Source organism: Nicotiana tomentosiformis, chromosome 1, assembly GCF_000390325.3.
Source record: "Nicotiana tomentosiformis chromosome 1, ASM39032v3, whole genome shotgun sequence".
Taxonomy (NCBI): domain Eukaryota; kingdom Viridiplantae; phylum Streptophyta; class Magnoliopsida; order Solanales; family Solanaceae; genus Nicotiana; species Nicotiana tomentosiformis.
In genome coordinates, this window is record NC_090812.1 from 106,631,529 (window position 1) to 106,703,617 (window position 72,089).

At 37.0% G+C, this 72,089-nt stretch overlaps 4 protein-coding genes and 1 long non-coding RNA gene across 22 annotated transcripts; 3 read left to right on the forward strand and 2 right to left on the reverse strand.

The window, feature by feature from the left end:
* Positions 1-1,642: 1,642 nt before the first annotated feature.
* On the reverse strand, positions 1,643-2,008 carry LOC138908321 (uncharacterized mitochondrial protein AtMg00860-like). Its single transcript, XM_070198982.1, has one exon. It carries the CDS (start codon positions 2,006-2,008, stop codon positions 1,643-1,645), a length of 366 nt encoding a protein of 121 aa, XP_070055083.1.
* A 3,402-nt stretch (positions 2,009-5,410) lies between these two features.
* On the reverse strand, positions 5,411-12,961 carry LOC104110579 (uncharacterized). Of its 15 annotated transcripts, none has more exons than XR_011412449.1 (5): positions 12,753-12,961; positions 12,247-12,307; positions 11,694-12,091; positions 7,367-7,779; positions 5,411-7,272 (listed from the first exon to the last, which is right to left on the reverse strand). It is a non-coding gene; the product is annotated as an uncharacterized lncRNA (long non-coding RNA). The 15 variants fall into 15 exon arrangements; XR_011412445.1 differs by adding an exon at positions 12,484-12,539 and having other exon boundaries at positions 11,694-12,368; XR_011412451.1 differs by lacking the exon at positions 12,753-12,961 and having other exon boundaries at positions 11,694-11,830; positions 11,980-12,091; positions 12,247-12,745.
* Positions 12,962-13,214: 253 nt separating this feature from the next.
* LOC104110578 (uncharacterized) lies at positions 13,215-16,189 on the forward strand. Of its 4 annotated transcripts, XM_070189047.1 has the most exons (7): positions 13,216-13,486; positions 14,145-14,415; positions 14,492-14,588; positions 14,673-14,797; positions 14,874-14,958; positions 15,063-15,198; positions 16,046-16,185. In XM_070189047.1, exons 1-4 carry the CDS (start codon positions 13,328-13,330, stop codon positions 14,794-14,796), a joined length of 651 nt encoding a protein of 216 aa, XP_070045148.1. In that variant the 5' UTR covers positions 13,216-13,327; the 3' UTR covers position 14,797; positions 14,874-14,958; positions 15,063-15,198; positions 16,046-16,185. The 4 variants fall into 4 exon arrangements, with proteins under 4 accessions (XP_070045159.1, XP_070045148.1, XP_070045153.1 ...); XM_070189058.1 differs by having other exon boundaries at positions 13,215-13,486; positions 14,154-14,415; positions 14,874-15,198; XM_070189052.1 differs by having other exon boundaries at positions 14,874-15,198; positions 16,050-16,189.
* Positions 16,190-16,311: 122 nt separating this feature from the next.
* LOC138901305 (uncharacterized) lies at positions 16,312-17,431 on the forward strand. The gene is made up of 4 exons (XM_070189063.1): positions 16,312-16,402; positions 16,467-16,661; positions 16,771-16,821; positions 17,107-17,431. The coding sequence occupies exons 1-4, from the start codon at positions 16,352-16,354 to the stop codon at positions 17,257-17,259; spliced, it is 450 nt and encodes a 149-aa protein (XP_070045164.1). The 5' UTR covers positions 16,312-16,351; the 3' UTR covers positions 17,260-17,431.
* Positions 17,432-65,773: 48,342 nt separating this feature from the next.
* On the forward strand, positions 65,774-66,703 carry LOC138908331 (protein CROWDED NUCLEI 3-like). The gene is made up of 3 exons (XM_070198991.1): positions 65,774-65,907; positions 66,022-66,400; positions 66,449-66,703. Exons 1-3 carry the CDS (start codon positions 65,774-65,776, stop codon positions 66,701-66,703), a joined length of 768 nt encoding a protein of 255 aa, XP_070055092.1.
* Positions 66,704-72,089: the final 5,386 nt, after the last annotated feature.

Below are 72,089 nucleotides of genomic sequence, written 5' to 3' on the forward strand. Positions count from 1 at the left end.
ATATCTCCAACCTTGCCCAAGTAGTGCTTCACCCGGTGACCATTAACTCAGAATACATCATCGTTCTTGTTCTTCAAGTCTAATGCACCAAAAGTTGGCACACCAACAATTTTAAATAGACCACTCCACTTGGATTTTAGCTTCTCGGGAAACATTCTCAACCTTGAGTTAAACAACAATACAAGATCGCCCACCTTGAACTCTTTGTTCCCAATGTATTTATCATGAAGATATTTCATCTTTTTTGTACAAGGATGAACTCACATATTCATGGTACTGGAACTCATCCAATTCATTCAAATGTGCAACCCTCAAGTTAGCGGCTACATCCCAATCAAGATTTAACTTCTTTAGAGCCCACATTGCCTTGTGCTCTAGTTCCACCGGAAGATGACAAGCTTTCCCGAACACCAACCGGTATGGAGACATTCCGATAGGGGTTTTGTAAGCCGTCCGATAAGCCCATAACGCATCATCAACCTTCTTGGACCAATCCGTCCGATTAGCATTCACCGTTTTAGACAAGATACTCTTTATCTCCCGGTTGGAGACTTCCAATTGCTCACTAGCTTGTGGGTGATAGGGAGTCGTGACCTTGTGAGTAACACCATACTTGCTAAGTAAAATGTCACACACTTTGTTGCAAAAGTGTGACCCCCCATCGCTTATGATTGCACGTGGAATACCAAATCTTGTGAAAATATTCTTCTTCAAGAAAGCCACCACACTTCTCGCCTCATTGTTGGGTAAAGAGACGACCTCAACCCATTTGGACATATAATCCACCGCGACCAAGATGCAGGTATTTTCACAAGAGCTCACAAAAGGACCCATGAAGTCAATGCCCCAAACATCAAAAATATCAATCTCTAAAATGGTTGTGAGAAGCATTTCATTTTTCTTTGAGATTCCACTGGCCCGTTGACATTCATCACATCTTTTCACCAACTCACTAGCATCCTTGTAAAGAGTAGGCCAATAAAAACCACAACTAAACGCTTTGGCCGTCGTTCTTTCTCCACCATGATGACCACCATATGGAGAAGAATGACAAGCCCTAAAAATAACACCTTGCTCTTCTTCCGTTACACACCTCCTAATCACCCCATCCATACAAATCCGGAAAAGGAATGGTTCATCCTACTAAAAATCTTGACCATCTCTTTTTGAGCTTCTTTCTTTGGTTTGAAGAGAACTCATCCAGAATGATTCCACACACAAGAAAATTTGCCAAGTCCGCGAACCATGGCACCTATTTCATTGAAATTGCCAGAAGTTGCTCATCGGGGAAGGAGTCATTGATTTCAAGGCCATCATGCGGCCTCCCCTCCTTCTCTAAACGAGACAAGTGGTCCGCCACTTGGTTTTCACTATCGTTTCTATCTTGGATGTCAATATAAAATTCTTGCAACAAGAGTACCCATCTCATCAACCGAGCTTTGGAGTCCTTTTTGCTCATAAGATAACGAAGCGTTGTATGGTCCGTGTGGACAATAACTTTGGCACCCATCAACTATGGGCGGAACTTCCGAATTGCAAACAGAATAGCAATGAGCTTTTTCTCCATAATGGAATTGTTGACTTGGGCACTATTCATAGTCTTACTAGAATAGTAGACCGTATGAAAAATTGTTTTGATACGTTACCCCAAAACATCCCCAACCACTATGTCACTTGCATCACACATGAGTTCAAAAGGCACACTCCAATTTGGAGCGGTAATGATGGGAATAGTTGTCAACTTGAGCTTCAACAATTCAAAATCTCTCATGCAATTATCATTGAAATTGAATTTTGCATCCTTCTCAAGGAGTTTGCACAACGGGTTCACCACTTTAGAGAAATCTTTGATAAAGCGCCGGTAAAAACCCGCATGGCCTAGGAAACTCCGTACACCCTTCACCGAAGTTGGGGGTGGAAGCTTAGAAATCACCTCAATCTTTGCCTTGTCAACCTCAATTCCATTCCTTGAGATTTTATGGCCAAGGACAATACCTTCCTCTACCATGAAATGGCATTTCTCCTATTTGAGTACCAAGTTGGTTTCTTCACATCTAGCCAACACTTTGTCAATATTTACAGGACAATAATCAAAAGAATCCCCAACCACCGATAAGTCATCCATGAAAACTCAAAGGTAGTCCTCCACCATGTCCGTAAAAATAACCATCATACACCGTTGAAAAGTCGTCGGTGCATTGCACAAACCAAATAACATCCGCTTGAAAGCAAAAGTTCCATAGGGACATGTAAAGGTTGTTTTCTATTGATCTTCCAAGGCAATGAGAATTTTGTTGTAGCCCGAACACCCATCAAGAAAGTAATAGAAAGCACGACCGACTAATCTATACACACCCTCTAACCGGTCACCGTTCTTGTAGGAATTAATTCATTCTTACAATTGGTGACCACCGTCACGCTCCCTTATTTGGGACACATTCAACCGGATAGGTCCATGAACTATCGGAGATGGGGTATACAACCACGACATCCAACCACTTGATAATCTCCTTCTTGAAAACTTTTTGCATAGCCTCATTGAGTCTTCTTTGATGTTCAATGGACGGTTTAGCACCATCTTCCAACTTGATCTTATGCATGCAAAAGGCGAGGCTTATACCCCAAATTCTGCCAAGGTCCACCCAATAGCCTTCTTCCTCTTTTGTAACACCGCTAATGTGGAATCTACCTGCACGTTAGTCAAACAAGAGGAAAGAATAACCGGTAAAGTAGAACAAGGGCCAAGAAATTCATACCGAAGGTGTGGAGGCAATGGCTTCAAGTCCAAGGTAGTCGTCTCTTCAATAGAAGGCTTTGTAGGAGGAGTCTTCCTATTTTCAAGATCCAAAGATAATTTCCGGGGTGTATAGTTGTACGATCCCATTCCTTACAAAGAGTTCACTTATTCCATGAAATCATCCATCTCGTCATCATAAAGGTTTAGCAAGACGGCCTCCAACATATCACCAACATTGATAGTAGCACTTGTGTCATCAACAATAATATCGGTTACCAAATCCACAAAAGAACACACCTCATTGCTATTTGATTGTCGCGTGGACTTACTCACATGGAATACCATTTTTTTATCATCAACCCGGAAAGTGAGTTCTACGGCTTCAACATCACAAAGAGCCTTACCCGTAGCAAGGAAAGGCCTTCCAAGAATAATTGGCACTTCATAATCGATTTCACAATCTAGAATGACAAACTTCGTCGGAAGAATGAATTTATCAACTCGAACCAAAACATCTTCAATCACACCCAACGATCTTTTCATGGTACGGTCAGCCATTTGCAATCTCATAGAAGTGGGTCTTGGTTTTTCAATCCCCAAAGTCTTGAAAATCGATTAGGGCATCAAATTTATACTTGCCCCAAGATCACAAAGAGCTTTAGCAAACTCGACACTTCCAATTGTACAAGGAATCGTGAAAGCACCGGGATCCTCCAACCTAGGAGCCATTGAATGAATAAATGCACTCACTTGATGAGTGACTTTGATAGTCTCAAAATTCATCGACCTCTTCTTTGTCATAAGATCTTTCATAAACTTTGCATAACCGGGGCATTTGTTCCAAAACTTCTACCAAAGACACATTGATTGAGAGACTCTTCATCATTTGAATGAACTTCTTGAATTGATTCTTGCCATTTTGCTTGGCAAGTCTTTGAGGGTATGAAGGTGGAGGCTTAGGCAATGGTGCCTTTGCCTTTTGCACTACCGGTTCCGATATGTCAATGATATGTTTCCTAGACGGGTTCACCTCCTCTTGAGTTTCTTCCACACTATCATCAATATCAATCCGATCTTCCTTATTTGGTTGAACATTGTTTGGGATCTCTTCTTCTTGCATTACTTGATCATCATCAACAAGTCGCCTTCCACTTGAGATGGGTGCATTCCCGCCTCTTCCACTTCTTGTGATAACCGCCATAGCATGCCCCATATTGTTACCACCCTTTGGGTTTACTACCGTGTCACTTGGTAGTGCACCCTTAGAATGAGAATTTAGCGCTTGAAAGATTTTTCCCATTTGAACTTCAAGATTGCAGATTGATGTGTTGTGAGAGGTAAGTCGGGCATACGAATCGGCACTCTTTTCCATCATTTGCTGAAACATATTCTCAATATGTCCCATCTCATTGTTTGAAGAACTTGAACCATGGGAAGGATAAGGAGGTGGGTTGCTCGGTTGTTGATACAATGGAGGCCTTTGAAAACCCGACCCCTGGTTGTCTTTATTGTTACCCCAACCACCTTGGTTGTTGCCTCCCCAATTTTCTTGGTTGTTTCCACTCAAATTTCCTTGATTGTTAGAGCTCCAATTGTCATGATTGTTTTGTGGTCGCCATTGTTGTTGGCTTGGGCCTTGGAAGTTGTTTCTTTGCCCTTTAAAATTGTTCACATATTGTACTTCCTCCTCTTACTCATTATAAGAATCATCTTGATCAAAACCGACATCATCTTGCACATAGTTCTCCACTCGAGTTTGCACTTGTGGACCCTTAGTCCTCTTCTTGTTCACCAAAACATTCACTCCCTCCATAGCATGAACTTGCTTAGGGGCTTGCACTTGATTTAGTTGAGCATTTGCTAGTTGAATCATGGTAGTGGTCAATTCAGCAATGGCTTTCCCATGGTCTTGCAATTCTTTGTGGAGGTGGATCATATTCAGATCACCTTGTGGGATATTGGCCCGGGATTGCCAAGCCGATGACGTCTTCGCCATCTCATCTAGAATGCCACACGCCTCCGCATAAGGCGTAGTCATAAAGTTTCCACCGGCTAATTGATTCACTACACATTGGTTGGTTGTGTTAATCCCACGATAAAATATTTATTGTAACATGTTTTTCGCCATATCGTTGTTGGGACATTCCTTAACCACTATTCTATAACGCTCCCAAATTTCGTGTAGTGGTTTATTCGGCTCTTGTTTGCATGCCAAGATCTCGTATCAAAGTGTAACCATGTGCCCGGGAGAGAAACTTAGCAATGAACTTGGCCGCCAACTCATTCCAAGTGTGAATTGAATGGTTTACCAATCGTTCCAACCAATCTAAAGCTTTCCCCTATAGAGATAAGGAAAAAGCCTTGGCCTCAATGCATCCTTAGAAACATTATTTTGCTTGCTCCCCCAACATGTATCCTCAAAGCTCTTCAAATATTTGTAAGCATTTTGAGTTGGAACACTGATAAATAGTTGATACGAGCTCAAGTCGGATTTTTCCTATCTCTAGTCCAAACCCTTTAATTAGGCTAGTCAAATCCTTAACTAGGCCAATTTCTTGTTAACCAAGCTTTCCTGGACTAGGTCCCTCTTTCTCAAGTTAAGACCAAGTCAAAAAGACATGAATCAATGTTTGCAACCATTAATTCTAAAATTAAAGCATGAACAAGGCTAAATAATAAACACTCAATCATAAACAAACATTAAATTAAATACCCATAAAGTCTATACACTAGGGTTGGGTCAGAACCCTAGTAAAAATCTAGCTACTTATAGTAGAAAACGAAGAAAAAGAAGAAAAAAACACTAATTAAAACCATAATATAAAATTAAAATGATAAACTATGATGTTTTTATCCCAAAATGATCATAAATTTCCTAAAATGGTAAATTACAACGGCTAGCTGAGAAAACTTCAAAAATTGACCTAAAAAGTGATTCCCGTCTATTTATAGTGGCCCAAAATTCACTAACAAAAATGCCCTTCGGGAGATTCTGCGGCCGCATATTGCTTGAGTCTGCAGGTTGATAGATTCTGCAGCCGCATAATTTGATCTGCGGCTGCACTTCAGCTTTTGCGACCGCACAATTCATGTGCGGTCCGCTCTTCTAGCAAGGCTTCAGTCTTGGTCAATTTGCACTCTCTGAACTTTTTGAATTTTTATCAGTCCGACCATGTTCTGCGGCCACACAAATTGTGTACGGTCCGCACTTCTTCTTCAATCACCTCTGGGCTTCTTCATCAAGTCGCGGCCGCAAAAATACTTCTGCGGACCGCATTTTTTGTTTGTTGCGCCCCTTCTTGCCTTGTGAGTCGGAACACTATTTTATGAGTTGGATTTCTTCATTAGAGTCCAAATCTCCAACATTCCCGCAATTTGCACACTTTCATTAGTTTTGAGAACATAAATCAACATTTTCGGACTAAAACTAAAGCAAGAAGGTATTAATAAGTGGTCAAAATTCACACTTATCATCCGCCTAAAACGAAAACTTAATTACCAGGTTAAAATGAACATAAGCACCATGGGCATAATATATTTCAATATTCAAACTGGTAGCTACTACAAAGAAGTAGTTGTTATCTTGTAGATTCTTTAAATTGTTTTTAGTTATCCGAGCAAGGCCCTTTCTTTAAACCAAAAAAGAAAGAAAAGAAAAGTTTCCTTCCAACAACTTTGGGGACCTCTTGCTAGAATAAGCAATTTTAAATATTTATGTTGGCTTCCTTATAAAAGTAAGCTCTAAACATGCCCATATCAGAATTTTATTAGTCCTCTAATATTTTAATGTATTACTGAGTTCAAATGAGAGCAATCTAAAAATAGTTAAAGATAAATCAAGTGTACCACAAACATATTCACTAAAAACAGAAATAGAAATGACACACCAAGAACCATAATAAGGCCTTTGATGTTTGCGATTTTAAAATTTTGTGACTCCACAGTTTCAAATCTTAACCAGTTTTTATCCTGTTACAACTTCCACAAACAGGTGGACAAACAAATCTCGACTTCCAGCACCCTTTCTAATTGAGTAATTGTTAATTAGTCTCATATTTTCAATACAAAAGCCACCATTAGGACTTGGGATACATAGATCCTTCCCGAGTGTAATAGATACATGTTGGACGACAGACATGTATCTATTACAGCTAGGTCCAAAGTTGTTTGATCCTACGTTATTCATAATTAACACAACATTGAACTTCCTCCAAATGGTGAAATTTCCCCTTAAATGAACTAAGCTATTCGAAAAGTTGAGCCAAGGTAATTCTTTACTTCAAATTATTGAATATTATCGTGTGTAAAACTCGTGTCTCATCTAGTTGAGTACAAAAGAAATAAAAGCCACCTTCAAGAAAGACAACAGAAATGATACAGTAGATATTAATGACAACATTATCAATACCTTGATTGTCCAAGAAGAATAGGAGCTACAGTGGATTCCTTTTATCTGTTCCTCTCCACCGTAGAGGTAAGAATGCAATATGTTGCCATATGAGTGAATCACTTTGCCTTTGAGCACGAGGACTTAACTAAAAATTTGAGACGAAAACTCAACTTCTTCTAGCAAAAATATTTTACAGTATTTGTCAAGGATGCAAAGGACTCACTATTATACTATGTTACCTGGATTCTTCTGTTTGCCTCGATGTACCATCAAACAGTGTGATAAGGGCGCCGGTACTCAAGAAAACATATTGCTTATATCACAATGCATGTACTGCAGAACCCCAAGACATGCTCCAGGCGCAACCATAAGGTTCCCCGCAAACAATAACGTTTCTTCGCCATATGGGCTTCAGAATCAAAGGCAAGGAAAAACCAAAGGGTTCCCCATCCTAAAAGCTCAGCCTTCAATAGACAAAAAGACCAACACATGTATATAATAATTTTCTTTCACTCCAACCAAGTTTAATCGCTAAAAGTATAATCATAAATTTATATGTTTAGATATACCTTTTCATGTCATAGAAAATAGGACAATGCTGATCAGAAGAGTCTTTAAATCTTTTCTTTGAAATTTTAGAACTATTTATAACCTAGTTGTTAAGAAAATATGATTAGTAAATAAGAGACTATTCTATAACAAGGATATTAATCATCCAAAGCAAAAAGAAATATAAAAAATAATTCTCTAGTAACTTAATAACATTGGAGAAATAAAATAAAACAAAATACGCTCTGGTTATTCTGAGAAACGCATGAAGAACACCCTGAAAGGTTGAGACTAAATATGAACAATAGAGTAAAAATACATCATTTGGTACTATAAGTACGGTAGTTACTGAGGCTCATATGTACCTTACTGTGATAACCCAAAATGTCATCTTTAAATTTAATAAATTAATTCTGTGTTCTAAGACCTCGAAAAGCACTATTTATCATTCCTCGATTTGCGTGTGCAGTACGTAAAATTTTCTGAAAATTTTTATGTGAAAAATGGATTAAAATATGAATTAGAGCTTTAAAACTCAACAGAGTTGACTTTGGTCAACATTTTAAGCAAACGGACTCGGATCAGTGTTTTGACAGTTCCGGTAGATCCGTATCGTGAATTGGGGCTTGGGCGTATGCCCGGAATCAAATTCCGAGGTCTCTAACCCGAGATATGGAATTTTGATGAAAAATTAAAAGTTTAAGTTCAAATAGTGACCGGATGTCGAATTATGTGCAAACGACCCCAGAATAGAATTTTGATGATTCCAACAGCTCTGTATGGTGATTTTGGACTTAGGAGCGTGATCAGAATTTTATTTGAAAGTCCGTAGTGGAATTAGGCTTGAAATGCCGAAAGTTGAATTTTTGGGAAGTTTGACCGAGGGGTTGACTTTTTGATATCGGGGTCGAAATCCGATTCTGAAAATTTGAGTACCTCCGTTATGTCATTTATGATTTGTGCGCAAAATTCGAGGTAAATCGGACGTGATTTGGTAGGTTCCAGAGTCATTTGTAGAAATTAGAAATTTCAAAATTCGTTAAGCTTGAATCTATGTGTGATTCGTGTTTTAGTGTTGTTGGATGTGATTTGAAGGCTCGACTAAGTTCGTATGATGTTTTAGGACTTGTTGGTACATTTGGTTGAGATCCCTGGGGCCTCGGGTGAGTTTCGGATGGTTAACGGATCAAATTCGGACTTAGAATAAATAGCTGAAGTTTCTGCCCTCTGTTGCATTCGCACCTGCGGAAATTCTATCGCAGGTGCGAGCTCGCAGAAGCGAGCCTGGCAAGCGCAGATGCGCAACTGAACTATGGGGCAATGGTAGCAGGTGCGAGGGAAATTCCACACCTGCGTGAGCGCAGATGCGGAGGGACGCGCGCAGAAGCGGCCTGCGCAGGAGCGCAAACAGGCGCGCAAATGCGGGCAAAGGCGCAGATGCGGGACTTTTTTCCGCACATGCGGTTGGCGCAGAAGCGGCCAAGTTGCCGCAGATGGGAAAATCCCTGGACAGTACAAAAACAGAGGGGTTCCGAGCTTTTGCCATTTTTTGGGCATTTCAAGCTCGAGTTGGGCGATTTTGAGCAAGGTTTTTACGGAAAAACTTGAGGTAAGTCCCTTGTGATCATTTCTACTCCATAATATTGAATTATCATCAAATATTTCGAATAGATTACATGTTTTCGAGGTGAAATTAGAGGATTTGGGCCCAGGGATTTTAAAATAAGAATTTGAGATTTGGAGGTCAAGTTGATGTCGGATTTTTGTAAAAATGGTATGGTTGGACTCGTAGTTGAATGGGCGTTCATATTTCGTAACTTTCGCCGGATTCCGAGACGTGGGCCCCACGGGCCATTTTTGAGTTAATTTCGGATATTATTGAAAAATATAGTAATTTCTTATAGAATTGATTCTATAATTTTTGTTGACTGTATCGAATTAATTATGACTAGATACGAGTCGATCGGAATCGGAAAATCGAGGAAAAAGCATACTACTTGATTAAATTGGAGCAAGTCGAGGTGTGTGGAAAAAATTTTCCCTAGAATTGATATTAATGTGATTATTGAAATGTGTTGAAAGTCGTGTACACAAGGTGACGAGTGTGTACACGGGCTAAATGTGAAAGATTATATTTTTAAATTACGTAGGTCATTGTTATGCATTTATTAAATTATTTTATCTTGTTATATTCTTCATCATTGATCTGAGATATATACATTAAATTTGTTTGACCTTTTCCTGCTAATTGTTTTACCTGTTTAGTTGAAACTTGGTTTCTTTTATTCTATGCATTATTTGAAATTGATTTTCTTTAAATTAAATATTATTAATATGAAGTATTTGACATTTTTAAATTTGGTATTGAAGCAACGTATTAAACTTTTTGAAATATTATTTTGCTAAATTATTTATTTTCTAATATTTTTGTAAGATTTTTGTACTCATGGTGATGGAGCCGTGAGCTCTTTATTGTGGAAAAATATTATTGATGATTTATGTTGGCATGAGCCGTGAGCTCTTTATTGTGGAAAAATATTGTTGTTGATTTACTTTCGCAAATTGAAATATTTGGGCACTTGAGGTGCAAATTGTGATATGTTGTGATATTGATACGCATGCGGTGGTATAAGGTCTGGGTATTGAAACGCATGCGGTGAGATAAGGGTGGCTTGATACGCGTGGCTAGTAGGGGAACTACTAGAAGTCATGCGGTGTGATAAGGATGGCTAAAACGCGGGATGCTATTTCGGGAAAAATGTTTTCTTTATAATGAATTGTGAACGCTCCCGCGGTGAGATAAGTAAATGAGATATTGTGAATTTATTTATGATTTGGGACTACGAGGCGGTACCTCGGTAGTGCCCTTGTTGATATTGATTTATGGCCATAGTTGCCTTCGATTAATTGTTGTGATTTCCATAAAGTTGAAAGGAATTCTGTTTTGATCCACGAGATATTATTTGCAATTATTTGGTGTCATTAAATGTGACATACTATTTGATTCATTTGCATAGTCATTTTATCTTATTAAATTGTTTAAACATTTTTCCATGTCAATATTTATTCTCCAGTAGGGCCTAACCTGACCTCGTCACTACTCTACTGAGGTTAGGTTTGGCACTTACTGGGTACCGCTGTGGTGTACTCATACTACGCTTCTGCACATCTTTTTGTGCAGATCCAGGTACATCTTACAAGTCTAGACGTCAGTGAGTTACCTGCGCACGGAGACTTTGAGGTATATCTGTCAACGTCCGCAGACTCCGTAGTCCTCTTCTATTATTTTATGTTGCTTCCTTATTTTTCTTTAGACCTTGATACATAGAAACATTGAGAATAAATTTTTTAGAAGCTTGTGACTTATTTCTACCGGGTTTTGGGAGTGGTAATTATTTGAATTGTAGTTTATTTATTTCAGATATTTATGATTATTCCGCATTGTTAGGCTTACCTAGTCTCTAAGACTAGGTATCATCACGACCTCCTACGGAGGAAATTTGGGGTCGTGACACTTACACAATGATCATTTTATGATTATAGTATCAAGTGATTGAGAGGTAAATTCTTTACCTATGCCACATAAAAGTAACAGCACAAACACCTCAGCAACCAGTAGGATTATATAACAAATAAATGACAGGCACAAAAACCTCAATAAACAATTAAGGAACCAGAAGGAACGCAAAATAGGTTGCTAACAAAAATATTGACAGTTCCTGGTCAAGGTGAATGCAACTCTCGTCAACTCTTATACCCTTACAGTGACATAATGCCAACCAAGCAATAAATGAATGTTAAAATATAAGACACGAGCATAACCTAAAATCATATTTGTATTTTTTATTTTTTCCATCATTAATAGGTCCATCTGGTGTTGTCGCAGCAAGATCATAAAATTTCATATTACCTTCTGGACGATTAACGTTCTCTTTTCACAAGTATTTGTAAATGTTCAAAAATCGAATCAGAGCAGTGTGACATGGACATGGACAATTTGTCAGTGTCAGTTCAAACCTTTGTTGAAGGTGTGCTTTCAACGCGAATTTGAGATTTCCATGAACATATGGCTTTCGTCAGTTTCAGACAATCACAGTTGTCTCAAATGATGCAAAAGATTTTCTTTACAAGAGGCTCATCAGTTCCAAACACTCCTAGCCGTCTCAAATGATGCCAAAAAAAAAAATTCAACATATTGATGGCAACAATTTCAAGTTTAATTGCTCTCTTAGATATATTAGGAAGTAAAGGACATCGAAAAAATAGGAAGGAAAAGATATGTTTAAGTACAACTCAAGCGTACCTTCGGTTATTTTGCCTCCAACAAGATGAATAATGCTAATAACCAGAAAAGTAAGATCAATAGCATCTGATTTGTTTTCTTTCGAAAGTAGAAACATTCTCCTTTAATATATCTACAGGTAGAAGAGATGTGAGATTATATGCATTTTCATCAGCTGCCACTATTTATCCATCATGAAAAAGTCAATATTGGTAATACACAATCAGATAAAACAATATTCAACCTATGGTTACAAAAAGATTAATATAATAACACTAAATGAACTACCTGATATGTATAATAGCATTTCCTATCGTCAATTTGAACACTACTAATACATTCCTTGCAACTGTAGTGTATTATTGCAGATAATCAGTTGATATAAGAAGCAAATATCCAAATGCACCCAACTACAATAAAATGATTCAGGCATATCATCAAACACATATGATAAATTATTAATAATTACACTTAAAAGAACATCAAAGAAAAGAGGCATATGATCAATCGGAGATCGAGACAAACCTTGTGTGGGTTGAGTTTGGCCAAAAAAATCAGAAATTTGATACTTCAGTATTTCTCTAAGCCGGATTAATTTCACAATAATTAGTTTGTACAAAGGAGAAAATTAAAAAAATAAAATAAAGATATAGTAACCAAAATCATACACTGCAGAATCTATTTCTAGACATGCATGTGCATATCAGATAAAATTAGTGAAATGCATATAAACATAGCCAAAAAATATCAACAAACAAGTACAATAAGCAAAAATTAATTGGACAAAACCTTACCAGAACTGCGAGGCGAGACAATAGCAAATTAGAACCAAAAAAGAGAATCTTTGAAAAGAAATCCACAAAATGGATTAACTTTGAAGGAAATCCAGTGAAGACTACAAAGTTGTAGAAATTTAAAATGGCAGAGAAAGTACAGGGGAGTGAGAAAACGACAGCAAAATTGTGTGACTGAGATAGACTTCTGAAAATGAAAAACAGACTTCTGGGGTACCACTTTGTATTGATCCATATAAGTAGAATACACGTGTTTATATATATATATATATATATATAAAAAAAAATTAAAAAGAGAGGAAGAAAATAAAACTGCCGTACAATATTTTGGAGAAATTTCAGAATTTTTAATTTTTTTAAAATTAAACCTTTTAATCCACAATATTATTTAAAAATCTTTTACCTTCCATTTGTCTTAAATTATCTCTGCAAACCACGATTGACACTCACGATTGAAATCCACTATACTCGGTAACAACCGCTCAAAACTACATGTTTATATTTCTTTCACTGATACACGTATTTCAATTCTAATTTTTCTACTGCTATCAAGATTTAAAGAAAACATACGGCTTATGCAAAAAATGGCTACTCACATTGATTTCATCAAGGATGTAACAATTTCGAAGATGCAATGCAAGTTGAAAGTTCGGGTTGTCCGTCTGCGGGAAGTACCAAATCGTTTTAATTCAGACACTACATTCTCGATTGAATTGGTTCTACAAGATGAAAAGGTATTAAAAATAAGTTATTTTCTTACTCATTCGTTTTGCTCTGTTTCTTAAGTTGCAAATTTAAATTTGATGCTTTATGTGTTTGAGTTAGTAATTAGTGATATGACATAATTACTGGTCATCCTATATGTGGTCATTACAGAGACCAACTCTACTCTCTGTAATTCAATCGAGAACTACAGAGAGTTTTAAGGTTATACAATAACTGGAAGGCATTTAATAATCCAATTTCTCCAGATATGTTTTGAAAAGATATTCAATGTAAATTGAAAGTATATCACATGGTAATAATATGTTTTACCTTTTCTGTTTTTTAATGTTATGAAGTTGGAAATCGAGTTTCTCCATATTGTGCATTACATGTTCTACTTTTTTTGTTTTTAATGTGATGAAGTTGAAAATCTGGAGTTTTTGCTCTGTTTTTTTGACTATTTAATTCTCTACTGTTGAAAAGTAATTTTACTACAATTTAGTATTAGTATAATTTCAAGTATTCAAGTATAGTAATATAAATTTGAAAAGTTAAATCTGGAATTATTGTATTACTAAGTCCTTCAAAAACCTTCTGTTATTTAATAAATTTGAAAAGTTAATCTGGAATTATTGTATTACTAAGTCCTTCAAACACTTTATGTTATTTAATGTAATTTCTTTGTAGGGCGATCAGATACATGCTTCTATTGGCAAGTCAGTTTTGCATCTTTTCAAAACCCAAATTAATGAGCTAGGATTATATCATATGGCGAACTTTATCGTTTATCATAATAAGGAGAAGTTCAACACCACAAAACATAGGTTGAGGCTGACGTTTACTCAACGGACAACCGTGGCTGAAATAACTGATCCACTTTTTCCAATGAATATCTTTGATTTGCGACCATATGATCAATTGATAAATAAGATTGATGTGAACAAGACTGAATTATTCGGTAAAAATAACTTTTACCTTAAATTTCTAATTATGAACTTTTCTATTATTTATTTTAACGAATACTTTTTCTTTAGATGTGATCGGAGAAATCGTCGGTTTTAGTGAAGTACACATGCACAAACAAGGTAAAATTTCTAGGAAGTTTATGGATATTGAACTACAAGATAATGAGTAAGAATAAACATTCATCTACTAATTAATGATGGGTTTGATAATTACATATGCTAAAATTATATTTTTATTTCTATGTGGCAGGAGGAAGAAGTTGTCTGCTACATTCTGGGGCAAGTTTATTGATGAAATTATACCTCACATGCTAAGTTCTAACAACCAGCCTATTATTGTTGTGATGCAGCTCATAAAAGCCTATAAATTTTAAGGTAGAATACAATTATTCAATTTGACATTACTGTGTGAAAGTTATTCATTATGTCTTACACGTACGTTGTTTTGTAGATTCAAATTCTGTGCGCAATACTTGGAATGCATCAAAGCTGTGGATTAATCCAAATTTTCCTCAATCTGATGAGTTTAAAACACGGTTCAATATATACATTTATATATAAAAAAAAAATTCACTGCATCTAGACTCAAATAAATTTTTCCAACTATACATCTAACTGTTTTAGTCATTCATAAATACAGATTACTTTCTGTTCGGGATAATTACTCTGAGAGGCTGACTCAAACCATTTCTCAACAAAGTTACTCTGTCGCGGATGAATTAGAGAAAGGCATTGTTCAAGTTAAAACAATTGGCCAATTAGTGGAGTCCATGCAAGTGAGTGAACTATCTTGTGTAGTATTAATTTAACCGGTTTTTCATGTTAATAGTTGGAAAAATACACATCTTTGTTTCTCTTATTTTATGGTTTGAAAAAGTGGTTGAGCATTTAGATAGCTACGCTGAAAATTGAAGTTTCAAGTTTATTTTTTGCCTTTGGTTCTCTTATTGTATAGTTTGAAAAAGTGGTTGAGCATTTAAAATATGAAAAGTTCTTACATTACATTTATCTTCTTTCTTTGATATTCTGAAAAAACATCTTTTCTAGGTCTTTACATTACATTTCAAGTTTATTTTTGGCCTTTGCTTCTCTTATATTGTGGTTTGAAAAAGTGATTGACCATTTAGAATATGAAAAGTTCTTACATTGCATTTATCTTTTTTCTTTGATAAACAAAAAAACAAAAAACAACAAACAGCAAACAAACAAACAAACAAACAATGCACCTACACTGTAAGCTTAAACTAAGGAAAGACAGAATATACCTTTCTGCTATGTAACAAAGCAACTTATCAGTGCAACAAATTGATATCAACTAATTCGCCTTACCTGCGAACAACGGCATGTCGGTTCAGTTCCTCAAAATCACAATCCATATCAGAGAGGTCCCCATCATTCCTCATGTCAATGACTCGCCACATGGACCATATTTTCTATGTCTTTACATTACATTTCAAGTTTATTTTTGGCCTTTTGTTCTCTTATTTTATGATTTGAATAACTGGTTGATCAATTAGAATATGAAAAGTTCTTGCAATACATTTATATTATTTCTTTGATATTCTGATAGACAATCTTTTCTTTATCTTTTCATTACATTTGTCTTATCAATTTATTCAACAGGAAGGTCCCTGTTGGATTATTGCAAGTATTGAAAATTTAGATCTTGAAAAAGGGTGATCGTATGTCGGCTGTAAGAAGTGTCAAAAGAAGGTGGATAAAGTGGGAAACATTTATCTTTGCCCAAACCAAAAATGTAAAAATGAAGATTACTCGGCGGTGAATAGGTAATAACAAAAGCTCTATTTCATTAATACATCAAAATGTACATTTATATCTCAAATCCCATGTGTATTTAGGTACAGGCTTCAGGTTAGAGTACTGGATACAACTGGATCTGTTTCGTTGTTGCTCTGGGACCGCGAAGCCATGTTTCTCATAGGCAAGTCCGCAAATGAATTGAAGGAAGTATTACGTGAGGTATATCAACTAATTATATTCATATTTGTTATTTGGAATATTCTAACGCGGAATTTCATTCTAGAATACTGGCGCTGTTGATAAGTGTTCTTATCCAGTGGACTTGAACAATATTCTTGAGAGGAAATTCATGTTTAAGGTTATTATCAAAAGGTCGAATATTCAATTGCAAGGTGAAGTTTACAGTGTTGTTAAGCTTACAAATGATGAGCAACTGATAAACAAATATAGCCCTGCTCCACATTCAGATGCCTTCAATGTATGTGATTTTCGCTTACAAACTTCAAAACATTTTAAAATTGCGAGTTTCTGTTAAATTGCATATTTTGTAGTATAATTTCAAACTCATTTTTTTAATTTTTTGATAGGACCCTGACTTCAATACTAACCAAAGCTTAGATGGAGAGAAGGAATGCGAGGTAAATACATAACTTTTAATTTGTCCGTTAACATTAAAGCTACTTACATATCTCGAAGGATTTCTTTCTGAATAAATTTTCAGATCTGGAGTAGTTTTTTTATAACTTTAAAAGTTCTTAACGATCATTTTGTTTATTCTATAGGAAGCTACGAACACACTATTAATATTTTTTCAGATTATTCATTCTTTTGATTAAATTATTTGTAGGGCATAAATTAATAAAGTTATAGTAACTATAAGTTCATTGCTGATTTGCACTATTTTTTGTATTTTATATATACAGGATTCCACTGAAGATAACGACTTAATCGATATTGCAAATACACCTGCCAAGATAGGTGTAACTAATGCCGCAACAATGGTTGAAGAAGATCCGAATGCACAGTTGTCGGGAAATAAAATCAAGAGAGTATTTAAGAAGAAGAAAACATCATAAGGTGTTAATGTAACAGTTGGAGAATCCAAGAACTGTTTGATTAGTTACTTTAGTATATTATTAGTAGTCTTATTAGTTATGAACAGTATATTTGAATCATTTCACCTTTCTTCTCCTGTTTAACTTTTCAGTTTTACTTAATGTGGAGATTTCAATGGACAAGATATTTGAAACTTTTCATGGTTCTTTCTGTTATTAATGTTTTCCTATTCATATAGATAAGACAGTCCATTCATTTTTACTTCTCCAATTTAATTGTTAATTAGTGAAGAGGCTACTTGGCATTGTTGGTTACTTTTTGCCTCATCTCACTGTTACATTGGTTCTATATATAGTCTAGCATTTGTTTTTTTCATTCGTGGTTGATATATTTCTCCATCAAGCTATCTACATTAATGTGAAGGTGAACTTTGTTGTTTTATTGCAGCTTTGAATTTATACAGATTTCAAAGCTATCTCATACTGCTGATATAAGTCAATAAATGAAACTAGCATGGCAATTTCTAGCTGCAACAAGAGAATGATAGAGTTTGACTCCTTTTTTTAAATTCTTTCAACAGTTGGTTGATGCTTTTGTTCGCAAGGAAGTCAAGAATTGATGCAATGAGTGAACACGAATAGCCTTGAGACACGGATTAAATACTTCAGCAACTACATAAATTATGATATGTTTACTTATTATTTCAGCTCTTAAAGTCTAAATAATTTGATTTCCTTTTATACTTTCTCTGTTGGTTGGATACCTATGTCTTCATCGTATCAAACCTTTAAAGCAAATTCATTAGCCCACTAATTATTAAAGGGGAAAGTTGGAATTTTACTTTATTTGTATTGCTGTTATGAGTTTGCTTTGTTAATAATCTCTGCTACAAATCAATATCATATCTGGTTTTTGGGTATTGCTTGCTAAACCAGATATGTTGGACAGGTGCAGAACAAGTCGGACAGACGTAAGTTGTACAATTGTCAACACCTCTACGATGCAACTCTCCAGAACAACACCTTTATCGTACAAAAAATGGTTCTTTTCTTTTATTCTCTTTTTTTCATTGTGCTGTGAGCTGGTGATTGTCCATGGACGCAAAATATTTTTGGGTGTAATTTTATCGTTATAATGCATTTTATTTTTGAAATTCAGATGTTGTTGATGGCTCAAGCGAGAGTGTATTTAAGAATAGTGAATCAGACTCTTTGTCTCTCATTCCAATCACCATTTAATTACTACAGCAAAGTCATTGAACTTTAATTGGTGAACTAGGTGAATCTTTTTTTTGGGGGGTATTGCTTGCTAAACCATGTAAGTTGGACAGATAAAGGACAAGTCGGACATACTAGGTCAATTCGGACAGGCTCAAGATAAGCGGACAAGTACAGGACAAATCGAAAACACGTCAATTCATATAGGCTCAGGATAAGTCGGACAAAGGCAGAACATGCTAAAAATTCAAAATCGACTATCTACGTATCAATGAGCTTAATACATTAAATTCAGAGTTTTACATTCGTTGCTTCATATAAAGGACAAGTCGGACAAGGACAGTTACCAATATATTTACCAAAGTAATGGTCCTTCCTAATGACTGTTCATTAGTCAATTAATCACATATAAGAGTACTGACCACGAATGATGAAGCAATACTATTAGCTGGTAGCTTATTAATTTTGTCAAACAATTGTTATTGACCAAGTTGTTCAACGCTTTCAGTTAATGAACTGTGTCAGAATGTTGATATTGGCCATTCTAATTCGGTTACTCAATTATGTGACTTCACTTGGGAACCCCGAAGATGTTCAGGAATAGTCATAAAAGACATACTTTTCATCAAGTTATTAGTTTCAAATTTGGGTTTAAAATTTCTTTTTTTTGACTGAAATTTGGAGTTGCATAACATTCGGTGATTGAATTGTTTCTGAATTTAGTGGGATTGAATTTACTTGTGAAACCTTAATTTGAAAATTGGGATATATTTCCTGAGGGATAAAAGAGATCAAGAGAATCCGTATTCTTTAGAGCAGCTTAACGTACTCTCTGAATAGTCCATTATTGGTGATGAAAAGCTTGGACACATTCAGTACATCATTATCTCTGAATCATTTTGATGTCAAAGTTCTCTGCAAAAAAAAGAAATTAATAATATTTGGCGGTACATAATGAAGAACGAGTCTCTCCATATTAATGAGTTCAAAATAACATAAAATTATTTTATAGTAGTATCAATCCTAATTTTTCAAAAGAAAACATTTGAGTTTTGTTCATCGAACAGGGAATTTTTTTTTTCTGCCTAAAATAAAGTTTCTAGGTGAGAATATCAAAATCCAAAATTATATATTTTAGCCACAAAGGAATGTGTTATGATATTATACGACAACATATGATCTAGAATTTCTTTTCAATATATTATTATAAAAAATATGGAAGAACATGTTATGCATAAACACTACAAACGTACTCTTAAAGGAAAAAATAAAAATCTTCGTCGCTTTTAATTGATAAAGAAGATAAAGAGGATTTTGGTTTTTCATGTGCTACATAATCAAACATATATCACAAGCATCATATTAAATATATAAAACATATATCTTCAGGTACATATTCAAATTCTAAAATTCCAATGTCGCACACAGTAGGGAATTAAAGTCTAATGCTATTACCCCATATATATCACGGGTGCCGTATTAAAAATATAAGATAAAGAAAATAATACATAAACCTTACAAAAAAACTCTTGCAGGCAAAACTCACAACCTGCTTTGCCTTTAAAATATTCACCCATGGAGACGACTTTTGTCTCTCATATGACTAAAGCTAAATCCTAAATGTTGTTCTATCACAAATTAGTTTTTCCTATGTGTCATATTTTAAACTACGTCCTTTCCTCACCAGATGTTTTCCAATGGATAACTATATTTCCTTATGACTTGAATGTATGAATATCCAGTACATTCAATGGTTCATAAAATAATAGCATTTTAATACTCCTTTGTGTCTATCGTATTTTTTAAAAAATATTTTTTTATATTATCCGCGCATCGCGCGGGTACGTATACTAATATATATGAAGACACGTGGTTTTAAGGAAAAGAACGAAGAAAGTTGTAACGACCCGACTGGTCGTTTTAATAACTAGCGTCTCGTTAGGTGGCTTAAGGTCTCAAGCAGTTTCGTGTTATTTATTATGACTTGCGTGTGGAGTCGGATTCGATTTCCGGATGATTCAGGATTGATTTGGAAGGGTGATTCTTGTTTTAAAAGCTTAAGCAGTAAGAGTTGACTTGAGTTTGACTTTTATGTAGACGACTTTGGAATGATGTTTTGATGATTTCAATAGTTTTGTATGGTGATTTTGGACTTAGGCGTGTGTCCGTATTTGGATTTGGAGGTCCGTAGGTTAAGTTGATGCAATTTGATGAAAATTAGAAAGTTAAAGGTTTGGAAGGTTGAGAGGTTTGACCGGGAGTTGACTTTTTTTATATCGGATTCGGATTTTAATTTCGGGAGTTGGTATAGCTCAATTGTGTCATTTGGAACTTTCATGCAAAATTTGACGTCATTCCGGGTTGATCTGATATGTTTCGGTACGAGTTGTAGATGTTGAAAGTTCTTAAGTTCACTAAGTTTGATTTGAGGCGCGATTCATAATTTTGATATTGTTTGATATGATTTGAGGCCTCGATCAGGTCCGCGTTAAGTTATGTAACTTTTTGGTATGTTTGGACGGGGTCCCGAGGGCCCCGGGTGTGCTTCGTACGAGTTTCGGATCATTTTTGGTCATGATGGCAGTTTTGGTGCTCGTTCTTCGCACGTGCGCATATTTGGTCGCATGTGTAGACGCACTTATGCGTTGGAATTTTTGCTTCTGTGAACCAGAGGAATCTTGGCGAGTTCCGCTTCTGCGGAGGAATAAGCGCAGATGCACAAGCGCTTTTGCGAGTTAGGGATCGCTTCGGCGAGAAAGGGGTGCGAGCTGGGTATCCGCTTCTGCGGTGAGACTGGCGCTTCTGCGGAGTCGCAGGTAGGGAAAATTTTGTGCGGGTGCGGTCGTGGTTCTTTAAGTTGATGTAGCAGATGTGACGTTATGGCTCACAAATGCGAGGCCGCAGGTGTGACATTTTGTCTGCAAATGCGAAAAAGGCTGGACAAAAGCATATATTTCGAGGGTTTGATGATTTATTCACTTTTTGAGCTAGAGGCCTCCGGTTTAGGCAATATTTGAGGGGTTCTTCACGTGTTTAATTGTAGTAAATGTTCTTTATCCGGATTTAATTATATTTTGTGATTCCATCTTTGCTTTTAATACTAAATTAGTGAATTGAATGCGAGAAAATGAGAATTTTTGTAAAAACTTTTCAAAAATATAAAATGAGGATTTGAAGGATGATTTGATGTCGGAATTGGTTAATTTTGTTATGGTTGAAAAAATTATGGTTGGACTCATGTCGGAATGGGTGATCGGATTTTATAAATTTTGTCGGGTTCTGAGGTGTGGGCCCGGGGTTGACTTTTTATTTTTATATTAAAGATCGAAGCTTTACTATTCGAAATTATTTCCTATGGTTTTTATTTATGATATTAAGTTATTTTGGCTAGATTTAACCCATCCGGAGGTTGTTTCACAAGAGAAGGTCATTTTAGAGTATCAGTTTAGCTTCTTTGAGGTAAGTATCTTGCCTAACTTCGTGTGGGAAAACTACCCCTTAGGATTTGAGTCGTTTGTGCTATTTGTATCATGTGAAAGCTGTGTACGCGAGGTGATGAGTACGTCCTCGAGCGTATATGTGTAAAATTGACCGGTTAGACTCTTAGGCTTCTTTCATGTATTTATTTGAAATTGTTAGCATATGTTGTACTTTTTATTCGTCATGTCTATTATCAGATGCTTTATTTGAAGTTGTCATTACATGTCACATTCTTTACTTGTCGAGTTACTCTTATATGCTTTATATAAAGTTGATATCACTTTTATCATTATATGATTTCTTTTTTGTGGAGTTATTCTTCGTTGAAATTGTTGTACATGATATCCCTTTTGTTGCCGGGTTATTCTCATGCATTTAGATGTAGTACTAGTGCGTGCCATCTATTTCATTGTTAGCCTAATTCATACACTAGGAGCCAAAGTTTACCATTACATGGAAATACTTTCACTATTGAGTTTATCCTTAAACAATTAATTGGAATTGAGGTTATCGAAAGTCATTAATCTATTTTAATTAAAATTGTATAAAAAAAAGGGGGTGCCGTTCCTTGTTGAGTTACTTTCCTTTTGTGTTATTGAGATTTTATACGCATTGTGTTTGAGCCGTGGGCTATTTGTTGTGGAAATATTGATAATTGTTGGATCCTTGGAGAGGTTGTGGCCTATGGCACTTGTGTTACGAGTTGATACGTCATGTTGTTGTGATGTTAGCATTTGTGAATTGTTGTGTGATTTTGGTTGTTGTTATGCGAAGTATAAGGGTGGCATTTCACTATTGTTATTATGCGGAGTATAAGGGTGGCATTTCACCATTGTTATTATGCAGAATATAAGGGTGGAATTTTACCGTTGTTATTTTGTGGAGCATAAGGGTGGCATAATACCGCTGTTGAATGTATTGAGAGAAAAAGGTGGCTATTGATTTATTGTCCGGGCGGAGTGATAAGGGTGGCTATTATACTGAGTGATATGGGTGACTATCGGAGAGATAAGGGTGGCAATTGTTATTGTCAGGGCGGAGTGATAATGGTGGCTATTACACAGAGTGATACGGGTGGCTATCGGAGGGATAAAGGTGGCAATGTTAGGGATGATGTGTTATGGTTTGGAGACATTGGGTTGGTGATTTTCGTGTGATGGTGTATATTTTCTTGTGTTTGTCATACACCTTACGTGACTTGCTTGTTGTTTCGATGAACTATTCGATGTCTTTGGTATTACTTGTTGACTTGTGCTGCAGTAGTAAACTCGCACAAGCAAACACTGTAGCATACCACTTATACTAGTTCAGGAGTATGAAACTTGACATTTATTGATCATGCCCATGTGTTCTTGTATTATCTGTTTCCATATTGAAATTGAGCCTATGACTATGCCAGGCGGATTGTGATTGTGAGCCTGTGACCATGCCGGGCGGATTATAATTGTGAGCATGTGATCATTCCGGGCGGATTGTGATTGTGAGCATGTGACCACACCGGACGTATTGTGAGTGTGAGCCTGTGATCATGTCGGGCGGATTGAGATATTGACACGTGAGTTGTCCGTGCGGTTGTGATTCGAGATGTAGGCACGAGGTACCGTGAGTACATGATGGTGGGTTGAGGCCCGTGACTTGTGACTATGAGATGAGGTATCACAAGGTGATTCATTGTGAAACTTGTGTTAGAACGGCTTGATTAATCGGATGTCCTTTATGTTCCTTATTTGGTTTTTATGATACTTAACGGTGTTCTTATTGCTTTACTATTTATATCACTTGTTGAGTCTTGTTACCATTTACTGATTTTTGCTTTCCATTATTAGTTTTATACTTCTATACTGTACATGTTATTTTGTCTAGTAAGTATCTTGACTTGTACCTCTTCACTACTCCACCGAAGTTAGTCTTGATACTTACTGGGTACCGACCGTGGTGTACGCGTGCTACACTTTTGCATATTTTTGTGCAGATCTAGGTACTTCAGAGTCTGTTGATTGTTAGATAGCGGATCAGATATTGTTGTGAAGACTTCAAGGTATACATGTCATCGCGTTCGCAGGCCTCGGAGTCACCTTCGGAAGTTATTATGTATAGTTTATTTCTATTCCTGAACATTTGTACTTAGAGATTTTCTAGTGAACTCAGTAGAGCATATGACTTGTACTACCGGTTTTGGGATTTATTGGCTTTGTATAGGAATTTTCGTTTTATATTTAATAGTTGTTTGTTAAATTTTATCATTAATTCAGTATGTGTTAGGCTTACCTAGTCTTAATGACTAGGTACCATCACTACATCCTACAGAGTAAAATTGGAGTCGTGACAAGTTGGTATCAGAGCTCTAGGTTCATAGGTGCTATGAGTCATAAGCGAGTTTAGTGGATTCTTGCGGATCGGTACGGAGACGTCTGTACTTATCTTTGAGAGACTACAGAACTATTAGGAAAAATCTCCACTTCTTTCATTCATGTCGTGCGGATTTGTTGATCTTGATGTTTGAGACTTTGTATCTCTATTCTCTCACAGATGGTGAGGACACGCGCTACCGGACCAACTGAGTAGACACTCGCGCCCCCTGCTAGAGCCGTGAAAGGCCGGGGCCGAGGTAGAGGCCGAGGAGGGGCACGTGCTAAAGCTAGAGCACCTGCTCGAGCAGTAGTCGAGGAGCCGCCGGTAGCTCTAGTTGGGGAATAGGCACCAGAGGTGCCTGTTGTTACCTCTGGACTTCAGGAGACTTTAGCGCAGTTCCTGAGCATATTTTGTACATTGGCTCAGGCGGAATTGATTTCCATTGCACCAGCCACTTTGCAGATTAGGGGAGGAGCTCAGACTCCCACCGGCCATACTCCAGAGCAGCGGGCTCACATTGGTCAAATTTCGGATGTGGTGCCGGTACAGCCTGTTATTCCGGTTCAGCCTGAGGTCAAGCCAGGGGAATCAAAGGAAGAGCAGAACAGGCTTGAGAGGTTCAAGAGGTATAGTTCACCTACTTTTAGTGGCACAACTATCGAGGATGTACATGGATTTCTAGAGAAGTGTCACCGTATCCTCCGCACCATGGGTATTATGGAGGTGAGCGGGGTTACTTTTACTACATTCCAGCTTCGGAGGCAGCGTATCAATGGTGGCAGGTTTATGAAGAGGGTAGGCCGGCTGATGCATCACCACCCACTTGGGCTTAGTTTTCACAGATGTTCTTAAGGGAGTTTATTCCCTAGACCCTCCGGGATGCGTGGCATATAGAGTTTGAGTAGTTGCGTCAGGGCACCATGACAGTGTCAAAGTATGCCATCACGTTCAGTGAGTTATTCCGTCATGCACCTACTTTGGTTCCTACAGTCAGAGAGCAAGTCTGTAGATTCATTGAGGGGCTCAGTTATGATCTTAGATTTTGCATGGCTCGGGAGTTGCAGACTGATGCTCCATTTCAGCAGGTGGTGGAGATTGCCAGGATGTTAGAGCGTATTCGGGGTGAGGGGAGGGAGGCTAAGGAGACCAAGAGGTCTCGAGGTTTTGGAAGGTTCAGTAGATTCTACTCTTCAGCTATGACCAATCATGGCGGAGGCTCGGGCAGTCGACCATTCCAGTGTGCACTTCAGACTACTCGTGGCGCTCCAATTAGTTATGGTACTCATGTGGGGCAGTCATCTTTTAGTGCACCACCGGCACAGAGTTCCTACAGTGGTTATTCCAGTTATCTGGCACGAACTTAGTACAAGCAGCCACACTCACAGAAGGGTTGTTATGAGTGTGGTGGTACTAGGCATATCATGAGAGATTGTCCAAGACTTGGAAGGGGTGGATTTCATCAGAGCGCTCAGGCTACGAGCTCCATTCCAGATGCTACTTCACTTGCACAGCCAGTTAGGGGTAGAGGACAGACGGGTAGAGGGCGCCCTAGAGAGGGAGGCCTGGCCTGTTGATATGCTTTCTATGGTATGACTGAGGTCGCTACACTAGATGGTATCGTTAGAGGTATGGATTCGATTTGTTATAGAGGAGCATCATTCTTATTTCGATTCGGTTCTGCATATCAGGGTGAATCCTCCTATCTTGCTTCACATATGGGTGAGTTTCGTGATTTTGTACTCTACTTATATATTTACCCCTGCTGGGAGATTCTATAGTGATAGCGCGTGTATATCGCTTTGTTTTTTTCACTATAGAGAGATATGAGAGTAGAAATGACTTTCTGTTACTCATTATGGTAGGTTATGGTGTGATTTCTAGATGGTTTGGTTACAATCTGTGATTTAGGTACTCTACCCGTATGGGGAGTTCGTTACGTGTTGTGATTTTATTTTGTAGAATTGAGTTAGTGGAAGTTTTCGGTTTGCGTGATGTGTATTCTACTGGTGATTCAGAGCTGAGGGCGGGATCGTCGCATTTTCATGCAGTTTGATATGTTTGGACTGGGCTGGGGGCTGTAATGGAGTTGTATTAGGATGAGATCCTTGTGATTAGTTCATATGTTTTGATTCTTCCTTATGGGATTGATTCGTAGTATGGTACTGATAGAGAGTTGTGCCTTTCGGGCTTGTCTGATAAGTCTCACATGTGTTTCTCTTTGCATATTTAGTCATATTAGCATTGTGATTACTGGATTTTAGCTTGCGAGGTATATACCCAGGTGGCATTGGGTGTGACTTATTGATTTTAGTATTCATGAGATCTTCATGTTTCTTGCATCGTTGTCAGTGTTGTGAAGGTTTGGAACATGGTTCTAGCTGATATGAGGTTAAATTGCTAGTGCTGGATTTGATTATAGGCAGCTATAGTGGTCAGAGATGTTGTTTTGGGCATATATGTGATGTGTTATGTCGTGTGGTTGTACCTTGTGGGTGTAGGTATGAGTTGTTGCAGCTGGTTGAGGCTGATACCGTGTATTAATGTGGGAATCAGGTCTTTGGAAAATGATCGGATGGTGAAATATTTGGTTCTAAGGCTTATTAGTGTTGGTAGAAGGATTAATTTCAGTTGAGATGGTGTTTCCAGGCCTATGTGGATTGGGATGACGTGGGATCACCCTCAAGTATGCGTATAATGAGTACATTCAGTGATTTGATGACTTCGGAACGGTTCTTGGCACGTTCGAGGACGAACGTTTATTTAAGAGGGAGAGGATGTAACGACCCGACCAGACGTTTAGAGAAGTAGCGTATCGCTTAAGGTCTCGAGCAGCTTCGTGTTATGTAATATGGCTTGCGTGTGTGGACGGATTCGATTTTCGGATGAATCGGGATTGATTTGGAAGGATGATTCTTGTTTTAGAAGCTTAAGCGGTAAGAGTTGGCCGGAGTTTGACTTTTGTATAGACGACTTCGGAATGGTATTTTGATGATTCCAATAGTTTCGTATAGTGATTTTGGACTTAGGCATGTGTCCGAATTTAGATTTGGAGGTCCGTAGGTTAAGTTGATGTAATTTGGTAAAAATTGAAAAGTTGAAGGATTGGAAGGTTGAGAGGTTTGATCGGGAGTTGACTTTTTTGATATCGGGTTCGGATTTCAATTCCGAGAGTTGGTATATCTCCATTGCGTGCAAAATTTAACGTCATTCCGGGTTGATTTGATATGTTTCGGCGCGAATTGTAGAAGTTAAAAGTTCATAAGTTTATTAAGTTTGATTTGAGGGTGATTCGCAGTTTTGATGTGATTTGAGGCCTCGAGCAGGTCCGCATTATGTAATGGAACTTGTTGGTATGTTTGGACGGGGTCCCAGGGGCCCCGAGTGTGCTTCGGACAAGTTTCAGATCATTTTTGGTCATGATGGCAATTTTGGTGCTGGTTCTTCGCACATGCACATATTTGGTGCTAGGTGCAGACGCGCTTATGCGTTGGAATTTTCGCTTATGCAAACCAAAGGCATCTTGGTGAGTTCCGCTTCTGCAGAAGAATAAGCGTAGATGCGCAAGCGCTTCTGTGGGTTAGGGATAGCTTCTGCGAAAAAGGGGCGCGAGCTGGGTATCCGCTTCTACGGTGAGACTGGTGCTTCTGCGGAGTAGCAGGTGCGGAAAATTCTCCGCAGGTGTGGTCGTGTTTCTTTAAGTTGATGTCGCAGATGCGATGTGATGGCTCGCAAATGCGAGGCCGCAGGTGCGGCATTTTGTCCGCAAATGCGAAAAGGGCTGGACAAAAGCATATATTTCGAGGGTTTGATGATTTATTCACTTTTTGAGTTAGAGGCCTCGGTTTTGGGCGATTTTTGAGAGGTTCTTAATGTGTTTGATTGGGGTAAGTGTTCTTTATCCGGATTTGATTATATTTCGTGATTCAATTTTTTTTTAACACTAAATTAGTGAATTGAATGAGAGAAAATGGGAATTTTTGTAAATACTTTCAAAAATTAAAATGAGGATCTGAAGGATGATTTGATGTCGGAATTAGATAATTTTGGTATGGTTGGGCTCGTACCGGAATGGGTGATCAGATTTTGTAAATTTTGTCGGGTTCCGAGGTGCAAGCCCGATGTTGACCTTTTGGGTTGACTTTTTTATTTTTATTAAAGATCGAAACTTTACTATCCAAAATTATTTCATATGGTTATTATTTATGATATTAAGTTATTTTGGCTAGATTTGAGCTGTTCGGAGGTTGTTTCACATGAGAAGGTCATTTTAGAGTATCGGTTTAGCTTCTTTGAGGTAAGTATCTTGCCTAACTTCGTGTGGGGGAACTACCCCTTAGGATTTGAGAGGTTTTGCTATTTGTGTCATGTGAAAGGTGTGTACGCGAGGTGACGAGTATGTACTTAAGTTATATGTAAAAAATCGACCGGTTTAGACTCTTAGGCATCTTTCATGTATTCATTTGGAATTGTTAGCACATGCTGTACTTTTTATTCGTCATGCCTATTATCACTTGCTTTATTTGAAGTTATCGTTACATGTCACATTCTTTACTTATCGAGTTGCTCTTATATGCTTTATATGAAGTTGTTATCACTTTTATCATTATGTGATTTCTTTTATTGTGGAGTTATTCTTAGTTGAAATTGTTGTACATGATATCCCTTTTGTTGCCGGGTTATTCTCATGCGTTTAGACGTAGTACTAGTTCGTGCTATCTCTTTCATTGTTAGCCTTATTCATACACTAGGAGCCGAAGTTTGTCATTTCATGGAAATACTTTCACTATTGAGTTTATCCTTAAACATTTATTGGAATTGAGGTTATCAAAAGTCATTAATCTATTTTAATTTAAATTGTATAAAAAAGGGGGTGTTATTCCTTGTTGAGTTACTTTCCCATTCCTTTTGTGTTATTGAGATTTTATACGCACTGTGTTTGAGCCGTGGGCTATTTGTTGTGGAAATATTGATATTTGTTGGATCCTTAGAGAGGTTATGGCGTATAGGCACTTGTGTTACGAGTTGATACGTCGTGTTGTTGTGATGTTAGCATTGGTGAATTGTTGTGTGGTTTTGGTTGTTGTTATGCGAAGTATAAGGGTGGTATTTCACCATTGTTGTTATGCGGAGTATAAAGGTATCATTTCACCATTGTTATTATACTGAGTATAAGGGTGAAATTTTACCGTTGTTGTTTTACGGAGCATAAGGGTGGAATTTTACCGTTGTTGAATGTACGGAGAGAAAAGGGTGGCTATTTATTTATTGTCCGGGCGGAGTGATAAGGGTGGCTATTATACGGAGTGATACGGGTGGCTATCAGAGAGATAAGAGTGGCAAATATTATTGTCATAGCGGAGTGATAAGGGTGGCTATTACTCGGAGTGATACGGGTGGCTATCAGAGGGATAAGGGTGGCAATGTCAGGGATGATCTATTATGGTTTGGAGACATTGGGTTGGTGATTTTCGTGTGATGGTGTTTTTTTCCTTGTGTTTGCCATACACCTTACGTGACTTGCTTGTTGTTTCGGTGAGCTATTCGATATCTTTGATATTACTTGTTGACTTGGGTTGCAGAAGTATAATCGCACAAGCATACACCGTAGCATACCACTTATACTAGCTCAAGGGTATGAAACTTGACATTTATTAATTATTCCCATGTGTTCTTGTATTATCTGTTTCTATGTTGATATTGAGCTTGTGACTATACCGGGCGGATTGTGATTGTGAGCATGTGACCAAGTCGGGCGGATTGTATTTGTGAGCCTGTGATCATGCCGGGAGGATTGTGATTGTGATCCTGTGACCACGCCGGGCAGATTGTGAGTGTGAGCCTGTGATCATGCCGGGAGGATTGAGATATTGGCACGTGAGTTGTCCGTACGATTGTGATTCGAGATGTGGGCACGAGGTGCCGTGAGTACATGATGGTGGGTTGAGACCCGTGACTTGTGACTATGACATGAGGTATCACAGGGTGATTCGTTGTGAAACTTGTGTTTGAACGGCTTGATTAATTAGTTGTCCTTTGTGTTACTTATTTGGTTTTATGATACTTCACGGTGTTCTTATTGCTTTACTATTTATATCACTTGTTGATTCTTGTTACCATTTGCTGATTTCCGCTTTCCATTATTAGTTTTATACTTATATACTGTACAAGTTAATCTGTCTAGTAAGTGTCTTGACTTGTACCTCATCACTATTCCACCGAGGTTAGTCTTGATACTTACTGGGTACCGACCGTGGTGTACTCATACTACACTTCTGCACATATTTGTACAGATCCAGGTACTTCGAAATCTGTTGATTGTTAGATAGTGGATCAGATATTATTGTGGAGACTTCAAGGTATACATGTCATCGCGTTCGCAGGCCTCGGAGTCACCTTCGGAAGTTATTATGTACAGTTTATTTCTATTCCGGAATAGTTGTACTTAGAGATTTTCTAGTGAACTTAGTAGAGCTTATGACTTGTACTACCAGTTTTGGGATTTGTTGGCTTTTTATAGAAATTTCTGTTTCATATTTAATAGTTGTTGGTTGAATCATGTCATTAATTCAGTAAGTGTTAGGCTTACCTAGTCTTAACGACTAGGTGCCATCACGACATCCTACGAAGGAAAATTGGGGTCATGACAAAAGTCCCCATACAATACAATCCAAAGCAACATTTTGTATCACTTTTCAGCGTAGTGTCCGTCCCATCCTTAGCCGCTTATATGGTATAATATAAGTAATAAGTAATGCTAAATCAAGGTCATTTTGAAACTTTATCACCTCAAAATATGAAGTAGAAGTAGGAGTGTGCCTTTTATTTAGTTTACCCCCACCCTAATTTGTATTTGTCCTTCAAAAGAAACTGCAATTACGCTGGATGGACCTTTTTAGGACCATTATTTACATTTTGAGCTCATTAAGAAAAGTCTTTGGCAAATAGGCTTCGGACAGAATTTTGAAGCACACATATCAGAATTTGGGAAGCAAAATGTTGAAGCACTATAAATTCAGCTATAATGCTAAAAAAAATGTGATCTGTCAAGATTTGTGGCAATTCTTAAATTTCACCAAATCTTTTCAGCATTGTGGTTGAAAATTATGGTGATCGTCAGGATTTTGCCACAAATCATGACATATACAATTCTGACAATCACCATAACTTGCTGAAATTCTGGCTAATTGTGCTTTAAATATCTGGCACCGAGCTATTTTTCCAAAAATTTGGTTAGCGGGGTCAAAAAATCAACAATGGCACAAATTATCCTATTTGTACATTCTCCCCAAATGCAAAAGGGACTTTTACTTGTCTATACTACATTATAAACATATTTAGCCCTCGTAGAGGTTATTACTTAATTACATTAGCATGTATAATTTACCATTTATATATAAAATAATAAATTAGACTCCAATCTTACCCATTTTAGGCTTCATTTTTCTCTATTTTTCTTTTCTGTATAGATATTTCTCTCTCAGTTCCTCTTCGATTCGGCTTTTGTAGATGAACATACTCAGAGTTTTGAAGAATAGTGAAGAAAAATGATTCAACTGGTTCAAAGCCATAAAATACATACATGAAGCACCAATACAAATTACCAGAACTTTTTTTAAAGATGAACAAACAAGATATTGTCAATAGGAGTGGTCTAAAGCTAAACCGAAACTATTTGACGATATAATTGAAACTAAGCTAAAGTTAGTCGTGTATACATGAGCTTAAACTCCATTAATAGCCATTAGAAAGCTTAGAAGCTTTGAATTCGAAAATTATAATTTGCAAAATTATTATTTGTTTGGATTGCGTATTTTGCAAATAATTGGGAGTATTCTTTAGAGTTTATATCTCAATTTTGAGAGAATTCGGTAAAACTTCGAGGTGGTTTTGGTTTCTGATTGAAACTTGAAAAAGAAGACATAAACAAATTGTATATATTTTGTATGTCGCATGTAAAAACGATATACAAAATATCTATAGCTCACATAATTTTATGCAAGTAGTATGCAAATTATATATAAATTATAGTTTTTGACTGAATTATGTACAAACAATTTATATTTAACTTGTATGTAAATTTTAGATTTTGACCGGATTTATATATATTTTGTAAAAAAAATTTAGTTACTTTCTATATATATGAAAACTTAAAGAAACCGGGTAAATAAGTTTAAAATCTCTTATATATATGAAAAAATGTTAATGCAAAAGGATCCAAATATCTGCTATGTTATTTGTGCAATAACGAGGCCCAAAATCTTGAGTCCAGAACCAAAATGTTGATTTTTTGGACTCAAAGCATCAAAATAGGTGGAAAACAAATCTGGTGACATTTTTATATATAGTGCATGAAATTCATATATTATACCTTAATAACACGTTTGTCCGTTAATGTATAGCGCATGAAATTAATGCACTATACTTGTTAATTGACTGACCCATAATAACTGGTGGATATAGCGTATAAATTACATACGCTATACCTATAGCGCATTTATTAAATGTGCTATACCCACCAATTATTGTACCCCTCGCACAGAATATTTGCTTACTTAAGGAGCTGCATTCCTTCTTCAAAAATTCATTTCGAAAATTTCATTATTTAGCATCCTTTGTATTTTTCTTACTCATTCTGAAATATTTGTTTACTTAATTTTTTCTGCATTTTACCCAAATGTCTGAAGAGCAAAAATATTAGGGTTGAATTATAGTATGGGATGGTTAGGTTGTCGTTGAGAATAAGTCAGTACACTATAGTTGTTCTCCATAGTGTATTGTTACGTTTCCACTCACATTGGAGTACGATAGATTGGTATTTTTGATATGTAAAAGAATGAGTGTGAGTAAACGTTAGGTTAATATTAAGGTAACAGGAAGATATCCATATTCGCTTACTCCGCAAGGGGTTGCTTGTCATGCTGAGCTTAATATCGAAGACAATGAAACTCCAAAAAAAAAATTGAGGACTCAAGATGAACACCAGAAACTTCTTGTGATAAAAATGTTGGAAATGTACGTCAAGTCTGAATCAATAATGTGCAACATGTATCAACAGATTATGAATTGTAAGTTAAGAGAAAAGGTTAATATATAATGTTGGGATGACTTTGAGAAACTCCTTATTTTATTGGTTGTGTAGTGAAAATGAGCAACATGAAGGTCATGTCCTTACTCAGTTGCCCAAAGACGATATATTTAATCAGGATCTAGCAGATGCATAGAGTAAGGAAGATGATAGTGATTATGACAATAATATTGATGAGTGTGGAGATGATATACCCTTCCCTGATGAGGGCGATGATGATGAGGAAACGCGCTTTGCTGATGAGAATAAGAATGAGCAACCTAATTTGACGAGGAAGCATGATGCCACCAATGAGCATGCTCAATATATGCCACCAGTATACCGAATGTGGATGCCCTCACAAGGGATCTTGATGACATTCGAACAGCAATGTGGGATGAATCTAGACCAACAAAGCAGTCAAAGAATATGCTTTTTGCTGATAAAGTACACCTCAGCAGGGCAGTGCGAATTTACAGCATAAAACACTATCGTGAGATCGGGGTTCATAAGTCATCTATGCAAGTATATAAGGTTATTTATCGTATATGGTTTAAAAGTTGTAAGTGGATGTTGCGTGCGAGAAAGTTGAAAATAAATATGTGGATGATGGGAAAATACATTGGCAACCATACTTATGATATGAACACATTCAATAGGAATCATTTTAACTTGAATGTTGTCCTGATTTCCCTTGTCTTGATTTCACACATTGAATCTTCCATAAGGTACAAGATTAAAGAGTGTATAACATCTGTCCACCAGGTATATGGTTGCACCATTACCAAAAGAAAGGCATTTCTCGAACGTAAACATGCGTTTGAGATTATTTATGGTAATTGTGATAAGTCATTTCCCGCTCTACCCACGTACATGGTTGCTTTACAACACTTTAACCCCGGGACTGCTGTTGAATGGAAGTTTGATCGGAGTCTGGGAATACCAGAATACATATTCAGATATGTGTTTTGAGCATTTAAGCCAGTCATGGATGGTTTTGTGCATTGTCAGCTGGTAATCTCCATAGACGGCACACATATTTATGGAAAGTATGATATTAATATGTTGATTTCCATTGCCGCAGATGCTAATGAAAACATATTTCTCCTCGCATTTGCTATTTGTGCCAATGAAAGTCAAGAGACTTGGACATGATTTTTGAACCACTTGAAGGAGCACGTTGTGAGACAATGTTCAGGTATTTGTCTAATATGTGATCGGCATGGTGGGATTTTATGTTCTGTACAGACTTTGGATGCATTGAGGAACCATATGCCTACCACCGTTGTTGTGTTAGGCACTTGAAAGCCAATTTCCAACGGGCTTATCTAATCAAGAGCTTACATGATTTAATGTGGATGGCTGCAACAGATCATCAAGAGTATAAATTCAGGATGCGAATGGAATTGATTAAGCAGGAAGACCCAGGAGCTTATCATTGGTTGATGCAACATGAGCTTAATAAGTGGACTTTGCATAAGGCTGGTGGCAGAAGATGAGAAATTTTGACTACAAATGTGTCAGAGTCTATCAACGGGTTGTTGAAGTCTGCCCGTGGATTGCCTGTCAGTGCCATGGTGCGGATGTCATTCAAGAAGATAGCGAAGAGGTTTGTTGAAAGATCCTGAAGTGCATCATCCTTGTTGGAAAGGGGCGTTCAATTTATGCCACAGCCAATGAAATTATTTGAGAAATATAGGAAGCGAGCACGGTGGCATATATATTTGCAATATTGCAACGAGCGAAATGTTTTTGAAGTTCATACTGGTTTGCATCAAAGTTGTGGTAATAATACACACATCAGGATAATCAATGTCTCTATGCAATTTTTCATTCTCTAATAAATCCCAATACTTATCCTCCGTTCCTTGCAGGTAGTTAAGATCATCTAGTGCATGATGAACGGCTAGTGCCTTTTTCATCTCTAAAATCTCCTTCATGAAATGCTGAATTACTTATGATTCACCTTTCTGTGTGTTTGGAATGTTTCAGACAGTGCTTGTGGTACAAATAGCCCATGCCAATGGCATAGTATTTCATAATCATACCTTTTTGAGTAAAGGAGAACCCATTGTAATTTTTTACCCCAAATTCACACGCCTTCATGCTTTGTAGAATGCACTTCCCCCTCAATAATGTGCCCTACAACTTTGAGATCAATATGTATATTGATAGGCTTATTTTTCAAGCGACGTTGAACACCATACCACTTGTCATCTACCAAATCATTATAGCAACCTAGCATATTTTTTTCAAGGTAAGGATCGATTGTGTTGTGACATGTTCCATGTGGATCTGTTGAACTACCTTCACCTTTTTGCCTCTTCTTAAACCACTTATTAAATGTTAGTGGCATTTTTGAAATGGATATTGTAATGGTTTTTGAAATGTTTTTTGAAAAATCGGAATATTGGTTCAACTTAAAAAAAACTAAACTGCACGAACTTGTACGTTAAACATAGAGCATAAATAATATACATTATGTATATTTTCTTGTCGAACTAAAAAATCCTGCACGAACTTGTACCGTAAAGAAGCCTTTGTACGTTAAACATAGCGCATCAATAATATGTGCTATGTATATTATCTTGTCGACCTAAAAACGCCTTCACAAACTTGTACCCTAAAGAAGCCTTTGTACGTTAAACATAACGTATCAATAATATGTGTTATGTATATTATCATGTCGACCTGAAAAAATTGCACGAACTTGTACCGTAATGAATCCTTTGTACGTTAACCACATCGCATCAATAATATGCGTTATGTGTATTGTACGTCTACCACATGCTGGGGCCACCTGTGGACCATGATGGTACTCCTTAGGCGGCATATACGCAGCCTTATAACCTAACCGCATATCCTCTCGAGCAGCTCTAAATGTGTAAGCAGCAAGATCAGTAACCCGACGACTAAACTCGTGCACAATTGTCGCTCTGTCGCCTGCATACTGTAGCATATACAGTACCAACTGGTAGAAATGGAGTAAACCAATAGACTTCATAGCATATAACATACTCCCTCCGTTTCAATTTAGATAAGGTAGTTTGACTCGGCACAGAGTTTAAGAAAAATAAATAAGACTTGTGAAACTTGTGGTCGTAAAAGCTTAAGGGGTAAAAGTTTTGAGGGGCCATGACATATTTGTGATTATAAAAGCTTTTCATTAAGGGTAAAATGGGTAAAATAAAGAGTTTAAAGTTGAATTATTTTCAAATTTAGAAATGTGTCATTTATTTTGGAACAGACTAAAAAAGAAAGTACCTCATCTAATTTGAAACGGATGGAGTATGCCCTCCATATGGACTATTTATTAAACACAAGAATCTTGAGTAAACGCAAGACATATCAAGCATTATCAAACAAACTCAGTCATATATTTACCTGAGCATCTTCAAGTAAATCTAACAGATCCCTGTAATAAGGGAGATGATGTCGAGCCTCGACCTCGCGGGCATGGCCTCACCTATCTACCCACCTTCTAGCAAGTGGTAGAAATAGTGGAGGTGATGCATCTGAAGATATCGGTGAAAGAGGGGGCTGGATCTAAAAGAACCGCTCCCAAGCCCAAACCCAATATTGAATGTGGACGTAAATTTGAGTAAATTTGTACTATCATGTGATAATCATGAAAAGAATTTATAATGTTATCACGTGAAGTAGCGGAATAAAACCGGCAATGTCTCTCACAATACCCATGGATGGCCTGCACAGCTGCCTAAAAAGGTAGGCTAGAATAGCTCCACCCCAGTTGTACGTAGGTAACTCATCTAGCAGGTCCAGATGATGCAAAAATCGCAAGCTAACAAGGTTTTCCGAAGTATTTAGGAAAGAATATCACCAAACATCATCAATAGCAACAGCCTCATCTGTCACTCAATAGCCTCTATCGGTGAGTCATACGTGATCTCAGTGTGCATCGCCACCAGATACTGCCTAACAGGGGACAACTGCAATCGACTAGCACCACTCATAGGAGTCGACTCCACAGGCTGGAAACCGGTGAGCCTCTACAATATATGTAGATAGTCCTCTCTCGTATAATCCCTAAGAGCCTGCGGGTAGCTGACATCCATACCATCAACGGGTAACCCACACCATTAACATTTAATCGATATATTTTCTATATTATTATTTAGGTTGATAAATAAAATATTTATTTATATGTTAGTTTCTTAAATTTTTCGACTAAAATTCGGCAGGGTTTTGATTGAACTGTCAACTTTTTTGGTTTTGGGTTATAAGAAAATTAAATATTTAATTTTCTAAACTAATCTAGATATTTTTCATATTTATGCATATAAAAAAATACTATTAAAGTTTTTTTGCGTTCATAATAATTTATATCTTAATTTAATACTATTAAACAAACAAAAACACCACAATCTCTTTTACGTAATGTCAATTTTTTAACAATCTTATTTCTGATTAAAATAATACTAAATACCTCATTTGTTTAATTATTTGATTTTATTTTTAAAACTTTACTATTAAGTATTTATTTCATTCATAACGATTTGTATGCAAGACAGGGGGATCTCCCGGAATACCGTTTCGTAGTCCCAAAGTAAATATGCAGTATAGGGGGATCTCCCGAAATACCGTTTCGTAGTCCCAAAGTAAATATGCAGTGCAGGGGGATCTCCCGAAATACCATTCCGTAGTCCCAAAGTAAATATGCAGCGCGGATGATAGAAATACAACTACATCACAAAATTCTTACAATTTAGACTAAGTACTAGTCAGGGAAGAAGCAGGAAATTCATTAAGCATGCTGCACATAATTCACATAAACAATTAACACACGTAGACATATTATATTAGACTAAATATGATAACTACACATATTGGAATAACTCAACTAAGAATGAAAATAGATTAGTACTCATTAAAATGGTATAACTCAAAATAACAAGAAAATATGTTGCTGCTCAATAAGAAAATCGGGTTTTCCACAACTAGCCCATGTTCGTACTCGTCACCTCACGTACACGGCGTTCACATAGCACAATAATTCCAAATCTTAAGGGAATTTTCCCCACACAAAGTTAGGCAAGCCACTTACCTCGAGTCAAGCTCAATCAATCCGTAAGAATGCCCTTTCCACGAATATCCGGTTTTGAACGGCCCAAATCTAGCCAAAAGCAATTACATATCATAATTACAACAATAATAGACTCATTTAATTAACGAAATCAACATTTTAACAAAAAATCCGAAATTAACCCAAAATTTCTCAGAATTGGGTAAAAGTCATAAAATACAAAAGCCCGTTCACTCACGAGTCTAACCATATCAAATTTACTAAAATCCGACACCAAATGGTCCTCCAAATCCATAAATCAAACTTCCAAATCCCTAGCCTCAAATTCCCAATTTTCACCTTAAATACACACTAACTATGTGGAAAAATATATGGGGAAGCAAGATTATTGATAAAAAAAATAAGCACAATGGACTTACCTTAAGAAATCTCTCGAAAAGGCTCTCACAAATCGCCCTAAACCGAGTTGCAAAGTCCAAAAATGACAAAAATCGCGAAGCCCTTCGGTTTTAACCACTGCCCAGGTATTACCGCACCTGCGGAGCCTAGGCTCGCACCTGCGGGTGCGCTTGTGCGGAAAAATATGCGCATCTGCACAAATCACTTACCCCTTCTGCCTTCACACCTGTGATGAAAGGGCCGCATCTGCGCGTGCGCGCCTGCGGAATTCCCTTCCGCTTCTGCGGACCTTGCGCACCTGTGAAGACCCCTAACAATTTGCGGGCATCGCAGATGCGGAAATCACCTCGCACCTGCGACCCCTGGAACTCCTCCATTTTCCCACTTCTGCGCCAATTTGCTCGCACCTGCGGACAGCCTTGCGCAGGTACGAAGACAGCAGAACCAGCAAAAGCACTAGATTTTCCTAAGTCCAATCTCATTCTGTTAAGCATCTGAAATAGACGCGAGGCCCACGGGACCTCAACCAAACCTACCAACCAATCCTATAACACCATAAGAACTTAGTCGAGCCTTCAAACCACATCGAACAATACCAAAAATTATGAATTAAGCACAGATTCAAGCCTAAGAACTTAGAATTTTCCAAATACTACAAACGACGCCGAACCACGTCAAATCTAGTCTGAATTATCTCAAATTTTACACACAGGACACTACGAACCTACAGCCACTTTCGGAAATCCATTCCGAGCTCGATATCAAAATTTTTATATTTTACACAAAATCCGGCAGCATCGCTTTTGCACTGTCGACTAATTATTTTATGATTCATATCTAATAAAAGATTTACTATACACTGAATAATTGATTAAAATTTAATCCATATTTGAGTACTCTAACTGAGTTAGTTAATGATGATATGTAGTTTTTATTCTACTACAAAAGAATCCTAAAGAACACTAAAGTCACACTACTCTAAATGGCCATAAGAATATCAACTAACATATATTAAATATTTTTATCAGTTCTACTACGATAAAGGGCACTACATAACGTAATAAAAGAAACTACATAACATTAAAGTGCACTAAATAACACTAAAGTCACATATTATTGTATGTACAACTATAAAAATAGTAAACATTAATTATTCAACAAAGGAACAATATAAAATTTTTATAATTTTTGCACATAAATAAACTAATCCAGATAAAAAACCAAAAAAGAAAATCAAAAAAAAAATCACAAAAAGCATACAATACAGTAAAAACGACTAATTACTCAATTCTATACATGAGTTATACTACAAAATATTAATTATAGGTTTCAATAAAGAAAAATAATATATCACATTTGATTCAAGAAGGAAACCAAAAGAATCAAGAAGCAATACCAGCCAAGAATAGATTAAGAAAATAATCTATTAACGGGAGCTCTAAAAGCAATGCAATGAAAAGAATGAATGATTAGCGATGAAAAAGGAAGGAGCAGCGAAGATCCGGAGGAAGAATCAATCAGTGATTCTATAAAATGATTGACAGAAGCTATTACTGGAAGGTCCCAAATCAAAGGGAAACGAGATCACAAAAGGATGCATTGAAGATCATTAAAGCCAGAAATCAAGGGATCTAGCGGATATGCCTCAAGTAATGAAAAGATATGCCTAGCGGATGAAAAGCTCGTCAAAACTATAAATCAAGGAAGATCAACTGAAACTTGACCCTATTCTTGGAAAGAATCAATCTATGATTCCTTTCAAGGATCAACTCCCTTGGGTTTGCAATCTCTCAAGATTCATGAGTCAAGAAGGCCTCATGAAGTGTATATATACATATATTCCAGACTTGAAGAAGATATACTTTGAACGAACCATTTTCACTCTTTTTGTTCTATTCCAAACAAGCATTGTAGTTCTTATAGATCTGTTGTGTAATTAGTGAGAGAAGAAAAAGAGATAAACACTGGTGAGGCATTGTATCAAGAAGAGAAAATTGAATAGAGATCAAATTGTTGGTGTAAAGCTACATCAACCACTTTGTACTCAAGAAACTTTGATCACTAAAAGAGAACACCCTGGCAACCCAAGGGGACTGGAGTAGGATTCACATTTAATTCGAACCAGTATAAAATCCTAGTGTTTTTAATTCCTGCACTTTATTTTTGCATTACTATTATCCTGTTCTCATTTCTAGTCGACTAATTGGTAAACTAGTCAACTACTTACAGTACAATTTTTAAATAGGCAATTCACCCCCCTCCCCTTCCCCCTCTTGTACTTTCAATTGGTATCAGAGCTAGTCTCACACTTTTTGCTTAACAGCTTGTGAGAAAAGATCATGGCAAATCAAGTAATTGTTGGAGCACTCTTTCAAGAAGGAACATCGCAGGTTTGGTGTCACGACCACAAATCCACTAGTCATGATGGCACCTAACTCAACCCGCTAGGTAAGCCAACTAGTAACTACCCAATTCCAATGATATTAACAAGTCAAATAAACAATAGTAATTTACTGAATTTTATACATTTTCCAAGGACTGGTAGTACAAACCATGAGCTTCTAAGAATAGAATTTACAAACCTGAAATTAAATAAATACATCGTCTGTTTGAAAAGTACATAAACAGGGTTTTATAGATCTAAGGCTACCACGAACAAGAGGCAGCTACAACCGAGACGCATGTACATCTTCAATCCAGCTCCCACCGAACACAACCACATCAGCAACCAACATCTACATGCAAGGTGCAGAAGTGTAGTATAAGTACAACCGACCCCATGTACTCAATAAATAACAAACCTAACCTTAGGTTTAAAGTAGTGATGAGCTAACACAAGGTCGGGTCCAATACCAATATTTCACAACAGTTTATAACCGCATAATACAAGTAATAAAAGATGTATCTCAGAAGTAAAAATACTCAGCTCGTTCACAGTTCCAGAAAATAGTCATGCTTTCAAGTATCTTAGTGAAAACCCAAATCTTTTACCGAAAATGCCAAAAATACGAGTAAGTTTGAATACTGTAAGTTTTCCAAATATCCTTTCCACAATAAATAAGATGTTTCATTTTCTTTCGAGATAGCAAGTGTGAAATACCTCTCTATGCATACATATCAATGTGTGTAAAAATGTCATGAATGATGTGATACCGTACAACATGAGGAAAAATGCATCTATATGCCGGTATGTCATGTGTGCATGCCAATGCCATGTATCTCAGAGACGAATCATCTACTTACACTCTCAGAGTACTCAATCTCACTGTCTCACACTTTCCACTCATCATGCTCAACCACTCGATACTGTATATGGCCCATAAGGCCCAGGAAAGATCTATCCTGGAATATATACATCACTGACCATTAGTCACTCAGTACCGAGAAAGGCCAATTCGGCCCCATGGAGAAGATCCATCTCCAGGTATATAAATGCTTCGGACAAGATCCATGTCAAGGGAAGATTCATCCCTAAATATAATCAGCCACGCTCACTGGGGGTGTACAGACTCCGGAGGGGCTCCTACAGCCCAAGCGCTATAATCCGCACGGACAACTCACGTGCTATAATATCAATATCTGGATTCGCACGGACAACTCACGTGATGCACGGAGAACTCACGTGCTATAGTGTTAATATCCTCACAAACAGGCCCCCGGCCTCACTCAGTCATCAATTTCTCCAGTCTCACTCACGGCCTCACAATGTCACGAAACTAGCCCGACAACACTGATATGATGTATCAATAAATAACAACTGAGACTGAGATATGATATGAATGCATGAATATGACTGAATACGAAATATCAATAAAATCAGTGAAATAACAGCAAGAAACGACCACTATGGGTCCCAACAGTATCGACATAAAGACTAAACATGATATCTAGCATGATTGACAGCTCATTTACTTTATCACATGGTGAAAACACTGATATTAACAAAATAGGACTACTATACAGTGCCATGAAAACAATAGTCCTAAATCACTTGGTGCATGCCCACACGCCCGTCACCTAGCATGTGAGTCACCTCAATACCAATCACACAATACGCATTTCGGGGTTTCATACCCTCAACACTAAGTTTAGAAGAGTTACTTATCTCGAACATGCCAATACCAATGCCGAGCAAGCCAAACGATGCTCCAAAGATGTTATCCCGCGCATTCTGACCTCTGAACGGCCCGAAACTAACCAAACACAACTCAAGTACATCAAACTATGCTAAAGGAACCAATCCCGATCGAAAAAGATCAAATCTTAAATCAAAAAACCCAAAACTGGCCAAAAGCCCAACCCAAGCCCGCACCTCGGAACCCGACAAAATTTACAAAATCCAACAACCCATTCAATTATGAGTCCAACCATACTAGTTTCACTCAAATCCGACTCCAATTCGATGTTCAAAACTCAAACATTCACATTATGAAACTTTAGGCCAAAACCCCCAATTTCCTCTTTAAAATTCGCAATCCCATTACCAAAAACGAAGATAGATTCATGAAATATAACCAAAATCGAGTAGAGAACACTTATTCCAATTCATATGGTGAAAATTGCTTCAAGAATCGCCTCAATCAGAGCTCCATAACTTCCAAAATGTAAAAATGCCTGAAACCTTCGAAATAGAGTACTATATACACTGCCGAGACATCCTCTTTCGCAAACGCGTCAACACCATCGCGTTCGCGCTGAACAAAATAATATGCCACCATAATACACTTTGAATTCATGGTAAAAACCTCGTGAACGCGACTCACAGCTGGCTCATACCTTTGCAAATGCGGTTCCAACTACGCGAACGCGAAGAAGAAGGCCTCCGGCTCCGGATCCCACCTCAACCCTACGCGTCCGCGATCCATCATACGCGAACGTGAAAAAGACTTGCCCCAACACTATGCGAACGCGGACCATTACTCGTGAATACGATGAAGAAATGCGACTGCCATCCAAATACACTACGCGTTCGCGACACTTGCCACGCGAACGCGATGAAGGACTGAGAAACCAGAAAACAACAAAACACAGCAGTGCCAAAATGAAGAAAAATGATCCGAAATCAATCCGAAACACGCCCGAGCCCCTCGGGATCCCGTCCAATCATATCAATAAGTCCCATAACATAACACGGACCTACTCGAGGCCTCAAAACATACATAACAACATCAAACCGATGAATCACACCTCAAATCGAAATCTATGAACTTTGAAACTTTAAACTTCCACAGCCGATACCGAAACCTATCAAATCACATCCGATTGACCTCAAATTTTGCACACAAGTCACTTTTGACATTACGGACTTGTTTCAACTTCCGAAATCGGAATCCGACCCCGATATCAAAAAGTCCACTCCCGGTCAAACTTTCCAAAATTTTAACTTTCACCATTTCGAGCAAAATTCAACCACGGACCTCCAAATCAAAATCCGGACGCGCCCCTAAGTCCAAAATTACCAAACGTAGCTAACGGAACCATCAAAATTTCAATCCAAGGTCAAATGCTAAAAAGTCAAACTTGGTCAACTCTTTCGAATCTAAAGCTCCCTAGTTGAGAATCATTCTTCCAAATCAGTACCGAATAACCTGAAAACCAAAACTGACGATTCACATAAACCACAATACATCATACGGAGCTACTCACGCCCGTAAACTACCGAGCGAAGTGCAAATGGTCAAAATGACCGATTGGGTCGTTACATTCTCCCCCACTTAAACATACGTTCGTCCTCGAACGTGTCCAGGGTTGTTCTCAAAGCTATCAAACCGCCGTAAAACCTTGCCATGCACATACCCGAGGGTGATCTCACAACACCCTATCCTATATAGGTCTGATAACATAACATAACTGAGATTTCCTTAATTCAACCTAGCCCATAAGCCTTAGAATCCAATTCCCAGCATCCAGAACTTTCTATAAGATCAGAATCTCGCATCAACACTCTGTATAAGTCTGAACAAGCTGTATCAAGCCATATCCATAACCCAAGATGTAATCACATGATATACCGCATAACTCAAATACTCATAGCAGTGATTTCTAATACAGGAGCTGTCCAAAATAACCCAATTTCGGTAATAACCTCATGTCAAACCAAACCTCGTTCTAAAACCTTCGTACATTGCCGATGATGAAAGAAACACGTGGAAACTCATAACCATTCATCAGATCAACCAGTCATGGAACTCTCTCTCCTTCGACAAGAACTATAGCAAATTTCTAAGCCGACTTTCGATATAATCCTTCCAACCATGCGGTAATCTATTCCGGTAGTATCCATCCTAGGTCCAATGACCTCATCACATCCAACACGACCACTATAGTGACATGACACATCAATACAATCTGAAGCCACAACCCGTGCAATCCATGTACCAATAAGCAACAATCCAAATGTATTCAATCATGAAAATGACTCAAACAAAAGAATCATCCCGCAAGCTCAACAGGTAACACCACAACGCGATGCTAAGAACCCATCACACACCGTAGAATCATAACACACGAATCTAACACAAAGGATCATATCTCAACATAACTCTGCCGCAATGCACGACCCATCCAAAAACTGGCCCATATGCGACACCTCGATATCAATAACCACACACAATTCGACATCAAGTACCCAAAGTGTATTACCATAACCACGGAGAAGCCAATGACACAATGCCACCCAAAACTCGAAAGGACATAACCAATACGCAATCAATCATGAAATACCCAAATACTCATCTCGCTCAAATTCTGCTATAAGGCCCCCAATAGAACCGCACCATATGTGCATATAACCAACGAATCACAACTCCCCATAGCATAGAAGAGTAATCACTGATCATTTCAGAATACGAATAAGCTCAACAACAACCGAATGGCACATCCCTCAACAATAGTAGTATGGAGCCAACCAATCTGGCTCGGTGTAGAATACACATCCTAATTGGGCCTACCAATAGACTCCTAAATCTGTTCTAGTCACCCATAGACAGATAAATAACCTCCGAAAGTCCACAATGACTGAATCATAACACATTCTATCATCTGGCTAGCTTCATCCATAACTTCACAGTCCACAACCATGAAACAATCCGCTCTTGAGAACTTCCAATCTCCAAATCTATAGAACACACGAATCACCATATTTGATCCTAACTCTACCGCCAGAATGTCTAACACATCTCTCATACACGATCATCCCATAAGGAATACTTCTAAAATTCTTTCGTGCCACATAGCAAAATTTGAATATCAGCAGTCGATCAACCAGGAGAGTGCCACAGTACCCGTGAAGTATTTATAAATCAAAACACATTGCCCCTTCTGAAATATATACTCTCATCAAGCCATACCGATTAGTAATATCAGTTACCTAGTCATCTGAAACCGTCTATGATGCCTAAGAATTCAGGATCTTCCTTTCAAAACCGAATCGTGACCTTGCACCTGTAAATTTCAATCCCACACAACACACCGCATCTACCATGCCATCCTGTGAAGAGTACAAAAATCTCATAATCAACTCTGAGTCACAAACAGAATACATCCCCGATCAGTCAGAACCTTCCATTTGATCTCATCCCGGAGAAAATCCCAATACGCAACATATTCCTCACGCCGGTAAGAAATATACTCCTCAAACTGTGGTAAAAACCATTGAGAACTCTTCAAAGTCTATTTGCACATAACCAAGCTATCAACCCAGTCACGCAGGTCGCCAAAACCCAAGAGCATTGCCACAAAACACATGTGGAGACTAGCCACATCATAAGTACCCAAAGAACCGATTATATCCATTACTGTGCTGATCCAACCCACTACTACGCTATCCTATTTCTCCAAGCCCCTTCCAAATTGCCTTCAAACTGATACTTCTCCTTGCTGGAACACCATGATCCTAAACCAAAATTCACCACACAAGAGACCCTAGTATAAAACCACAACGCCCTAAGGCCCATAAGCCGCTGACTTCCCTCTAAAGCACCGCAAGGCACCACAACCGAGACATCCACTCTAAAGAGACCTTATGTGAACCTAAAATTATTTTCTTCACCTTCTTGTTACTGAAATGCACAATCCACAATGATATAAAAATGCCACAAGTCTCGACACCATCCAACGCAACTCCTAATTTCTAGCTATATACAAATCTTGAAAATTCCAAATCGCTACATATAAATATTTAATCCATTAGAACCATTCTCGAGAGTCATCCACTCTACTCAAATCTTAATTAAACCGACCAAACGGACCGAACGACATGTGCCCTTTTAGCACACCAACACCCAAGGGAGTAAAGAGTAACCCACACTCCTAAGCAATCGAGCAAATTCCTACTCCATGTACACTACATCCTTCGCGAATAACCACTCTATTATTTTATGTTTCTCATATACCCATAGAGTGTAATACAACCTGTATCCAGAAATTCCTTTACCCGAGTCATCCTCGATCTCGACCTCTGCAAGTCATGACTGATTCACCAGTATACCCCGAACCGAAACCAATACAACACATAACCTTGCAATTAACTCGTCAATAGCAGAACTATGGAATAAAACATCTGACTACTTACAATAACCATACCCCATTACTACCATAATGCCACAGTGAGATTCCATTAAATCCTTCATCCTCTCATGTAGCACAAACCATCTAGTACCTCAAATCATCTGCAAATCTCGCGTCCATCCTCGTGATGGTTAAGCCAACTTCCACAGGTGATCCAAACTCAAATTGCAACATATATCATTCACTGGTAAAAGAGAACTCTCTACAAAATATCATAGGGACCACACAACCTCAGGACACCTCGCAGGGGATAACCCACATGCTTTGCCTCAAACTGACATCTCTCTGCACCCTTCCATAGTCATGACTACTACACAATCACTTAATCTTCTCGATTCTGAACTCGTCAACAAGACATGGGAATCTACTTCACTCCACAACTAAACAACACGAGAAATCCCTTGATACACCCATAACTCGAGACCATAAGCCAAATCAAGACAAAAATCAGACACCTCATAGTCTTTTCTACATCTCAAGTAAACTCTTCTCGTCACATTCGAACAATATGAACACATCTCGCAGTCACATCATACTCACCACATAGTCATCCAATCATAAATTCCACTAATAGGGACACCACCAGACATATAAGTCCCAAAAGCACGTGCTCACACAATCAAAATCTCCATGCTCAAGCTACCATCAAAACCTGGCCTCAAGTTCTCCAGACTGGCCCATCATCAGCATGCCAAAATCACATCTCGCACCTCAACCATGGAATCACAAGCCGCTGGCACACAGCCGATACTGAGTGCTCATATGCGCATACGAATGCGTGAAAGGAATTCAAAGGGTTACGCTTCAAGCTGAATCAATGCCGCACGATAAGGAAAGAAAGATGAAAAGTATATCCTAAATGTCCTGTAGCCTCTCGAAGATAGGTATGGACGTCATCATACCGATTCGCAAGACTCTACTAGACACTTGCTCATGACTTGTTGAACCTATGAACCTAGAGCTCTGATACTAACTGTCATAACCACAAATCCACTAGTCGTGATGGTGCCTAACCCAACCCGCTAAGTAAGCCAACTAGTAACTACCCAATTCCAATGATATTAACAAGTCAAATAAACGATAGTAATTTACTGAATTTTATACATTTTCCAAGGACTGGTAGTACAAATCATGAGCTTCTAAGAATAGAAATTACAAAGCTGAAATGAAATAAATACATCGTCTGTTTGAAAAGTACATAAATAGGGTTTTATAGATCTAAGGCTATCACGAACAAAAGGTAGCTACAACCGGGACGCAGGTGCATCTTCAATCCAACTCCCATCGAACACGGTACCATCAGTAACCAACATCTGCACGCAAGGTAAAGAAGTGCAGTATGAGTACAACCAACCCCATGTACTCAATAAATAACAAACCTAACCTTAGGTTGAAAGTAGTGACGAGCTAATACAAGGTCGGGTCCAATACGAATATCCCACAACAGTTCATAACCGCATAATACAAGTAATAAAAGATGCATCTCAGAAGTAAAAATACTCAGCTCGTTCACAGTTCTAGAAAATAGTCATGCTTTTCAAGTATCTTAGTGAAAACCCAAATCTTTTACCGAAAATGCCAAAAATACGAGTAAATTTGAATACTGTAATTTTTTCAAATTTCCTTTCCATAATAAATAAGATGTTTCATTTTCTTTCCAGATAGAAAGTGTGAAATACCTCTCTATGCCCACATATCAATGTGTGTAAAAAAGTCATGGATGGCATGATACCGTACAACATGAGGAAAAATGCATCTCTATGCCGGTATGTCATGTGTGCATGCCAATGCCATGTATCTCAGAGACGAATCATCTACTTACACTCTCAGAGTACTCAATCTCACTGTCTCACACTTTCCACTCATCATGCTCAACCACTCAGTACTGTATATGGCACATACGACCCAGGGAATATCCATCCCGGAATATATACATCACTGACCATTAGTCCTCAGTACCGAGGAAGGTCAATCCGGCCCCATGGAGAAGATCCATCTCCAGGTATATAAATGCTTCGGACAAGATCCATGCCAAGGGAATATCCATCCCTCAATATAATCAACCACGCTCACTAGGGGTGTACAGACTCCGGAAGGGGGCTCCTACAGCTCAAGCGATATAATCCGCACAGATAACTCACGTGCTATAATATCAATATCTGGATCTGCACGGACAACAAACGTGCTATAGTGTCAATATCCTCACAAACAGTCCCCCGGCCTCACTCAGTCATCAATCTCTCCAGTCTCACTCACGGGCTCACAATGTCAAGAAACTAGCCCGACAACACTGATATGATGTATCAATAAATAACAACCGAGATGGAGATATGATATGAATGCATGAATATGACTGAGTACGAAATATCAATGAAATCAATGAAATGACAGCAAGAAACGACCACTATGGGTCCCAACAGTATCGGCATAAAGCCTAAATATGATATCTATTATGATTGACAGCTCATTTACTTTATCGCATGGTGAAAACACGAATATTAACAAAATAGGACTACTATACAGTGCCATGAAAACAACAGAGTCCCAAATCACTTGGTGCACGCCCACACGCCCGTCACCTAGCATGTGTGTCACCTCAATACCAATCACACAATACGTATTTCAGGGTTTCATAACCTCAGCACTAAGTATAGAAAAGTTACTTACCTCGAACATGCCAATACCAATGCCGAGCAAGCCAAACGATGCTCCAAAGATGTCATCCCGCGCGTTCTGACCTTTGAACGGCCCAAAACTAACCAAACACAACTCAAGTACATCAAACTATGATAAAGGAACCAATCCCGATCGAAAAAGATCAAATCTTGAATCAAAAAGCCCAAAACCGACCAAAAGCCCAACCCGAGCCCGCACCTCGAAACCTGAAAAAATTTACAAAATCCAACAACTCATTCAATTACGAGTCCAGCCATACTAGTTTCACTCAAATCTGACTCCAATTCGATGTTGAAAACTCAAAAATTCACATTATAAAATTTTAGGCCAAAACCCCCAATTTCCTCTAAAATTCACAATCCCATTACCAAAAACGAAGATAGATTCATCAAATATAATCAAAACCGAGTAGAGAACACTTACCCCAATTCATATGGTGAAAATTGCTTCAAGAATCGCCTCAATCCGAGCTCCATAGCTCCCAAAATGTAAAAATGCATGAAACCTTCAAAATAGAGTACTATATACACTGCCGAGACATCCTCTTTCGCGAACGCGTCAACACCATCGCGTTCGCGATGAACAAAATAATCTTCCACCATAATACACTTCACGTTCACGGTAAAACCTCATGAACGTGAATCACAGTTGGCTCAGACCTTCGCGAATGCGGTTCCAACTACGTGAACGCGAAGAAGAAGGCATCCGGCTCTGGCTCCCAACTCAACCCTACGCGTCCGTGATCCATCATACAGAAACGCGAAGAAGGCTTGCCCCAACACTATGCGAACGCAGACCATTACTCATGAACACGATGAAGAAATGCTACTGCCATCCAAATACGCTACGCGTTCGCGACACTTGCCACGTGAACGCGATGAAGGACTGAGAAATCAGAAAACAATAGAACACAGCAGTGCCAAAATGAAGAAAAATGATCCGAAATCAATCTGAAACACGTCCGAGCCCCTCGGGACCCCTTCCAAACATACCAACAAGTCCCATAACATAACATGGACCTACTCGAGGCCTCAAAACAGACATAACAATATCAAAACGACGAATCACACCTCAAATCGAAATCTATGAACTTTGAAACTTTAAACTTCCACAACTGATGCCTAAGCCTATCAAACCATGTCCGATTGACCTCAAATATTGCAAACAAGTAACTTTTGACATTACGGACCTGCTCCAACTTCCGAAATCAGAATCCGACCCCGATATCAAAAAGTCTACTCCCGGTCAAACTTTCCAAAATTTTAACTTTTGCCATTTCGAGCCAAATTCAACCACGGACCTCCAAATCACAATTCGGACAGGCTACTAAGTCCAAAATCACCCAACGTAGCTAACTGAACCATCAAAATTCCAATCCACGGTCAAATGCTAAAAAGTCAAACTTGGTCAACTCTTTCGAATCTAAAGCTCCCTAGTTGAGAATCATTCTTTCAAATCAGTACCGAATAACTTGAAAACTAAAACCGACGATTCACACAAATTACAATACATCATACGGAGCTACATGCCCGTAAACTATCGAGCAAAGTACAAATGCTCAAAACGCCCGATTGGGTCATTACATTAGGCCACCATGTTTTAATGGATAACACTTTTCTCACTGAAAAGTGCGTATGGGAATATATGCAAAATTCTATGATGTCAAAGTATGACGCGTTATCAAAAAGGGGAACTATCCACTACCAGTAACTGCTCAACCACCTGCTAATCCAGAAGATATAGATGAGTACACAGACGAGCAAATGACAATTATTCTGGTCAATGCTAAAGCACGAAATTTACTCTATAATCCTATAAGTGGAAAGGAATATGAGAAAATCTCAAGTTGTGATACAACCAAAGAAATATGGGATAAATTGGAAGTTACTTATGAAGGAATCATCAAAGTGAAAGAACTCACATTAACATGTTGGTTCATGACTATAAACTCTTCCAGATGAAAGAAGGAGAATCCATTGAGGAAATGTTTGCAAGGTTCAGCAAAATCATTAGTGATCTAAAAGCTTTTGGTAAACCATACTCAAGGTAAACCATACTCAAGTGGTGATCAAGTTCGAAAAATTCTGAGGAGTCTACCTACCACTTGGCAGACAAAAGTATTTGCACTTGAATCACAAGATCTAAACAAACTTTCATATGATAAGCTTCGAGGAGATCTTATAGCATTCGAGAAAACTCATCTCAAGAAAACAAACCAGGAAGAAAAGAAGAAAACAATCGCCTTCAAAGCCACAATTAAAAGGCCATCAAATGATATTGATGATGACCCTAAAGCTCTTGAAGAAGAGATTGCCATGGTATCAAGGAACATGGATGATTTAATGAGAATATACTGAAACACAAGAAGAGGAAGGATACCCCCCAGGCGAACCAGATAATATAATTAACAAGACAAGAATGATGGAAAATGTTATGAGTGTGGGAGATATGGGCATGTTCAAGCTGAATGCCCAGATCTTAAAAGAAAGATTTCCAGAGGATTCAATAAAAACAAATATTTTGGAAGCTGGAGTGATGAAGACAGATCACAACATGAGGAAATAGCAAATCTATACTTCATGACAATCCTGGAAAACGACATGAACAAACTCTCCGACAGCTGGACCGATGAAGATGCATCAGACGATGAATGCAATGATAATAATGAAAATTGTTTCATGGCACAAGGTGAAACAAGCGAGGTAAGATCTTATAATTGTGATAGATGTAATGAATTGCAAGATATTTTAGACCTTACTCTAAAAGAGTCTCAAAAAATGATGAATGAACTAAGGAGACTCAAATCAATAGGGAAAAGAAAGATTGAAAACTCAAGCTTGAAGTGTGTGAAATTGAAAAAGAGGTACTTCAAGAAGAAGTTCAGGAATTGCAAATGCAACTTAATGGCATACGCAAGTCCACCAGTCACAGTTCTGTCAAGTCTAACCAGGTGACTTACAAGTCAACTGGAAAAAGGATCAATTAGAATTGAGTCCACAAGTACTAACACAAGTTGAAGATCAAAATGTGGATCATCCCCTATGTGTCACTACTGTAATAAAAGTGGATATAAATACTCTTTCTGTCGATTTCGTAAATCTAATATTTCAGGATGGATTTGGAAATCCAAAAACAATCCTGATCTTAGTAAAACTAACCATCAAAGACCCAAGCAAGCTTGGGTATCTAAAAGAAAGTAATAATTCTGTTTTGCAGGAACACCACAGGAAGAGCCGCAAAGGAAAATGGTACTTAGATAGTGCGTGTTCCAGTCACATGACAGGTGACAAAAACCTGTTCAAAGAAGTTACAAAGATAAATGGAGGAAGTGTCAAATTTGGGGATGACTCAAAAGGAAAGATAGTTGGCACTGGCATAGTTCCATTCAATAACAATTGTGATATTACTGAAGTGTATCTTGTAGTGGACCCAACTATAATTTTCTGAGTATAAGTCAGCTATGTGATTCAGGGTATGAAGTTAAATTCAAGAAAACAGGTTGTGCCATTGAAGATGAGACGGGTAAAATAATACTGTCAGGAAAAAGGTATGGAAATGTTTATATTCTTGATGGTTTCGAAAATCTAGATAGTCACATCTGCTTAGCATCTATATCTGATGATCCATGGTTGTGGCATAAGAAACTTGGTCATGCAAGTATGCATCTTATTGAGAAACTCTCCAAGCATGATTTAGTTATTGGTCTCCCTAAACGCAACTTTTCTAGAAATCATGTATGTGATGCATGTCAAATTGGTAAACAAATCAGAAACTCCTTCAAAAACAAAGACATTGTGTCTACCACCAAGCTTTTACAATTGCTTCATATGGACTTGTTTGGACCCACTAGAACTGCTAGCATATGAGGAAAATAATATGCTTTTGTTATTGTTGATGACTACTCACATTTTACATGGGTGATCTTTTTATCTCACAGAGATGAAGCTTTGAAAAAATTTGAGATTTTCTGTAAGAGAGTTGAAAGAGAAAAGGAGTATCTTATTACAACTATTCAAAGTGATCATAGAGTAGAATTCGAAAGTAGAGCATTTGAAGATTTCTGCAATGATCAAGGATATACTCACAACTTCTTAGCTCCAAGATCATCTCAACAGAATGGAGTAGTTGAGCGGAAAAATAGAAATCTACAAGATATGGCCAGAACTATGATATTGGAATGTTCCTTGCCAAATCATTTTTGGGCAGAAGCAGTAAGCACAGCCTACCACATTCTCAACAGATGTCTTATAAGACCCATCTTGAAGAAGACTCCATATGAACTATGGAAAGGTAAATAGCCCAACATATGTTATTTCCATCCTTTTGGCAGCAAATGTTTTATCCACAATAACGGTAAGGACAATCTTGGAAAATTTGATCCAAGAAGTGATGAAGGTATTTTTCTGGGTTATTCCATTAACAGTATATCTTTTAGAGTTTATAATAAATGAATTTTATCTGTAGAAGAATCTGTGCATATCATATTTGATGAAAATAACACTACGGCCGAGAAAGGAATTATTACAGGTGGTGAAGATATCAATCAAGAAACACCACAGTCAAGAAAACCTCAAGAGTCAACTGATAGGCTAGACGGGGTCACAGAGTCAACTAATGAACCTATCAATAGTCAACCAGAATCATAGAAGGAGTCAACTACTCATACGAGTGCAACACGTCCAAATGAGTGGAGAAGTGAACCGGAATACCCTCAAAAGTTTATCATAGGAGATCCAAGTGAACAAATAAAAACTAGGGGAGTTCTCAAGAAAAAGGAATTTGTAGCACTCATCTCCCAGATTGAACCAACGAAGGTTGAGGAAACCCTAAAAGACTCCGGCTGGGTACAAGCAATGCAGGAAGAACTCGGTCAATTTGACAAGAACCAAGTTTGGAAATTGTTGCCTAAACCTACAGATGCTACTGTAATTGGAACAAAATGGGTTTTCAAAAATAAGCTCAACGAAGATGGAAAGGTTGTGAGAAACAAAGCCAGATTAGTAGCTCAAGGCTACTCACAGCAGGAAGGAGTCGACTACGATGAAACCTTTGCACCAGTAGCTCGACTAGAATCTATACGAATTCTTCTTGCATACGCATCCTTCAAACGGTTTAGACTTTTTCAGATGGATGTCAAAAGTGCTTTTTTTAAATGACTTTATTGATGAGGATGTATATGTTAAACAACCTCCTGGTTTTGAAGACTCAAAATTCCCTTACCATATGTATAAGTTGACTAAAGCTCTGTATGGACTCAAACAAGCTCCACGAGCCTGGTACGAAAGGCTTAGTTCATTTCTACTTGATCATGGGTTTATAAGAGGTAAAGTAGATACTACATTATTTATCAAAAGATCATCAGAAGGTAATCTTATTATTCAATTTTATGTTGATGATATTATCTTTGGTAGTACTAACCCTCTTTTGTGCAAGGAATTTTCTAGTCTTATGCAAAGTGAGTTCGAAACGAGCATGATGTGAGAGCTTATGTTTTTTCTTGGACTTCAAATACAACAATGTAAAGAAAGACCGTTTGTGTACTAGACGAAATATACAAAGGAGCTAATTCAGAAATTCGGTATGAGCAGTGCTAAAGCAATTGGTACACCAATGAGCCCGTCAACAAGTCTTGACAAGGATGAAAAGGGAAATCCGGTCGACAAAACCAAATATCATGGAATGATTATCTCTTTGCTTTACTTAACTGCCAGTCGACTAGATATTATGTTTAGTGTATGTAAATGTGCCAGGTTTCAGTCAGCTCCTAAGGAGTCGTATCTGACTACAATAAAGAGAATAATTTGTTATCTCATCGGAACTATTTCTTATGGACTATGGTATCCACGCTCTAACAATTTTAAATTGGAAGGTTTTTCAGATGCTAATCTTGCAGGTGATAAGGAAGACAGAAAAAGCACTAGTGGAACATGTCAATTACTAGGAAAGGCATTAATATCATAGAACAGTAAGAAACAAGGCTCAGTTGCATTATCCACAACAGAGGCAGAATATATTGCCATTGGACAACATTGTGCACCGTTACTATGGATGTCTCATTAGCTGGGTGATTATGAACTATTTTTCAAACCTATTCAAATATTTTGTGATAACTCTAGTGCTATATGTCTCTCAAAGAATCTTGTGCATCATTCCAGGGCTAAGCATATAGACATCAAATATCATTTCATTAGAGATCATGTCCTAAAGGGAGATATAGAATTATTATTTGTTGGCACCACTGATCAATTAGCAGACATTTTCACTAAGCCTTTACTTGAAGTTAGATTTTGCTCCCTAAGAGAACTACTTGGTATTATTTCTCTTGATCATAAAGATTAGGACATATGTGTTGGTTTTAATTATTGTGTGCCTAATATTTTTAATTTTGTTTTTTTTGTGTAATTATGCATTTATTTAGCGCCTCCGATTTCTCTCTCTTTTTCCATCAGTCGCAACTTTCAAGAAAGGAAACCAATCATCGTGACTGACACCATTTCCTTTCCTGCACTCAACCATCAAAATCCCATCCTTTTAATCCTCTGAACCACTCTTCTTTTTCTTCATTGTTCCCATCGCTCAGAAACCCTTCTCAAAAATCCTTCAAATTCCTTCTCAAAACTTTTCCATGGCTAAACACTCCAAGAATCCGTCTGCCTCCGCAAGAAAAAGTACTCGTTCCAAGGGAAAACCCTCTTCTCAACCCCAGAACCAGTAGACCTAGGGTCTGACCATTCAGAAGGGTTTGCCTCTTCTCAGGCAGAACTATCTGATCACTCTCACCAAATAGGAGAAAAAGCACTTGAAAAAGGCCTATGGAAGACCCCCATGAATATCTTACCCCCAAAAAATCCAAAGTAGACCTCTCGAGTTCTCTAGAATCCGACCTCAATTTCTGGGATACCCCTAATAGGGATTTCTTTGTTGCTCTGAAAGGCAAGCCCAATGCTCATGGCAGAGTAGTTGGTCTTGATGATATGGAGGCCCTCAATTGTAAGGTAAAGGATCTGTTTATTTTTCAAGGATGGTCTAAATTCCTCTATGTACCCCCTCCTAAAGTCTATGAACCTTTAGTGAGAATGTTTTATGCAAATCTTCGCTCTATCAAGCCTGATAAGTTGGAATCCCTAATTTTAGGTAAACGCATTGTTATTGATTGTGCCATGTTTGACTCAATATTTTAGTGTAAGTGCTCCAGTTTTCCTATGCTTTTCAAGAATACTTAGCCTCATGACTTTGAAATCTCTTTTGATCAAGCAAAACGTTGTATTGCTGAATGTCCATCCGATTTCTTTCCTAACCAGTTAGGTCCCAGTGATGTTAGTTTTGAAACCCGAGTTCTGGCCCGCATTGTTGCAACCACTCTTCTTTCTCGTACTGGATCATTCTCCACTTTCTCTCAACGAGATACCTTTCTTGTCTACTGTCTTGTGACCAAACTCAAAGTTAAACTATCTTCTTGGGTCATAAATTTCATGATTGAGAATGCAGATGATCCCACCAGTTTGTCCTATGGTATGGCTATCACCCACATTTTGGAAGCCCATAACATTCCTATCTCAGAATACCCTTTTATCTCTATTTCAAAATTCTACAACTCTAAAGCTTTCTCCAGTATGGGGGATGTGTGTGCTAAGGGTTCCTAGGGTGAAGAAACAGGAAGGTGAAGTCAAGAACGTTCAGCCTTATTCCAAGATCAAAGCTTCTGTTTCCAATCATAGTGTAAATGATCCTGATCTTACGGAGAAACTGATTGCCATTGACAATAAGTTGACCATCATCAAGGACCTTCTTACTATGACTCAATCCACTGTTGGGGACATCCATGCGATGTCCAAGGAGACTGGATCTGATGTAGATGAGGGTTAAAATTCTCAAACTTGGAGAGAATGCAGTCAAAGCTTTCAAATAAGTACATGACAGAATTGATGGGGTGACAGTTTCAGCCAATGCCAGCTTTGAACGTCTAAAGGAAGAGATTTGCAACACTGTTACTTATTTCTTGCGTCGTTAGTTGTGGAAGTTTAAAACAATTTTTTGTTATTTTGTTGATTTGGACTGGATAACCAGTCGCTGGATACTTTTCTTTATTTTTGCTAAACTCTGCATGCCTATAATGTTTGCCTATGATGTGTCTGCCTCTACTTTATTTCCTATGTATGAATATCCCCTCTTTGCTGATGTCAAAAAGGGGGAGAAAGAAGTTGTACATTATAGGACTGTTGGCAACTCCTGTTAAGGTTGGGGGAGTCAACTGAAGTATATGCAGCACATATTTAGGGGGAGTCGACTAACTACGCAGCACCTATTGATGGGGAGTTGACTATTGGAAAGTCAACTGTTGTTTATATATATTATTTTTGTCATCATCAAAAATGGAAAAATTATTAATTATAGGTTTCAATATTGAAAAATAATATATCACATTTGGTGCAGGATCAAGAAGGAAACCAAAGGAATCAAGAAGCAATACCAACCAAGAATAGATTAAGGAAATAATCTATTAACGGGAGCTCTAAAAGCAACGCAAGGAAAAGAATCAATGATTAGCGATGAAAAAGGAAGGAGCAGCGAAGATTCGGAAGAAGAATCAATCAGTGATTCTACAAAACGATTGACAGAAGCTATTACTGGAAGGTCCCAAATCAAAGAAAAACGAAATCACAAAAGGATGCATTGAAGATCATTGAAGCCAGAAATCAAGGGATCAAGCGGATATGCCTCAAGTAACGAAGAGATATGCCTAGTGGATGAAAAGCTCGTCAAGACCATAAATCAATGAAGATCAACGGAAACTTGACCTTATTGTTAGAAAGAATCAATCTATGATTCTTTTCGAGGATCAACTTCCTTGGGTTTGCAATATCTCAAGATTCACGAGTCAAAAAGGCCTCATGAAGTATATATATACATATGTTCAAGACTTGAAGAAGATATACTCTAAACGAACCATTTTCACTCTTTTTGTTCTACTCCAAACAAGCATTGTAGTTCTTATAGATCTATTGTGTAATTAGTGAGAGAAAAAAAGAGATAAACATTGTTGAGGCATTGTATCAAGAAGAGAAAAGTGACATAGAGATCAAACTGTTGGTATAAAGCTACAACAACCACTCTGTATTCAAGAAACTTCGATCACTGAAAGAGAACACTCTTGCAACCCAAGGGGACTAGAGTAGGATTCACATTGAATCCGAACCAATATAAAATCCTGGTGTCTTTAATTCCTGCACTTTATTTCTGCATTACTATTATACTATTCTTATTTCTAGTCGGCTAATTGGTAAACTAGTCAACTGCTTATAGTATAATTTTTAAATAGGCAATTCACCCCCTCCCCCTCCCCCTCCCCCCTTGTACTTTCACAAAAGTGATTCGGAATACCTTTTTTTTTTTAGTTTTATGAATGGAGAAAGAATAAAAATTTGACCACCGAATCGGGCAATACAAGAGTTTCACTACACAATAACGCCTTGGATCGAGTGTTAGATTGCACAAATAATCACGGGCCAAGATTCCGGGGAAAGGGTGGGCTCCATGGAGATTTAAGCTTTTAAAAATGGGGGGAGCATTTTTGTTGCCTTCTGTCAGGTAAGAAGATGCTGGAATTTTTTAAATAGGTATAACGCATATATTAGATGCGCTATACCTACATGTCTTTTCAGATTCAGGTATAGTGCATCTAATATATGCGCTATATCAAAACTTTGACCATCTTTTAAAAATCAGGTATAGCGCATGAATTTCATGCCCTATATATAAAAAGGTTACTAATTTTTTTTTCCACCTATTTTGGTGCTTTGAATCCAAAAAACCAACATTTTGGTTCTAGACTCTAAAATCTCCGAGGCCCAACTTTCCATCTATCCATAATGACAATACTCAAATGATATACAATTTCCTTTTAGAGAATAAAATAATTTACATTTTTGAACTTATTGCCTCAAAATTCTAAATTCGCCTTAGAAAACTAGTAGATGGAGCAAGCAAAGTGATTGAAAGCACAAAAAATAACCTGATTAAAAATTAAGGCTGAAATTTCCTGAAATTCCTAATTAGAGGAACTAATGGCAAAAAGAAAACTGATATTTTCTCGAAGGAAGCTAACAGTACACCTATGTGTCCTAACCTTTCAAGGATCAATGCAAGGTCGTTAAGCACGTTTTAGGACTTTTCACCTCAGTTTCACTTTCAAAATTTTCTTTTCTTCTAGTACTACAGATCATGGCTTTTACATTAGAGTATTCCTTTTTGGTTATTGTTGTGTTTATACTTTAATTTTTTTGTGCCGATGATTCATTGAAAACAGTTTTACTACCCATAAGGATAGGGGTAAGGTTTGCATACACACTAACATAGAGGCGGAGTCAGAATTTAAAGTTACTGGGTTCGAAATTCTAGTTCTTTTTAAGTTAATGGGTGTTAAATTAAGAATTTGTACATATTCAATAGATTTCTTATGACAAATATAAGGTTTGGATCAAAGTTATTGGGTTTGACCGAACCTGTAACACGTATTGTGGCTCCGCCCCTGACTACCATCCTTAAACTTCATTACGTGAGATTACATTGGGTATGTTCTTGTTGTTGTTGCTGCTGCTTCTAGTACTACAGAAGGATGATCTTAAAAGCCTTTGCCTTTACCTCTTTGTAGTGAACGTGCAAGAATTTATTCATGATTGATTATACCTGTGATTGCACGTTTCCACAAAATATATATATATATATACTGCGAGCCAACATCATAATGTTAATTAAAATGTCATTGCATTTCATAAATGCAGTCTGGTATGCCTTTAGGCGTTGTGTTTGAGAATGAGCACTGCCAGTGATAAATCATAAGCTGTAACAATATTTGATTGAACGCCAATCTTCCCCACTTTCCCTATCATTTAAACACCTAACGATGGTCATTATTATATTTGTTCAGTTCTTTCTATATGTTGATCACAATTATTTCTTGTTTCAATTTACTTTCATTTTTTAGTTTGTCTACAAAAATGCCTCTTATTATATTTAACGGTAACTCTTTAACTTCAATATTTCATATGACATATTTAAGATCATAAAATCCAAAGGCATTTTGATATATTTTATATATCTTTAGTTTAAGACCATAAGAGTAAGCTCCCGTTTGGACATAGATGTTATTTTTGAAAACTTTGTTTACTAATGGAATTATCAGTTTTCAAAAAAAAAAAAATCAATTCTTTTCAAGTAAAATACATGTCAAAACACAACTTCAACTTTCAAAAATTATTTTTCAACAAAACTTCAAAAACTCTTTTCTAAATAATCAAATCTATATCCAAACACTAGTAAAATCTTCCGTATTTTTCTTTAATTTCGTTCTCAGTCAAAACATGGAGAGAATAATAGTTATTGGAAAGTGGTAGATATGAACTCATTTGTTGGTAATTATCGATAAGATCCTGCCTAAAGGTGTTTAACGGATCGGGTTAACCAGGTTCCGGACTGGCCCAGACCGGTATTAGACCGAATCGGACCGGACCTGTAGGTAAGGGCTGGGCAAGGCTAGGTTTGGATGGGTAATGGGTTGTGCCGGCTGGCTTAGAAATGCCGGTTAACTGGACCGGTCAAAACTGATAAAATCACATCAGTGTTGAACCGGTTAACCGGACCGGTCCAACAACTATTTTTGAATTGTTTTTTTAAAAATTAAGTTGACCGTTGGCAATGGCCAGCTGCCATTTTGACCGTTGCCCAATGGTTAATTTACAATAATAGCCTTTTTTGGGCATTTTTTCAAAAATAACACTTAGTATTTACTAATTTAGCCCTTTGAAAAATTATAAATAGACCCCCCTTCTTCTTTATTTCTTCACTCATATCTCAATTCTTAAACCCAAATTCTCAATTCAATTTAAATCATGCCTCGTGCTTCTAGAGTGCGCTCATATGTTTGGGAACACTTTGAGGTGGTAGAAGAAAATGAAAAAGTTCACAAAGCAAAGTGCAAGAACCGTGGTTGAGTCTTAAATTTTCATCGAAAGTAGGAGGGCACAGGCTATTTAAGGAGGCATATGAAGAGTTGTCTTGAGCGTCCTCCAGAAATTCGTATTTAAGTTGATTTGAGATAATTTGTGTTATTTTAAAATTATTAGACGTACTTAAGCTTAGTGTTTTACTTTGTTAGATCAATTTGAAGTATTATCATGCAATGAAAATTTGAAATGAAATTATGAAAACCTTTGAAGTTTGATCCTTACATATCAAGTTATTAACCCTCGAGTGTCCAGTATAAGATTTATACTATAAGTTATATTTTTTTCAAGTTCATTGTATTATCTTAAATTCGTAATGAATTTTTCAAATATAAGGGTTTTAAAGTCTTTGAAATTTATTCAAACATTCTTTTTATACGTTTTTTTTTAATGTTTTATAATTTTACTTTATTTTAATATAAATTAAGATTGTTATACAAAATACAACAAAAAAGCACAGCCCGACCCGACCCATTAGACCCAGAACCGTTTCGGTTAAATTTTGCACCGGGGAAGCCTGAAACCGGTAAACCCGGTAAAAAATAACCGGAACCGGCCAGTAACGTGGCCGGTTCCCTTTTCCTCTAACCCTAACTGGCCCGGCCCCTTGACACCTATAATCCTGCCTATGGCGAGGTAGGCTCAGCCCGCTCAGGTATCCAATATCATGCTTGTTTATAAATTTGGTTAAGACATAAAATTACGCTATTGTTATAAGATACAACCACATCTGGCATGGGTTCCAATTAGATCAACTGCAGCTCAACAATTGAGGATAAAGTATTGCAATCCAATGGCTGAGTTATATGGTGAGACTAGATATAGATATAACTTTGTGCTGAAAAGTGGGAATAACGTCACATCCTTTCAATGACAGAATAGAGGTTCTAAACCATGTGAAAGCTGAAAAGTGGGTTATATATAGCACCTTCCCACGACAATATCCAAATGAACAGCAGCAGATAATTAGTAGCAACTAATTTAATTTATGGCCACAAAGATTCAAATTTTAGCTTATTGATGATTGTACTATGAGGCAAATTCAGAATATAGTGTCTTGACTTTATAAAAAGTTTATATGTATACATTTTAAATTAAGTTGATATATATATATATATATATATATATATATATATATATGCACACATTGTTCAGGGGGGAAAAATAGTTGAGATAATCTTAAAGAACCGAACGTATATCCGCCTCTATCTAAAGTAATTGACAAGTTTCTACTACTTCCACCCATATTAAGATAGTAGTATAAAGTTTCATTGTAAACCAAAAAGAACGTTTAAATTGCTTTTTTCCCTTGTCCCCTTTGAACAAAAATCTACTAGGACTCTACAGTCTACAATAAGCCCAATCTTTTATGTGAAATTTGTTCTTTTGGGGGGGTCCAGTTTGTTGAATTCGCAGTTTCAAGTTGTACATTAAATACTAACACAGTTTTAAGTAGAGGATCCCTAGGCGCTACTTTGCTTTGCCATAGCTTTTTTATGCTTTTTAGCCAACAAAGAAAAAGCAGTACTGTGAGTATATCAACAATCAAATTGTGCCTTTTTAAAGTAAGTAGTCCGTTGAAATTCTCTTTTCCTGCTCTCCAATTATTTAACAACGACTAGTTGAATAAAGCAGTTACAATTACTGCACTTAAATAATACTACTACTACTGCTTTGAAAAAGTGTGGCCATGAATACTCTCGAAAGGAATCAAATTGACAAATATTCCCCAAAAGTTGGCTTCTTTTTTCTTTTCTTTTTCCTTTTTAATTTGTAAAGGGATTTATTGTTCTTTTGAGTTTGACAAGGTTTAATATTAAAGCACCAAAGAGATTGCAACAGCAATTTCTTACATAGAAAATGTACATCCTAACGTGTTCTTAAGAATAGCAAATCTTAATACAGAATCAGAATTATGTCGCAGGAACAGCGAAGTGTCATTCTTAGCATGGGCGGCTTACCCGGAGGTCTCGACTTCCAAGCCCGGGAAATGATTTTTTTTGTGGGGGAATGTTTCCTCCAAATGTCTTAATTACATGGTACGAATCCGATCGTTTAATAGGATTACATTGTGCGGATTGAAATAGTTAAGCTTAATACAAGTACTAAATATCGGATGGAAAAACCAACCTTGTAAAGAACCGCTTTGTTCATAGATTTTTTTTCTAAAACTTATTTGTTTATGAAATTTGTAAGTTTTTTGAGATTTTTCGAAAATGAGTTTCAAAATCCAAAAAGTGATTTTTGTTAAGTTTAGAATTATAATATTAATCAATATTCATAAAGAAGTCTTGACTAAAGTTATACAAGTGTATGCAGATTTTGTAAAATAGTAGATTCAAAGTGGAAGGGAAACACAATATAATGAGAGATAATTTGAGTGAGAAACACGACATAATAGGAGATAATTTGAAGTGTTGCTCCTTTCCCCAATAAAGGATGTTCTTGGTTCTGGAAGCCCATTGGTTGAACCATGTAAATTTTCCGATCCAGTTCTCCATGTACAAACGTGTTCTTTACATCCATCCGCCACAAATTTCAATCTTTGCTAGCAACAAGCGCAAGTTCTGTCGCATCTTCTTCTTCTATTGTGGCGGCATTGGCATACTTCGGGTTTGGCTTTCTGGTCCTTATTGGGAGACAATTTGAAGTGCTGCTCCGTTCCCCAATAAAGCATGGAGCATGCAAGCACTCCCTGAATAAAATTAATCCAACCCATCAAATGGAGATAATTTGAAGTGTTGCTCTTTTCTTCAAAGCATCTCGGCATGGAGCACTCCCTGGATTTATTAAATCCAGCCCATCTCTCATTAAAGAATTAGAGGCACCTTTCTTGAATCAAATATCAGTAAAATATTGTGTGTATCGATCAAAGACAAATCTACAACAGCTCTCAAATCTCGCCTATAAGAAGACTGGCAAACTCAAGGATTAGACACGCAGCCTTCTATATAATTGTATATCCAACTACAAGTTCTTTATTCTACTCTTAACCAACATTAAAATTTACTTTTAGTAGATTTACTGTGTACACAAAAGAGTGAAGAGAGACTGAAAAATATTGGAGAGGCAGTGTGTCCTTAGAGGTTGTGTCATTATTCATTACTTTGGTGAGCGAGTGAAAATCAAAGAGTCATTGTTGGTGAGAGAGTAAAAACCAACCTTTTGCGTTGTTGCTGAGCGTGTTAAAATCAACCCTTGTTCGTTGTTGGTAAGCGAGTGAAAACCAACCTTGTAAACGTTGGTGGTGAACGTTGAAAATCATACAAGCTGTAACAACTCATATTATAAAGAGATCAAGAGATAACATCCTTGCAACTCAAAGAGACTGGAGTAGGATACCACATTGATTCCGAACCAGTATAAAATTTGTAGTGTCATTTACTTTATTGCCTTCATATATTATTATAAACAATTACTGTTTGTTGAGAATAGTATTTGATTGAATCAAAGTACTAACAGTATTGTGCAAGCTGTCTTTGCATCGGTCGACTAAGTACATACCATAGACGACTAGATATTTTTAACATGCTACAATTTCCCCTCCCCCCCCTCTTGTACTTTCAATTGGTATCAGAGCAAGTCTCACATCTTTATTTTTTTTGCTTAACAGTAAGTGAGAAAAGATCCATGGCAGGTCATCAAATCACTGGAATCGCATTTCGAGAGGGATACTCAACAAGAAGATCACCGTAGTTCAATAGTCAAGACTATAGCCATTGGAAAGAAAGAATGAAGGTTTATGTTCAATCAATAGATTATCTAGCCTGGCTAGTTATTCAGAATAGACCTAGACCTATTCCGAATAACAATGATGGAAGGAAGCTTGAAAAAGGGACATTCATACTTGACTATACAAAAGAACAGTTGGATATTATGCAAACAAACGCTAGAGCAATCAACATGCTCTATTGTGCAATTAGAGAAGAAGAATATAAGAATATATCCACTTGTGAGACTGTTAAAGATATATAGGACAGATTAGAAAATATCCATGGGGACGCCAATAAAGTTAAAAAAATTAAATCCAAGTCAACTCTTGAAGAATCTGAATCTGGTGAAGATCGAAAAGACTTAGTCATGATACCTAGGACAAAAAAAAAGAGTAGAAAGAAGAAGCATAGAAAATCTCAATCTATCCAGAATCATCAAAAGAACTGCAAGAATGAGGTTCAACAAGAAGAGAACGTATGCTGCTACGAATGTATTAAACCTGGATATATAAAATTAAAATATCCTAACTTCAAGAAGAAGAATCATATAATCTCAACTTGGAGCGACGAGAATGAATTTGAGGAAGAAAACAATCACAAAAGAACGGAGAACCTATGTTTCATGGCAATGGGAGAAATTAACAAGGTATGTCCTACTCCTATTACGTATTACGATAAATATGATGAATTGTAGGAAAATATTGAAATGGTTCTCAACGACCTTGAGAAAGTGCTTAAGGAATATAATAAGTTGGAAAAAGAGAAGAAGAATTGGGAGATCCAACTTGAAGAATATAACAAGTTGATACATGAGAATAAAGGTTGGGAGATCCAACTTGAAGAATATAACAAGTTGAGAAATGAAAAGAAAGATTGGGATATTCAGCTTAAAGAATATCAGTTGGAGAACAACTTACTTCAAGAAGAAAATTTTGAGCTTCACAAATAAATAAGCAGCTTGCACAAATTCCCCAACCACTACTTTGATCGATCAAAGTCGTCTCCTTTGCTTAACAGCTCTCAGTCGACTGAAAAAGGATCTACTAGTAAACGTCCTACTTTAAACAAATTGATTGAGGGAAGTTCCAAGTCAACTAATAAGACAACTGCAGGTAAACACTCCTCTTCTCATATTACATGCCAGTACTGTGGTAATTTTGGACATAAAGTATTTGCAATTTTGCATGCAATTATGCAAAAACTTATGGTAGATCAAAATATATTTGGAGAGTTAAACAGATATATGCATCTCCAATTACACCAGCTACTAACCCTCAAGGACCCAAAAAGATTTGAGTACCAAAAATAAATTAATTTATTTTGCAGGAACTCTGAGTCCAGCCATAAAAAGGAATAAATGATATTGCATAACAGCTGGTCCAGGAACATGCTTAAGGATGCTTCAAATTTTACACATACTCTATAAATGATGAAGGAACCATTACTCGTGCTGGTAAAACATGAGTGACTGGTATCATTAAAGTTTATCCAAGTTTCTTTGATGAATTATAAAGTAATGTGTATCTAGTTATTTTTTAAGTGCAATATGATAAGTATATATTGCTTGTGTCAACTAGTTGCATTATTCTATAATTTTATTTGGTATTATTTTTATCCTTGACTTAGAGATTTTAAATAGCACGAATGTATGTCTTGCATAAACCATGCCATTTGTATTAACATTAGGATAAACAAGCATATATACACTTTTTATGTCGTCATGTGCTTAAGATTTTTTTTGAGAACTACTTCTAATATTCATTCTCTTGGTGAGAGTATCAATACTTCTTTCAAATTCAATAAGGTTGTTTAACCTTAAGGCCAATAACTTATGCACATATGGAGATACTTGACCATTCCTATAAAGTTTAGAAGGTACATGTGTATGTTTTTATTGATGTCTTTTCCTAAGTTATATTCCTTAATAAGAAAATGATGCATTTGATCATAGATGTGAGTCATAGTATTTGTTCGATTTTTTTTTGCGTCATACATGATTTCTCAAACATTTAGTTTGGTGCCTGAATTGAATGCATAATTGAACAGAAAGCATTTTTTGTATAAATTGTTATCATTGGCTCATATGTGCTTTAATATTTTTTATTGGATCTTATCTTGAATGAAATTCTATCTGAGTTATGGGAAGGAAAAAAATTACCTTTTGATTATCTTTGGTTGCAACTGTCTTGGTAGGACTCTTGGTATATTCCTTATTCATTACTACTTTTGATCTTATGAAATTCAAAATATTAATTGTAGAGAAATCTCAACATGCGCACTTTATATACAGTAATACTTTTTAAAGAAATTTGTGAATAAGGATGGAGAATTTTCAATGGATGGCTAGTAATAAACGGATAATGATAAATCCATGCTAGTTAAACTAGACAGACATGAAGAAGCATTAAGCGATGAATGATGGATTCTAGCTATGCAAGATCTGCTGAACAAAGCTGAAAGAATAAAAAGTATGAAAATCTATTATCAAGCAAAGGAGCAATAATCATGGATATCCAACAAGAAGCTTGATGAGATTGGTCATAGGAAATCCTATGAGTACATCGACTACTTTGGATGAAGACAAAAATGGTAAGAGTGTTGATGAGATAAAGTATCGAGGTATGATTGGCTCACTACTCTATCTTACAGCTAATCGATCAGATATTATATTTAGTGTTTACAAATGTGCTAGATATCAGTCAGCTCCTAAAGAGTCTCATTTGACTATTGTTAAACATATTATCGGATATTTGATAGGGACAGTTGACTATGGCTTATGGTATGAAAGTTTTAAAAATTTCAATCTCAAAGGCTTTTCAGATGCAGATTTTGCAGGATATAAACTTGATAGAAAAATCACAAGTGGAACGTGCCAATTACTTGAAAAATCCCTTATATCCCGACACAGCAAGAAACAAAGCCATGTGGCCTTATCCATCATAGAGGCTGAATATTTGGCAGTAGGCAACTGCTGCACACAAGTACTTTGGATCATGCATCAACTGTTAGATTATGATTTATGTCTTAATTCTGTTCCTATTATGTGTGACAATACTAGTGCAATTGTTTATCAAAAAATTATGTGTTTATCAAAAAATCATGTGCATCATTCTAGGGCTAAGCATATTGTGATCAAGCATCATTTTATATGTGAGCATGTTGCTAACGGAGATATTGTGTTAGAATTTGTTAATACTGAAAATCAGTTAGCGGATATTTTTATAAAACCTTTGCTTGAAGAAAGATTTTATTTCCTTCAGAATAAAATTGGTATTTGTACAATTCCCTCATAACCGTGTTTAATATTTTTTATAATTACTTTTATTTATTTTCATATACATTATAGCCAAAGGTTTCACAACAAGAAGGTTTGTCTCTTCATGGAGAGTTTTATTAGATGTTAGTTTTTATGTGTACATTACAAAGTTTGTAAATTATCTCTGTATGGATGTTGAAATATTCTTTAAATGATTTGAAAATAGCATAACCTTGTTCTCTCGTCTTTGTCTGGAGTTAAAAGTTTTTGGACCACATTTTTGACCAAGACTCGTTATCATTTAAAAGAATTTTATGATTATCATTTGACAATTATTTTTTTCCAACTATGCATTTAAGAGCATATTTATCTAATACTTACTAAAAGCATGACAAGCTTTAAGCCTCTCGGAGATGATCGGTTTAAAAATGAGCATGATGGAAAATTAACCTTTATCTTCACATTCCAAATAATGTGAAGCAAAGAGAAAATTAGTAAGTCCACCGATCGAATAAAGTATCAAGGTATGACCGACTCTCTATTGCATTTTTATAACAGATATTTTGGTATACCTGATCCTATAGAATATCGGTATAGTACCACAAAATATTTTTGGTTGACTTCTAAATTATGGCTTATTGTATACAAGAACTAATTGATTTGTTCTAGTAGGATATACTCATATGCAAACCTTGCAGGTAACAAAGTGGACTGAAATATAAATATTGGCTTGGAGATTTTTAATATTCTCATGTCATAAAAAATATAAGTGTAAGGTTCAACAGGCTCATCTATCCAAGAGTGAATATTTCTCCATGTGAAGTTATTGCAGTGTGCAGATATTTTCTCACATTAAAAAAAGAAAAGTTGACCTAAAAGTCAGAGATGAATCACTTGTTACTAATGACTTATTTTATGCTTAGAAATGATTCTAAGACTGGATAAGCAAGATTATATGACTTCTTGCTGAGTGATGAATCCTTTAGAATATGGTTCCCTTAATCATGTGTCAAGGATAGTTGATTAAAGGAGATAGTCAAATATTCGTTTCATGAAAATCTATTCTACACTAGTATAAAGAAATTGACTTTCATGTAATATGAATACATGACAATTTCTTGACTCCTATATGCATTAATACGTTGTAGTCTTTCTAAGGGTCTTAAGCTTTTGTTAAAATTTTTTGAGAGCTTAACATTTAAGGTTATCAAAAGTTTCTTAATCATTTTTCATCTAGTGATTTTCAAATGACTATAGAACCCCTAGAATAAGGGGGAGCCTTTACCTGCCATGGAAGAATAAGCTCGATATAAGCGGAACAGTTTAGGGAAGTAACCAGTCTATCTAGCTTATTACTTTAGATGCACTTTAATTAAGTCTTTGATGTAATCTTTTATGCTTTATACTCAATGAATTGCCAACTTGTCTCCCTATTTGTTACTGTTGGTAATATTGTCTATGAAGAGCATGTGCGCATGTTTTATGCAAACCTTTTTGTGAATGATAAAGACGATCTAGAAACCATGGTTTTAGGAACTCGCATCATCCTTGTTTCTTATCAGTTTGAAAAACTCTTTGCTATAAAGTTTGTTGGATACAATTTCTTTATGCAACATTCCTGGCCAGATAATTTTGAAGTATCTTTTGATGAGGCCAAAAGTGCTCTGTCTAAAAACCCCTTATATAGGTCCTAAAAACTTGAAGTTTGAACGTGTTCTAGCCCATATTATTGCAACTACTTTGCTATCCCGTACTGGTTCTCTGAGTACTTTATCTTTCAGAGTTGTATTTATTCTGTATTATTTGGTAAATGATAAAACTATAAACTGGTTTGCCTGGGTACGTTAATACATGTTTGAAAGTATCAGGGACGTTGCTTCTTCTACGAGCAGCCTGCCTTATGGTTTACTAGTTTCTCACATCCTGAAAGTCATGAAAGTGGACCTATCTCTCTATGTTCCAAAGATTATCTCCAGCACCTATGACAAGACTGCCTCTGCCATGATGGGGTATACCTTAATTGAGGGAACTTGGCTTAAAAAGGACAAAGCAGCACAATATTGCAGGTATCAAGGAATTACTAACCTCACCAAGGACTTTGATGCCTCTTATGAAAGCTTCTGCACTAAAGTAATCAACACCCTGAAATATTTTCTTGGAAGGCATTGAATGATTAGGATGCTTAAGAAAATCCTTTTTGCTTTGTGTGATAGTTTAAGACTATTTCTTTTGGTTGTGTCTAGGGTGAGCATTAGTCGACTACGTTCAGTATAACTGCTTAGCTATACAAATTTTATGCATGCTTGGTTAGTACAATTACTGCAAGTACTTTCTCTTTTCTTTTTTGATTGATGTCAAAGGGGGAGAATAAAGAAAAAGAGTTGTAGGTGTGTTACAGGTGAGCTACAGTTTCAAAAGTGTATATTCAAATCAACAACCAGTTTAAGTGCAAATTCAAATCAACAACCTGCTTAAAGACAGGGGAGCACACTTGAAAAGAAAAGAGAAGTATCCATAAATTAGTCAAACTCTTTTTAGCTTATTGTCATCATCAAAAAGGGAGAGATTGTAAAGTTTAGAATTTTAATAATGATCAATATCCATAAAGAAGTCTTGACTAATGTTATACAAGTGTATGCAGATTCTGTAAAACGGTAGATTCAAAGTGGAAGGGAAATACAATATAATGGGAGACAATTTGAGTGGGAAACATAACATAATCGGAAACAATTTGAAGTGCTGCTCCTTTCCCCAATAAAGGATGCTCTTAGTTCTGGAAGCCCATTGGTTGAACCATGTAAATTTTCCGATCCAGTTCTCCATGTAGAAACGTGTTCTTTACATCCATCTGCCACAAATTCCAATCTTTGCTAGCAGCAAGTGCAAGTTCTGTCGCATCTGCTTCTTCTACTGTGGCGGCATTGGCATACATCGGATTTGGCTTTCTGGTCCTTATTGAGAGACAATTTGAAGTGTTGCTCCTTTCCCCAATAAAGCATGGAGTATGCAAGCACTCCCTAGATAAAATTAATCCAGCCCATCAAATGGAGACAATTTGAAGTGCTGTTCCTTTCTTCAA

Coding starts and splice junctions, on each gene's coding strand:
- LOC138908321 (XM_070198982.1), bottom strand. CDS start 2,008: ATGGTAGAGGAAGGTATTGTCCTTGGCCATAAAATCTCAAGGAATGGA.
- LOC104110578 (XM_070189052.1), top strand. CDS start 13,328: ATGCAAAAAATGGCTACTCACATTGATTTCATCAAGGATGTAACAATT. Junction 13,487..14,144: donor TGGTTCTACAAGATGAAAAG/GTATTAAAAATA, acceptor ATTTCTTTGTAG/GGCGATCAGATACATGCTTC. Junction 14,416..14,491: donor GAACAAGACTGAATTATTCG/GTAAAAATAACT, acceptor CTTTTTCTTTAG/ATGTGATCGGAGAAATCGTC.
- LOC138901305 (XM_070189063.1), top strand. CDS start 16,352: ATGTTTCTCATAGGCAAGTCCGCAAATGAATTGAAGGAAGTATTACGT. Junction 16,403..16,466: donor TGAAGGAAGTATTACGTGAG/GTATATCAACTA, acceptor ATTTCATTCTAG/AATACTGGCGCTGTTGATAA. Junction 16,822..17,106: donor ATGGAGAGAAGGAATGCGAG/GTAAATACATAA, acceptor TTATATATACAG/GATTCCACTGAAGATAACGA.
- LOC138908331 (XM_070198991.1), top strand. CDS start 65,774: ATGAAGGTTTATGTTCAATCAATAGATTATCTAGCCTGGCTAGTTATT. Junction 65,908..66,021: donor CTTGACTATACAAAAGAACA/GTTGGATATTAT, acceptor TATATAGGACAG/ATTAGAAAATATCCATGGGG. Junction 66,401..66,448: donor CAATGGGAGAAATTAACAAG/GTATGTCCTACT, acceptor GATGAATTGTAG/GAAAATATTGAAATGGTTCT.